This window comes from Apium graveolens, chromosome 6 (assembly GCF_009905375.1).
Source record: "Apium graveolens cultivar Ventura chromosome 6, ASM990537v1, whole genome shotgun sequence".
Taxonomy (NCBI): domain Eukaryota; kingdom Viridiplantae; phylum Streptophyta; class Magnoliopsida; order Apiales; family Apiaceae; genus Apium; species Apium graveolens.
Genome location: NC_133652.1, coordinates 59,831,839 through 59,903,719, shown reverse-complemented (window position 1 = coordinate 59,903,719; position 71,881 = coordinate 59,831,839). Strand labels below are relative to the sequence as shown.

The 71,881-nt window shown below is 34.2% G+C and overlaps 8 protein-coding genes across 10 annotated transcripts; 2 read left to right on the top strand and 6 right to left on the bottom strand.

Moving 5' to 3' along the window:
• Positions 1 to 33,628: 33,628 nt before the first annotated feature.
• Positions 33,629 to 35,311, top strand: LOC141666985 (uncharacterized). The gene is made up of 5 exons (XM_074473254.1): positions 33,629 to 33,818; positions 33,944 to 34,045; positions 34,332 to 34,402; positions 34,483 to 34,545; positions 34,663 to 35,311. The coding sequence occupies exons 1-5, from the start codon at positions 33,746 to 33,748 to the stop codon at positions 35,002 to 35,004; spliced, it is 651 nt and encodes a 216-aa protein (XP_074329355.1). The 5' UTR covers positions 33,629 to 33,745; the 3' UTR covers positions 35,005 to 35,311.
• Positions 35,312 to 37,072: 1,761 nt separating this feature from the next.
• On the bottom strand, positions 37,073 to 43,197 carry LOC141668169 (U-box domain-containing protein 52-like). Of its 3 annotated transcripts, none has more exons than XM_074474894.1 (8): positions 42,780 to 43,197; positions 41,677 to 41,783; positions 40,871 to 40,992; positions 40,585 to 40,794; positions 40,233 to 40,464; positions 40,060 to 40,149; positions 39,362 to 39,790; positions 37,073 to 37,833 (listed from the first exon to the last, which is right to left on the bottom strand). In XM_074474894.1, exons 1-8 carry the CDS (start codon positions 42,952 to 42,954, stop codon positions 37,108 to 37,110), a joined length of 2,091 nt encoding a protein of 696 aa, XP_074330995.1. In that variant the 5' UTR covers positions 42,955 to 43,197; the 3' UTR covers positions 37,073 to 37,107. The 3 variants fall into 3 exon arrangements, with proteins under 3 accessions (XP_074330995.1, XP_074330997.1, XP_074330996.1); XM_074474896.1 differs by having other exon boundaries at positions 40,585 to 40,744; positions 42,776 to 42,913; XM_074474895.1 differs by having other exon boundaries at positions 42,776 to 42,907.
• Positions 43,198 to 44,859: 1,662 nt separating this feature from the next.
• On the top strand, positions 44,860 to 54,313 carry LOC141668260 (peptidyl-prolyl cis-trans isomerase CYP57). The gene is made up of 10 exons (XM_074475054.1): positions 44,860 to 45,217; positions 45,891 to 46,069; positions 46,142 to 46,243; positions 47,259 to 47,365; positions 47,466 to 47,607; positions 48,592 to 48,814; positions 50,601 to 50,646; positions 52,387 to 52,576; positions 53,411 to 53,551; positions 53,806 to 54,313. The coding sequence occupies exons 1-10, from the start codon at positions 44,998 to 45,000 to the stop codon at positions 53,944 to 53,946; spliced, it is 1,491 nt and encodes a 496-aa protein (XP_074331155.1). The 5' UTR covers positions 44,860 to 44,997; the 3' UTR covers positions 53,947 to 54,313.
• Positions 54,314 to 54,912: 599 nt separating this feature from the next.
• LOC141665146 (mitogen-activated protein kinase kinase kinase 20-like) lies at positions 54,913 to 55,770 on the bottom strand. Its single transcript, XM_074471129.1, has one exon. It carries the CDS (start codon positions 55,768 to 55,770, stop codon positions 54,913 to 54,915), a length of 858 nt encoding a protein of 285 aa, XP_074327230.1.
• A 1,361-nt stretch (positions 55,771 to 57,131) lies between these two features.
• Positions 57,132 to 60,245, bottom strand: LOC141665145 (uncharacterized). The gene is made up of 4 exons (XM_074471128.1): positions 59,510 to 60,245; positions 58,928 to 59,118; positions 58,401 to 58,458; positions 57,132 to 58,150 (listed from the first exon to the last, which is right to left on the bottom strand). Exons 1-4 carry the CDS (start codon positions 60,243 to 60,245, stop codon positions 57,132 to 57,134), a joined length of 2,004 nt encoding a protein of 667 aa, XP_074327229.1.
• A 570-nt stretch (positions 60,246 to 60,815) lies between these two features.
• Positions 60,816 to 61,730, bottom strand: LOC141665144 (uncharacterized). The gene has a single exon (XM_074471127.1). It carries the CDS (start codon positions 61,728 to 61,730, stop codon positions 60,816 to 60,818), a length of 915 nt encoding a protein of 304 aa, XP_074327228.1.
• A 993-nt stretch (positions 61,731 to 62,723) lies between these two features.
• LOC141665143 (mitogen-activated protein kinase kinase kinase 20-like) lies at positions 62,724 to 63,651 on the bottom strand. The gene has a single exon (XM_074471126.1). It carries the CDS (start codon positions 63,489 to 63,491, stop codon positions 62,724 to 62,726), a length of 768 nt encoding a protein of 255 aa, XP_074327227.1. The 5' UTR covers positions 63,492 to 63,651.
• Positions 63,652 to 66,487: 2,836 nt separating this feature from the next.
• On the bottom strand, positions 66,488 to 67,862 carry LOC141667240 (STOREKEEPER protein-like). The gene has a single exon (XM_074473648.1). It carries the CDS (start codon positions 67,773 to 67,775, stop codon positions 66,690 to 66,692), a length of 1,086 nt encoding a protein of 361 aa, XP_074329749.1. The 5' UTR covers positions 67,776 to 67,862; the 3' UTR covers positions 66,488 to 66,689.
• Between the last annotated feature and the right edge of the window lie 4,019 nt (positions 67,863 to 71,881).

Here is a 71,881-nt window from a genome sequence, read left to right as displayed (position 1 = left end):
AGTAGAACTGTCTTGCATTCCAAACTTCTTGAGTAAATTTCTGGTGTACTTGGATTGATTTATGAAAGTACCTTTTTCAGTTTGCTTGACTTAAACTCCTAGAAAATAGCTAAGTTCTCCCATCATACTCATTTGATATCTTGACTGCATAAATTTGGAAAATCTTTCACAAAGTTTTATATTTGTAGAGCCAAAGATGATATCATCAACATATATCTGTACCAAAAGTAAGTCATTTCCATGGTTGAGGTAGAATAAAGTCTTGTCAATTGTGCCTCTGTGAAATCCACTTTCCAGACAGAATTGTGTCTGAGTCTCATACCATGCTCTAGGAGCTTGTTTTAGGCCATAAAGTGCTTTGTCAAGCCTGTAGATATGATTTGGAAATTTTGGATCTATAAAGCCTGGAGGTTGTTCAACATATACCTCTTCTTCCAATTCTCCATTGAGAAAAGCACTTTTCACATCCATTTAAAAGAGTTTGAACTTCTTGTGAGCAGCATAAGCCAAAAAGATTCTTATGGCTTCCAATCTAGCAACTGGAGCAAATGTTTCATCATAGTCAATACCCTTCTATTGAGAGTAACCTTTAGCAACCAACCTTGCTTTGTTTCTTTTAATTATACCATCACTGTCAGTTCTATTTCTGAACACCCATTTTGTACCAACAATGGATCTGTAGTTTGGTCTTAGCACTAGGGTCCAGACTTTATTTCTTTCAAATTTATTTAACTCTTCTTGCATTGCTTGCACCCAATCGGCATCTTGAAGACCTTCTACCACTTTCTTTGGTTCAGTCTGAGATAGAAATAAATGATAGAGATATTCATTTGATGTTGTTATTCTAGTTCTGACACCTGCTTCAGTATCTCCAATTATTAAGTCAGGTCTATGTGATTTAGTCCACTTCCTTGCAGATGGAAGTTGATCTCTAGAACTGGATCCTCCTACATGATCCATGCTGTCTCCATCACCTCTTTCTGATACTCGCCCTGAAGTTATGCTCTCTGAGATTCCAGAATTTGAGTTGGATCCTTCAGGAATTGAAGAATTAGAGTTTCCAGAATTATCATAATTTGGCTCATCAGAACTTGTTGAATCAGAACTTGAAGAGCCAATGACCAGTTCTGATGCTTCTTGAGAGTCTTGAGATGTGGTATGATCAATAGCTTGCTCCCCCTGAACAGGTGCATTTTCCTTTGGAGCAATTACCACAGTTTCAGTGACATCAGAATTTAACCCGTCAGAACTTACAAGATCAGGATTTAGGTCATCATAATTTACAGAATCAGAATTTACATCTTTATTTTCAAATCTCAGCTGATCATGATCATTAAAATTTTCAAGTCCAGTAATCTTTTTATCATCAAAAGATACATTGATAGATTTCATGACAACCCTTGTTCTTAAATTGTAGACTCTGAAGGCTTTTGTGGAAAATGGATATCCAACAAAAATTCATTCATCAGCTTTTAGATCAAATTTTGACAGCTGTTCAGGATGAGTCTTAAGAACAAAACACTTGCATCCAAATACATGAAAGTATTTCAGATTTGGCTTCTTTTTCTTCACCATCTCATATGGTGTTTTTCTATGCTTGTTTATGAGTGTAGCATTCTGTGTAAAATAAGTAGTCTGCACAGCTTCAGCCTAAAAGTAGGTTGGTAGCTTTGCGTCATCAATCATAGTTCGTGCAGCTTCAATAAGAGTCATGTTCTTTCTTTCTACAACTTCATTCTGCTGTGGAGTTCCAGGTGCAGAAAATTCCTGCTTTATTCCATGCTTTTTGTAGAACTCTTCCATGATTGAATTCTTGAACTCAGTGCCATTATCACTTCTTATTATTTTAACAGAATCTTTGACTAACTTATCCAGCTATTTGACATGATCAATTAGAGTAGATGCAGTTGCATTCTTCTTGTGCAAGAAATACACCCATGTGTATCTTGTGAACTCATCCACTATAACCATAGCATATTTCTTCTTTGCAATGGACATGACATTGACTGGACCAAATAGATCAACATGCAGTAAGTGATAAGGCTCAAGAATTGAGGATTTAGTTTTGCTCTTGAATGAAGATTTTCTTTATTTTGCCTTTTGACATGAGTCACAAAGACCATCAGGAGCAAATACTGATTTTGGCAGTCCTCTCACAGATCTTTCTTTACTAGCTCAGTTATGTTGTTGAAATTTAAATGAGAGAGTCCCTTGTGCCAATTCTAGCTTTCTTCAATTGATGATCTGCTTAACAGACAGATTGCAGAACCATCAGAATTTGTTGAAAGTCTGGCTTCATATATGTTACCGAGACATACTTGGATCCTTTGGCCTTTTTAAGTTTGTTAGCATTTGTAGCGGATTTAGTTTCAGAGTTTATGCTAACATACTTTTTATCAGACTTTATATTAGACTTTGCATTAGAATTTACACTAGAAGGAATTACACTAACTTTTTTTAAAGAAGGTTTTATTTGATAATAATTATAGTATAAACTATGATATTCCTTACAAGTATAAATAGAATGCCATAAACTACCATAATGTAAACAAGGATTTTGTGGTTTAAACCTAACAGAATGACTCTTAACTCCTGATCTAGGAGGTAAAGATTTTATATCTTTATTTTTCCTGCAAAAAGAAGCAAGATGGCTAGAGTTTCCATAATTATAGCATTTCTTTCTAGGAGCATTAGGAACAAACATATAATTATTGCTTTTATTCACACCTTCCTTTCTATTCCTATTTCCTAGCTTCCTTTACCTTGTTCACATTTTTAATCTTTTTCAGTTTATACTTAAGTTGCTTCTTCGTCATTAAGCCAACATTTACCACAGTAGGTTTATCCTGTTTTAATTTGTCAGAAGTTGACTTTTCTTTGACTTATGTTTTAGAGTCTTTCATCTTTTCAGAATTTGACTTATCAGAATTTGACACAAACTTGACAGGATTAATTTTAGGCTTTTCAGCTTTCTTGGTAAAGTTTGGTTTAGATGACACGGTTTCCTTTTCTTCTTTATCATCTAGGTAACCTAGTCCTTCTTTCCAATTTCCATTTTTTAAGATTTTCTGAGTTGTTCTTCCAGAGTTAGTCCAAGTTTTGATTATCTCCTTTTCCTTTTCTAGTTCAGATTTAAGAGATTTATTCAATTTTAGCAGTTCATCTTTAACATACAAAGCCTCATCTCTTTCTTTCTGAGTTTGATGAAATATAACTTACTCTTTTTCTAAGTAGTCATTTCTGTTTCTAAGAGCAAGACTTTCAGATTTTAATCTTTTATTTTCTAAAGTCTGATCTCTAAAACTAATGAACATGATTTTAAGATATAATCTTAGCTCAGAAATATCATCAGTATGAAAAGCAAAAGTTGAATGAGGTACCTTCAATTCAGCAGTTCCAGAACTACTATCAGCATTTGCCATCAAAGCATAGTTCACCTCTTCTTCAGAATCTGAAGTGTCTGCCCAGTTTTTCTTTTTTGTGATAAGTGCCTGGCCTTTATCATCTTCTCCTTTCTTTCAGTCAGGAGAGATGTGAAAGGAATATGTCCTAAGTCCAATCATGAATTAGGATTTAGGAATAACTCTTTATGTAATCTGTTTTGATTTCATTGATATTAATAAAAAAACTTGTTTTGTTTTTATTACGGGCTTTATCTATTTAAGTGTTTAAATAAGATATACCATAGTTTAGAGTAAAGCTTTTTATGGATTATGATGAGATCATAATAGTGAGACCTAAAAAGATGATAACTCTAAACTTAAATAGTTCCTGGTCATAGGATTACTAACTGGTAATTAATAATCCGCAAACATCGGTACATACTATGTTTGCTTTATTATGAAGGATGTCTGTTCTCATAGACATTTGTGTGGTGACACTATAGCTAGTATGTAGGTGTTTATTATAGAATAAGTTCACTGAACATGACTCGCACAGCTGAACAACTGATGAAGTTCACTCACGTGTCAGCAGTTGTTTACATAGTGATAGTTGTACAAGTATCCTTAGACTTGAGGTCATTATAGTCATCTTGTGTACACTGAACTATGCTTTGGTTTAGTTCTTAGTCTCCAGGGACAATTGTTAGGGCTCTTCTGGGTATAGGAATTTGTACACGAAGATAGTGTATGATCAATAAAGGATCTACCCCTTCCAGTGAAGGAAGCGAATGTTCAAGGCTGATCCACTTATGCTAGTTCAGGAATCTCTGGCCAGAGTGAATGAAATTAGAAAGGATTTTCTAATTTGCATAGAACTACGCATAGTAAATGGTAAGCAAGTGATTAAATTAGATAGGCTTGACACGAGATCCATGCCTTGTATTTAATCGGGACATTGTAGGGTAGAAGGAGTTTATTGTACGGTAACTATTCACTGAATAGGTTCTTGGTATTCTAAGCAGTGAATTCATATTATCCGGATAGTCGCGATATGCTGAGAAGTATCCCTCACGATGTAGAATAAATGTGATTAATTAATTAATCATATTTAATAAATTAGAAAATTTATATAAATAATGATAAAATAGTTTTATTATTATTTATTTCTACTACCAGCTTAATATTGAACTTACAGGGTCACACCATAAAAAGAGAATGATTTAATGGTGGAGGAATTAATTAATAATGGCTAATAATTATTTATTTATGAAATAAATAATTAATTAGCAAATTTAATAATTGATTAAATGAGATTTAATTGATTATAAATTAATTAAGAAAAGTTCTTAATATTATTAATTAAGGATTTAATTTTTGGAAATTAAATCAAGAGAGAGAATTATTTCTAAAGTGTTTAGAAAAAGGATTAATAATTAAAAGGTGTTTTAATTATTAATGAGAATAATAAATGGGATAATAATAATATTATTTATGGGAAAATTTCAGCTGAAAATTTTGCCTATAAATACACTATTATAGACCCTATTTTATTCTAACCCACATCGAACCCGAAAACCCAAAAAGTTTGGAAAACCCAATTCTCTCCACCTCCTTCCTCCTCCTTAACATCGTTTTCTTGGTGGATACCGGTGGAGTGCTTCACACTTGAGGAGCAACTGCTAAGGATCTCTGATCGTTGTCTCCGAATTATTTTAAAGGTTAGATTCGATCCCTCGAATTTTTATTCACGATTTATATGCTTTTATTTGGATTTTGTATGTGTAAAAGTATTTTGTCATGACCCCGCTGCGTTAAAAATCCAACAATGGTATTAGAGCATAGGTTGTATGCATATAGATCTGTGGTAAAAATTTCAGAATTTTATGTGCTCGTATGAATTAATTATGATTTTTACAAGTTATTTTATGGATTAATTTTGTCTGATGAGAAATCATTTCTCAGAATAATTTTGAATTTTGATCTGGGTTCTACAAGTGTTGTAGATCGTCTGGGTATTTTTTTCATAATTTTATGATGTATAGATTTTTTATTATGAATTTTTGAAGTTCTTCCAATTAAATTCGTAATTAAATAAATCATATATATATATATATATATATTATTTGTAAGTATATATATATATGTACATCTGTAAGTCATCTGTGTGTTGTCTGCTGTTGATGCTGCACGGAGAAGGACAGAGAATGTCAGGCGGCTCGTTTTCCGAGAAGAAAAAGCGGCGGCTGCTGAAAGAAAAAAAAATAGGGGTGTAACGCATTCCGGGAATGCGTTACACACCTGTGGCGCATTCACGGAATGCGTTACACCCTTTAATGGCTTAAAAGGGGTGTAACGCATCACCGGAATGCGTTACAGGGCTTGTAACGCGTTCCTGTAATGCGTTACAGCCCGTCTGTTGATTTTAAAATTGATTTTCTGGGAGTTTCGTAACTCCGTTTTGGGCGTGCAATATACCGTTGGATTCGTTTTTCCGAGACGGATCTAATGGATAATAGGTTTTGACCTGAAAATGGGTGTTTTGTGTCTGTTCTATGATTTTAAGACGGCCTACAAATGAGGGAGTCGTTGGGTTGTTGAAGGCAGTATTATGGTCTAAATTGAACTACCAACGATGTCGAAATAATGATCTTTTCGTTAGTCGGTCGCCCATTTTAGGTCAAAACGTATTGCCTATTTCTCTTCTTTCAATGATCAATTTTAGTTTATATAAAAGTTTTGAACTGTTTATATTCCATGAAGTGTTTTAAAGCTGTTTTTGATCGTTTGAATTGATTTTAAATGCTTCTTGTGATACATAGAGATGTATATTTCTTGTTCTAATGTGATAGATGATGTAACATGCCTACCTTGATGTTTATTCATGTTGATATATGTGATATATGCTTAGTTTATCATGCGATGATAGATTTAGGTGAACTTAAATGAACATAAGGCGTTTGTTAGACAACCTAGTATAGTGAAATTGTTTCATAATCTTAATAATAATATTATGAATACAATCATGAGATTCTTGTGTTTATGAAACACGTAATTGAATATGAATTTTCGATATGAGAGAAAGGATGATTCTGTCAACAACAGATTTTTATCTGTAAGAAAGGGTTATTAAGTGACGCCTCTTGACAATGCTCCACCCGATCTGGGAATCATCTGATTATTGATTATTGATTATTGATTTGAAATATTTAATTTAAAAGGAAGAATTTCTTTATAATATGATTATGATTGTAACGTAATATAATCCCTCTAAAATTAAATAATATCAAGTAGTAATTGGCCAATGACACAACGGGCTTGTGTCGGTCATAGCCTTCCAACATGATAGAAAAGTAGTTCTTATTTTTGAATCATTGTCGGTTCGTGCTACAGCCGAGGGCTTTGATTTCAAAATAAGAAATACTTGTCTATTACATAGAGATGTGTACATTGAATAAGAATCTAAAGGTCGGTACGTGCTACAGCCGTGGGCCTTTGGGGACTGATTCAACTGTACGGAATGTTGGGTTAGACTTGACTTAGAATATTGAGTTTGTCGTGCTACAGCCGAGACTCAATTATTCAAGAGGCTAAAGTTTGATTAGGGAATAACATGAGATGTAATTGACAAGAGTTGTTTGCCTATTGAACATTACATGGCGGTTCCTGCTACAGCCGGGGTCGTGTAATGGAATGTAGGATCCCTATTCCCACTAGCATTATGAATGCTTAATTTTTCACGTAAGGGGTTGAATAAATTAGGAAAACTAGTGGGAGCCACTTATGAATAAAGACCCGATTCATATAGTGTTTTGAAATGAAATCGAATATTTGCTAAGTGTTGTTATGTGTTTATCATTTACAGATTTACTTTGTACGTTATGTCTTCTGCACTATCACTCAGGAGCATACTAGATGCTCACAAATTGACTGGTCCTAATTATGCTGACTGGCTTCGAAACTTGAGAATTGTTCTCAGGATTGAGAAGCTGGAATACGTGATTGACTGACCTAAGCCTACTGAACCTGCTAGTGATGCACATAATGATGAACATGTTGTGTATCTTAAGTGGATAGATGATGCAAATGTTGCTCAATGCATCATGCTAGCTTCCATGAACATTGAGCTACAGAAGCAACATGAGCATATAGATGCTCACACTATCCTCATGCATCTACAAGAGTTGTATGATGTGGCGGGGAGGACAGCTCGATATGAGATATCGAAGGAGCTGTTCAGTTGTAGGATGTCTGAGGGATCATCTGTGAATGACCATGTACTTAAGATGATCAATTTGATTGAACGTCTTGGACAACTTGGTTTTGCCATGGATGGGGAGCTGGGCCAAGACTTGGTCTTGCAATCGCTTCCGAGTTCGTTCTCGCAGTTTGTTGTGAACTTTCACATGAATAAGTTGGATGTCAGCCTGCCTGAACTCCACAACATGTTGAAGACTGCGGAATCGAATTTTCCCTTAAGAAGAGTTCTGTTCTTCTAATTGGTGAAAGTTCCAATCCTAAGAAAAGGAAGAGGAACTCTTTCAAGAAGAAGAAAGTAGGTGAAAAAACGCCGGTTCCACCAAAAGCTGAAGACCCCAAGAGCAAAGTTGTTTGCTTTCACTGTAACAAGGTGGGGCACTGGAAGAGGAACTGCAAGGTTTACCTTGCAGAATTGAAGAAGAAGGGTAGTGAGACTACCGCTTCTGATTCAGGTATGTTCATGATAGAAGTGAATATGTCATTAAATCAAATTTCTACTTGGGTATTAGATACCGCCTGTGGTTCTCAAATCTGCAATTTGTTGCAGGGACCAAGGAGAAGTAGGACTCTTGAGGAAGAGGAGGTGATTCTACTGATGGGAAATGGAGCAAGAGTTGCTGCTGTAGATGTGGAATCATTTCATTTAGATAGGCCTACGGGCAAGACTATTGTTTGAAATAATTGTTATTTTGTTCCCTCGATTGTGAGGAATATTATTCCCATGTTAGACTTGGCTGGATTTTTATTTATTATTGAGAATAATGAATGTTCTATTCTTAGAGATAATATTCTTTATGGACGTGGTGCTTTAAATAATGGTCTGTATATATGTGACATAATTTACTTCAGATTGAACAAACTAATAAAAGAAAAGGGATGATGAAAATCTCACTTCATTGTGGCACTGCAGTCTCCATTTAGTAGACATGGAGAGAGGGCTGCAAATTTGCTAGGAATGGTACACACAGATGTATGTGGACCAATGTCTACGCAAGCCATGGGTGGATTTTCATACTTCATTACTTTCATAGATGATAGATCTGGATTCGGATATGTGTTTGATGAAACACAAGTCTGAGGCCTTTGAAAAGTTCAAAGAATATAAGTATGAAGTGGAGAAACAATCAAACATAGTATTATAACTCTTCGATCAGATCGAGGTGGTGAATACTTTAATGGAGTGTTTCTAGATTATCTCAAAGTAAATGGTATAGTCTCCCAGTGGACTCCTCCAGATTGGTATCTAAAAGGAGAAATCGAACTTTGTTAGACATAGTTCGGTCCATGATGAGCTATGCAAATCTTCCAGTATTCCTATGGGGTTATGCATTGGAAACCTCAGCATATTTACTGAATAAGGTGCTTTCCAAATCTGTTCTTCAAACTCCGTATGAGATATGGAAAGAAAGGAAACCGAGTCTTAAACATGTTAAGATTTGGGGATGTCCAGCTTATGTCAAGTAAGTTGACCCAGATAAGCTGGAATATCGATTCGTAAAATGTAGTTTTGTGGGATATCCTAAAGAGACTTTAGGGTATTACTTTTGCACCGATCATCGGGTGTTTGTCTCCAGACATGCTACCTTCTTGGAAAAGGAGTTTATCCTTGAAGGAAACAGTGGGAGCAAAATTGAACTTGATGAAGTTCAAGAAGCACAAACTACTACAGATCGAATGGAAACACCTGTTCTGACTGAACAACCTTTTATGGAACAGCCCATTCATAGATCAGGGAGAGTGTCTCGCCAACCTGAGAGGAAATATGGACTTGTCATTGAGAATGACAATGAGTTATCGATCATTGATGATGATGACCCTGTAACCTATCATGAGGCTATGAGTAGTGTTGACTCAGAGAAATGGCATAGTGCCATGAAATCCAGAATGGAATCTATGTATACGGTATACAAAAGATAGATTATAGCAGATGGTCAGGTGGAGACCTATAAGGCCAGGCTTGTGGCAAAAGGATTCAAACAAAGGCAATGGATTGACTTTGATGAAACCTTTTACCTGTAGCCCTGTTAAAATCAGTTCGGATTTTGCTTGCGATTGCTGCTTACTACGACTATGAGATCTGGCATATAGCCAGATGGTTTTCTTTCCAAGGGAAATGAAAGCCTAGTGTGTAAGCTACTGCGAACCATATGTGGTTTAAAGCAAGCTTCTCGATAGATGGAATATCCGTTTTGATGAGACAATCAAAGAGTTTGATTTTATCAAAAACGAAGATGAACCATGCGTCTACAAAAGGGTTAGTGGGAGCGCGGTAACATTTCTTGTATTGTATTGAATTAGAGTTGACACACATAACAACATAGCAGACCCACTCACAAAGTTACTTTCTGAAAGTCACTTTGATCGTCATAAAGACTAGATGGGTATTAGATACCAGAGTGATTGGCTTTAGTACAAGTGGGAGATTGAAAGGAATATGTCCTAAGTCCAATCATGAATTAGGATTTAGGAATAACTCTTTATGTAATCTGTTTTGATTTCATTGATATTAATAAAAGACTTGTTTTGTTTTTATTACGGGCTTTATCTATTTAAGTGTTTAAATAAGATATATCATAGTTTAGAGTAAAGCTTTTTATGGATTATGATGAGATCATAATAGTGAGACCTAAAAAGATGATAACTCTAAACTTAAATAGTTCATGGTCATAGGATTACTAACTGGTAATTAATAATCCGTAAAGATCGGTACATACTATGCTTGCTTCATTATGAAGGATGTCTGTTCTCATAGACATTTGTATGGTGACACTATAGCTAGTATGTAGGTGCTTATTATAGAATAAGTTCACTGAACATGACTCGCACAGCTGAACAACTGATGGAGTTCACTCACGTGTCAGCAGTTGTTCACATGGTGATAGTTGTACAAGTATCCTTAGACTTGAGGTCATCATAGTCATCTTGTGTACACTGAACTATGCTTTGGTTTAGTTCTTAGTCTCCAGGGACAATTATTAGGGCTCTTCTGGGTATAGGAATTTATACACGAAGATAGTGTATGATCAATAAAGGATCTACCCCTTCCAGTGAAGGAAGCGAATGTTCAAGGCTGATCCACTTATGCTAGTTCAGGAATCTCTGGCCAGAGTGAATGAAATTAGAAAGGATTTTCTAATTTGCATATAACTACGCATAGTAAATGGTAAGCAAGTGATTAAATTAGATAGGCTTGACACGAGATCCATGCCTTATATTTAATCGGGACATTGTAGGGTAGAAGGAGTTTATTGTACGGTAACTATTCACTGAATAGGTTCTTGGTATTCTAAGCAGTGAATTCATATTATCCGGATAGTCGCGATATGCTGAGAAGTATCCCTCACGATGTAGAATAAATGTGATTAATTAATTAATCATATTTAATAAATTAGAAAATTTATATAAATAATGATAAAATAGTTTTATTATTATTTATTTCTACTACCGGCTTAATATTGAACCTACAGGGTCATACCATAAAAAGAGAATGATTTAATGGTGGAGGAATTAATTAATAATGGCTAATAATTATTTATTTATGAAATAAATAATTAATTGGCAAATTTAATAATTGATTAAATGAGATTTAATTGATTATAAATTAATTAAGAAAAGTTCTTAATATTATTAATTAAGGATTTAATTTTTGGAAATTAAATCAAGAGAGAGAATTATTTCTAAAGTGTTTAGAAAAAGGATTAATAATTAAAAGGTGTTTTAATTATTAATGAGAATAATAAATGGGATAATAATAATATTATTTATGGGAAAATTTCAGCTGAAAATTTTGCCTATAAATACACTATTATAGACCCTATTTTATTCTAACCCACATCGAACCCGAAAACCCAAAAAGTTTGGAAAATCCAATTCTCTCAACCTCCTTCCTCCTCCTTAACATCATTTTCTTGGTGGATACCGGTGGAGTGCTTCACACTTGAGGAGCAACTGCTAAGGATCTCTGATCGTTGTCTCCGAATTATTTTAAAGGTTAGATTCGATCCCTCGAATTTTTATTCACGATTTATATGCTTTTATTTGGATTTTGTATGTGTAAAAGTGTTTTGCCATGACCCCGCTGCGTTAAAAATCCAACAAGATGTGGCCTCTTTCACCACAATTGTAGCATTTGACATTTGAGTTATCTCCTCTATCAGACTTTCCTCCTTTGCCTTCAGTCTTTCTGAACCCTTTCTTTTCAGAACTTCCACCTTTCCTGGAAAACTTCTTAACCTTTCTGAATTTCTTGTAGGCTATCTTTGTGATACCCTTCACCATAAGAGCACACAGTTGCATCATCTCTGCATCAACATCCACTTCAGATAAAATTTCAGATTCTGAATCATCATCATCAGAATATGATGACTCTGAATCAGACTGTATGATGAGAGCCTTTCCTTTGCCCCTCTTTGAGATAACCACTTTAGGTGATTCCTCCTCAGCTTTAAGTGCAACTGTCTTTGACTTTCTGCCATGCCTTTTGCTCCTTTGATCCATCTCAAGTTCATGAGTCTTGAGCATACCATAAATTTCATCAAGAGTAGTTTCAGCAAGGTCATAGTTGTCTCTTATCGTAGTAGACTTCAAATCCCAATTTTCGGGAAGAGCTAAAAGGAATTTTATATTTGAATCTTCAAGATCATATTCCTTGTCCACCAGTGACAGATCATTCAAGAGTTTGGCAAATCTGTCATATAAATCAGTTAGTGACTCATCAGATTTTGAGTCAAAGTGCTCATACTATTTTGTGAGTATTGTCTTCATGTTCTTTTTGATGGCTTCAGTTCCCTCGCATCTTGTCTCCAAAGCATCCCATATTTCCTTTGCAGTCTTGCATCCAATTACCCTGTTTGACATGACATTGTCAATTGCATTATGAAGTAAATGCATTACCCTTGCATTATTGGCAATAGATGAGATGTCTTCAGGTGTGTAATCACCTTTCTCCTTTGGTATGGTCTTTACTGATTGATCAGCAACTGCAACAGAAAGCTTGGTAGGCTTATATGGTCCATCATTAATTTTATCAAGGTATTATGGATATGTGGCTTCCAGAAATATAGCCATCTTTACCTTCCATATAGGATACTCAGATGCTCTCAGTATGAGAACCCTAATACTTTCATATCGACTGTGGGTTTGATTGTTTTGAGTATCTTGAGTTTTGGTGGGCTTAGGTGGAGTTTGTGTTTCGTCAAACATGATTGTAAACCGGATCTCACTGTTTTTATATCAATAGAGAAGCTCTGATACCACTTGTTAGGTCACACAACACTATAGAAGGGGGTTGAATATAGTATTTATACAATCAAATCAATTTAGAACACAAGTATGCAACAGTAATCAAGTTTATTCAATATAATAAGCTCTGTTACAAAGTAGGTTAAACTACTCTCTCAGTGATGAACAATATCACTAAGAGCTGCTAGGGTTACAATCAATAATCTTTCTCGTGAATGATAACACTTATAGTGTAAACCCTAAGCTGTGTTTATATAGTACACAGTTACAAGATATCTTCTAATTGATATGAAATATATCTCTTCCTAAAATATATCAACCAGATATTATCTTCTACAAGTCTTCTAGTCGTCCAACTTCTAAAGCATATCTTCCTTTGTTTTAGTCCAGATCTTCTCCTAAAAATCAGCCGCACTTTACTCCTGAAGCATATCTTCCTTAAGTTCTGATATCACAAGGTCTGATAACTTAAGTTCTGATATCTTCGTGGCTTCAGTAAATCCTGATTTCCGGTAAGTCCTGATATTAAGTTCTGAAACTAAACAAATCAGATTAGACATGACATCACAAATATGTCTAACAATATCCACCGGGAGTAGAGAAGTCAGGATAGCTACTCGAGAACTCAAAAAGATATCGACAAGTCATTCCTTCACTAGAGAACTTAGAGTTATCGACAAGTCTATATCCATTCGAGAACTTAGAGATATCTACAAGTCAAGTGAAGTTATGAAGACTAGAGATCTCGATGAGCTGAAGACCTCTACAAGCCAAACTCATTAAGGAGTACTAGAGATCTCGATAAGCCTTTATACTTATCGAGATATCAAGTGTTCAAATGAATCAAACTGGAGATCTCGAAGTACAGTCTCAAAGTACAGAATTGCAGATCAGTTTAATATCCAAGATAAACAATTAACAAACAATCCAACAACTGGATTGACAAGTGTACAAAAAGCAGCTTGAAGAGTGTGCAAGATTAATGGCAAAGATTAACTGACAGAGGAAGATTAAAGTAAACACAGGATGCTAAAGATATGCTAAGACAGAAATGGAAGATTTGCTTTTCTATAAATAGAAATGATAAGTGACAGTTTAGAAAAGCTAATAGCATGTTTATTATCTACTGTGTAAACCAGTAGTTAACTGAGCTATAAAGTTAACACTGGTCCTCTAGTTGGAAGTAACAATTTAGATCAAAATTCTTGTAACACTCTCAAGAAGAAGCTGAGCTCTTTAACTTCGAAGAGCTTAGAAATTTTGTAGCAAAGCATCTTAATTTTTAGTACAAAAATTAAGTGAGTTTTGAAGATCTGTGTTCTTTATTTTGTGCAAGTTTAATTTCTGCATGAACACTTTTCTATACAAGATTTAATTTATGTTTTTCAACCGTTATCTTTCAAGAAAAGACCAAAAATCAGAAAAACACATTCACCCCCCCCCTTTGTGTGTGATTCATTACCTTACAATCCATTTGATACACTTTAAAATTTGAATGTGCAGCAAATGTTAGAAAAATTCGTATTGCTTCAAGTCTTGCAACTGGAGCAAAAGTCTCATCATAATCAATTCATTCTTCCCGTGATTAGCCTTTAGCAACCAACCTTGCCTTGTTTTTGGTAACTATACCATTTTCATCCATCTTATTCCTGAACACCCATTTTGTTCCAATTATACTTCTGTTCTTTGGTACAGGAACTAACTTCCAAACTTTGGTTTTTTTTTCAAACTGATTCAGCTCTTCCTGCATAGCAGATATCCAATCAGGATCCATTAGAGTTTCTTCAGTTTTCTTAGGCTCTACTTGAGACAGAAAGCATGCATGTAAGCACCCATTAGCAGTTGCACTTCTAGTTCTCACACCAGTAGTGGGATCACCAATAATTGCTTCTATAGTATGACTTCTATCCCACTTCCTTGTGTGAGTTTGTTGACTTGTGCCTTCATCATTTTCTTCATTATTGGCATGACTTTTAGATCCTTCTTCTCTTTCTTCCCCTGAGTTTGTGCTATCAAATTCAGGTGTTTGAGATGAGCTTCCATTTCCATGATTTTCCTGTTCAGTAGTCTCTTTATTCAACATCTGTTGTGCATTGATTTCATCTTCATCATCAGAATCACTATCAATATTGAGGTTTTCAAATGCAAGGGCTTCAGCTTCATTTTCATCAAGGCATTTCAAGCCTGGACACTTGTCATCATCAAAAGTCATATTTGTGTTTTCCATAATCTTATTTTGATCAATCACATAGACCTTGTAGGCAGTCCTCTCCAATGAATTTCCCAGAAAAATTGCTTCAAAAACCTTTGAGTCAAATTTTCCCACATATTCAAAGTTGTCTTTTAAAATGTAACACTTGCTTCCAAACACATGAAGATGCTTTATAGTAGGCTTTCTCTTAAATATGATTGAGTAAGGTGATTTTCCATGAGCCTTGTTAATGAGATATCTATTTTAAATATAGCATGAAGTCTGTGAATTCTTGAAAAATGCCTTTGCTTTTGCAGAATTCACTCAATGTTGCATTCCTAAATTTTGAGAATTCACTCAATGTTGCATTCCTGAATTCTTGAAAAATGCCTTTGCTTTTGCAGAATTCACTCAATATTGCATTTCTGAATTTTATTCCATTATCACTTCTCAATGTTTTTACACAATTATGATCTTTAGCCTGTTCGTCCATCTTCTTGATGTGCTCAATTATGATGTGTGGAGTCTCATCTTTAGAGTGCATGAACTCTACCCAAGTGTATCTTGAGAAATCATCCACCATCACAAGTATATATTTGTTCCATAAAATTGATAAGACATTTACTGGCCCAAACAAGTCCATGTGAATAAGCTGTAATGGTGCACTTATAGAATTCACATTTTTTGAATTGTGACTTGATCTTTTCATTTTTCCTTTCTGACAAGCTTCAAAGACTTCAACTTGAGCAAACTCCAGATCATGCATGTCTCTTACTAACTCCTTTTTGATTAAGGTGTTGATTGCCTTGAAATTCAAGTGAGACAACTTTTTATGCCATAACTTGCTTTGTTCTTATGATGCCTTGGTGTAGAAGCAATAAATACCATCCTTATTTGTTGATTCCAAGTCTGCAACAAACAAGCTTTCTTTTATTGCTCATTTCAGAGCAACTTCACCAGTTTTCTTACTGATAAAAGTTCATTCTTCTCTGTTGAATAAAACATCAAAGACTTTGTCGCAAATTGACTAACACTGAGAAGATTCACTTCAAGTCCAGCTACCAGTGCTACATCATCAATGACAACATTTCCAGAAACAATCTTGCCATATCCCATTGTGAATCCTTTGTTGTTGTCTCCAAAGGTCACTAAAGGGTCAGCCTTCTCCTCAAACTGTGATAGAAGGTCCTTATCACCTGTCATATGTCTGGAACACCCACTGTCTATGATCCATATGACCTTCTTCATTTTGCCTGCACACAATGAGTTTTAAGTGTGTTTAGCAACCCAAGCTGTGTTGGGTACTTTCTTCTTGTTAACTGATTTAGCAGAAGTAAAATGAGTTGTTTCAGAAAAAATAGAATTCAATGACTATTGTGCATTTTCCCTATCTATTGTAGACCCAATTTTTATTTCTTCAAGGTCTACTCTCAGCTTGTGGCAACTTTTCATCACTTTCAAGTTGCAAGGAATGCAATCAAACTTGTCATAGAATGAGTAGGGATCATTTACATCTGCTTCATTATATTTGCATGCTCCTTTAACTGGCTTGCTAACAGCCTTTTTACAAAGGTGAGTTAGGTGATTCACAGAGCCACATTTCTCACATTTCTTTCTTGGAGCATCAGCAACATAAGCAAAATTGTTGCTTTTGTTTATCCTAATTTTCCCATTTCTATTTTTCTTCTTCTTTCTTGCATCTTCAGTTTTAATTTTTTTGACAGGTGTCTTGGAACCTTGGTTATGCATGAGCTTCTCTTCAGCTTTGATTGAGTTGATTCTGCATTTTTCTTCTCATAATCTTCATCAATAATTTCTTGTTTGATAATCAATTCTTCACTAAAGTTAACTTCACATTCCTTGAACATGGGTTGTAAGTCATATGTCATAGCCTATTTGTATATTCGAGGATTCAACTCAACTCAAATAAGAATGTAATAAGTAAATAGTGGATCTACCGTCAAAAGAGATCTCACAGAGTAATATCTGTCAAAGGATTCAGAAACAAGGTTCATCTACAGACTTGAGGAATTAATTCACTGGAAGAAGTTCAAGAAATTGATCATGCCTCAGTGATATAAATCAAGAGTGTGGATTTAATCAAGTGACAGAGATCTCGTCAGAGTATCATTAATTACAAGGATTTAATCTGAAGAAAATCAAAGTATCAAAGTCAAGACATGAAGAAACGTCATGGAAGTTAGTCACTCATGAACCAGACAGTACATCGAGTGTCAACGTTGAAGTGGTGGAATTGATTCATAATTCTCATTGATTTTCAGAAGATATTCAGAAGATTGGTTGCTGCTCAGGGTTAGTATTAATTCTCTATTAATTAATTAAGTCATATAATTTAATTATGAAAATATATTATATCTGCAAAGATTAATTTATTTGATTAATTAAATTAATTGATTAATTAATTCAGAATTAATATTAAGGATTTTCAGAATTTAAATTGGATTAAAAATAGTATTAAATCAGCAAGACGATTGAAAATGAACTAGCATGACAATCAGGATTGTCATACCGATTGTCATGTCAAGTCATTTCAATTGTCCTACCGAAAGTTCTACTGGGAAGGAGATAGTCTTGCTAGTTCAACTGATTGTCATACCGAAAGTCATTGTAGTTCAATCAGACTGTCTTGCTAGTTCAATCCATTGTCCAACCGAAAGTCTTGCCAGCTATAGGATTGTCATCCCAGTTCAATTCAATTCTGTTGAATGAATTAAAAAGACACAGAAGCAGCAGAAAGAAAAATAATCATCCAATCAAGAACACAGAACTCGAGAACAAAGAAAAAGAAGCAGACACAAATATTTCATCTCATCTGCAACTTCAAGATCAATTTCTAGATTGTAAAGTTAAATCCAATCAACTAGAAATCTTTATCTTGTTCTTGTGTAACAATCTAGCGGATCAAAATCCCTAGAACTTAATCTCAAATTGCGTTTAGCATTTGAATCTTTTTATTACAAAAATAGAAAAAGTTCATGTCGAATTTATTCTAGATTTGTGATAATTAATTTGAGATTAATTCCTTGTAATCGATACAGTTGTTGTAACACCTTTTAAGTTTAATAATATTTTTATTTAACTTGAATTTTGTTTCACATTTTTTATTCCGCATTTAATTCGATTATTCGGTACTGTTTGTATTCAATCCCCCCTTCTACAAACACATTGGGACCTAACAATTGGTATCAGAGCCTTCTGATTAACGAACAAATCAAGATCCTAGACTTTTGTGATTTTTCAACTCTTTGAATTTTTATTCATTCAAAAATTCATAATGACTTCACAAAAAGTTGGAACCGTTAAAATTCCATAATTTGATAAAGAGAATTATATTATGTGGAAGAAGAAGATGCTCTTGTTTTTACAAGTGGCAAATCCCAAATTTACAAACTTGTTAAAGAAGGGGATAAAAACTCCGATGGTTATTGAACCGGAGGTGATAGTAGATGATTTTGTGATCACCAAAGCCAGAACCTATCCTAAAGATCCTGAAGATTTTACTCCTGATGAGAAGGAAGAAGCCTCATTGGATGCCATCCTTCAATTAATTTTTATTGATTCCCTTGATCCCTTGATGAACAGACATGTGATGAACTGTAAAAATTCCAAACACATGTGGGAAACTATTGAGGTGATCAATGAAGGCACAGAGGAAGTTAGGGAGAACAAGTTGGAGATCCTAACCTCTGAGTATGAACATTTCAAATCAAATCCAGGAGAAGGAATTACTGAAGTGTTTGATAGGTACAATGCGTTGATCAACAACCTGAACATCAATGGAAAATTTTATTCAATCAGGGAGGTCAACAAAAAGTTCCTTTTAACACTGCCAACTCATCTTGAACATAGAATCACTGCCATTAGAGAAGCTAGAGATCTGAGTGAGATTTCTTTGGACAGACTCTATGGAGTGTTAAAAACCTATGAGTTGGAGCAGATTCAACAGAAGGAAGTCTACGGGAAGGATAGAATGGTCAGTACATCTACTGCACTTATAGCTGAAGGTCAACAACAACAACAATCTCAACAATTGGAGAGAATGGTACAGTGTTCCAAGGCTGAGGAAAATATGTTAGTAGCAGAATATGATCCTCCTACTACAAATCAATCAAGTGATGATTTTTATTCCTTGGAAGAGCTGGAGCAATTGGAAGACGAGTCAATGGCCCAAATTGTCAAGAGATTCTCCCATGTCAGATTCAAGAAGAATCCCAAGCTTAAGTACAAGTCCAACTACAACAAATTCCAGAAAGGTGGATCTTCATCCTCTAACACCAGCAGTGGTGGATACAAAATATGGATGGTTGATCGGAGCACCATTAGATGCTATAACTGCAATGAGTTGGGACACTTTGCCACAGAATGTAGGAAGCCAAAGCAAGTAAGAAAGAACTCTGAAAGGGCTTATCTGGCAAAGGGAAGAAGTTGGGATGATACTGACAGTGAAGATGAAGATGAAGGAAATCTTGCTCTTATGGCTATTGATGGAAAAGCTTCATCGTCAAGAATAGAGGTAAAACTTTCTGATGCTGAAATGGTTTATCATCTAAGAGGCAACTTAGATAATGCACGTCGTGATAGTGAACTGTTAAGTTTACAGATCAAAGACCTTGAGAAAGAGGTCAATGAATTAAGACTTGTGCATATTAATCAAGACAAATTAAAAGAACAAGTATCTTTTCTAGAGAATAGAGTTGACTGTTACAGAAAACTCGAAACTATTCTCAAAGACAAGATCACCGGTCTTGAGACTAAGGTTAGAGCCTACTTCAATTCTTGTTCGAAGGCTAAAGAGTTCTACAGTAAGCAAGCTGTTAATCAAACATCTGGAATAGGTTATGATTACAATGCTGCTATTGGAGAATTAGGCATAAACTCCCCTCCTCGTGTCTGTGCTAAAGGGAGGGAAGTACCACATGTGCTTAAGGGTGTTGATGAACCCCTCTATAAACCATCAATTGCTGAACCATTTGATGCGACCTCTTCTGTTATTCAAGAAGAAATACGTGTTGAAGATCTTGCTAATGAGAAGGTTGTTTCCAAGATGAGTGTGTCGAAAGTTCCAGTCAAAGTTGTAAAAGCAACTGAGACTAACTCAGACACACATGTGTTGGATAACAAAAATGCCATGTCTACCATGCATAAATTGTCTGATGTTAATATCTCTCATAAAGTATGTGGTGTTTCTAATTGTATGTCTTTTGCTTTTAATATGATGTATGCTTATTTTAATGGTAAGCATGTTTCTAATGATAAGACTACTCCTCGTCAGCATGTGAATAACAAGAAGCATGATAGGTCTAAGACTGCTAGTCCTTCTAAGGCTAGAAAGGAGACATTTGTGCCTAGGCTTAAACAGAAATTTGTTAAGGCTGTTTACAAGGTCAAATGTTCAGTCATTGAGAAAGTTGAGACAATTAAGATTAAAAATGTTGTTTTTCCTGACAAAGGACAGTTCTACAAGTATGCCGGGCCCAACCAAGTTTGGGTTCCGAAGAAGGGTTAATCCATTTGTGTTGCAGGGCATTAAAACAGGTGAAACCGGAAGTGTGGATTCTTGACAGTGGATCATCAAGACATATGACCGGAGATAGAGCCCTGCTATCAAATGTGGATTGAGAAAGCTGGCCCCCTGGTTACCTTTGGAGATAACAGCAAAGGTTTATCCGAGGGATATGGCTGTTTGCAAGCTGGGAATGTTATCATTGAAAATTTTATATAGTGTGCTAGGTTATTATCAGGAAGCATCATCTAACATATAGCACCAGTGATGAGACTTGAGAATATTACGACATATCAGGCACCTGCTGCACATTATACTTGGAATTGGACTTTAGTAAGATGTGTACAAGTGTACTCCTGGTTGGTGAGTCAAAAGAGGAAGTCAATGCACCACAGTTCATGGACTTTGCAGCTGCAGATCTATTGGACTATGCAATCTCTTCTTCACAGTCTCACTTCAGGTTGGTATGAACTAGTGTACTACTCAAGCAATCGTCAAGAACATGGTATGTCACTCTAACTGAAGTTATTGTTTAATATGAACTAGTAGAGTCGTCATATTTTTAACTCTCCTATCATTAGGCACAATCATATTGTTTTATATGTGCAGTGATATATTGATAATGCAACATAACAATTACTATCTAAAGTACTTGACAAGTATCGGTCAATGATATGTTGTTAACATTATGTTGCAGATATTTGTAAGCTTTTGACATGAATGAGAATTACTTAGACTTTACCCTAAGTGATCAATGTTTTATAAAAAACTCATTCATATTGAAAAACAAAATCAAACTTCTTTCTACATTAGTGATTTCTTATTTCATGTAAAATCTTTTGAAATCACTATTGTAAATCATTTTCTCTCTATTACCATATGTTCTGTGTTACAGGTTCAGTCTCCAATGACTTTCTTTAATTGACAGTCATGAGGTTGAAAACCCACAACGTCTATCCCAGACTGTAAAGACAGTCACAAAAACAGAACCAACCAACACTCTCTTACCACTAAATGTAGTATGAATGAGCGTGAGGGAGATAGTGCCTTAGTGCACCACATAAGGAAGGTTCTGTAGTCAACCCAGTAGCTCTGTCTCCTACATAGATGAGTAGTATTTAAACCGAGACAACTGTTAGCCCCCTTACATCTTCTCAAAAAGATGTAATGGCTGAAAAGGCTCAAAAACAGTTACTAGATTCATTCTCTCAACAGGGTGCGTCTATTGAAATTTGTCTATCGGCCAAGGCATCCGATGTAGTGTCACCACTTCAAACATAAACAATTCTTGATGCACAAGGAGAGGTTACACACACAAAAGATGAGTTGACGGAAACAAGAGTTTCGACCATTTTAAGGTCAGATTCGATTGTTCAAGGTTCGTTAATGGACCAATTGCCTTTACAGGTGTTAGGAGAGAATACTGATCCAAAAGCCATATGTCAGTGGTCAGTGTCTACCTCCCCAGGCTTAAATCCCCTGGATGCATCTGCGGATAGTGGATCTGACATAGGCGCAGATCGGCAACTTGTTGACAATGATTCAGATATTACCTGATGAGTCACAAGGAAATGTCTTCACAGACATTAGAAGGGAACTTTGATCTTTATGCTAAATTCTTTGGATCATTGTTTACCTTCCCAGAATTCAAATCTGGAACCCTAAAAGGGAAACTAGCAACTTGTAGATTATGAATCAGATTTATCTGACGAGTTTAACAAGGATGGGGATTTGCCTACTCCCATTGCACCACCTGTGACCTCCTTAAGGATGGCTAAGGTGATTTTCCTTGCAGGTACAGCTGGATTATGGAGCTATGAGAGAAGAGTGATACACTTGTGAGAATGAGTGTAAACACGAGTGGAGAGAAGAGTGAAACACATGTGAGGTACACTAAACAGAATCACACACTCACAGTGAGGAAGAAAGAGAAACTTCTTGTTATTTCTTTTCCAACCAAGTGAAATATGAGAACTCCTTCAGACGACGGCATACATTCCTTCTTTAAGGGGGAGATAAAAGCTTAAGTAATAGTTTGGAGGATTCCTCAACTAAGGGGGAGAAATAGCAGGGAGGAAGAAAAAGATCATATGTACACTACACCACACCATTGTTGTTTGTAACTACGGATCCTATTGTACGGGAGAGGTGGTAAACACAAGGTGATTTTCTAGTAAGGGAAGAAGCTGTTTTCAAAAGGGGAGTACCATTGGTTTTTATCTGCGAATCCTATTGTACGGGAGAGGTGGTAAACGAAGGTGATCTTCTTTAATCAGTTGATTCTCATAGGGGGAGAAGCAAGAGAGATATGGGCTTCTCAACAAGAAATGTGGTTGTACAAATGAAGATGGAACTACTTGAAGATATGTTCAGTCTAGAGGAACATCTACTTGGAATCTGGAAAATGTTAAATCTAGTCCAGAACTTTTCTACTATTTACTTTGCATTTCTTTTTATATCTTTTTCTTATTTGTTAGTTGAGTTATCCTCTAGATATTTGTGTGTTATTGTCTAACAAACAAATAGGGGGAGATTGTAAGTCATATGTCATAGTCTATTTGTATATTCGAGGATTCAACTCAACTCAAATAAGAATGTAATAAGTAAATAGTGGATCTACCGTCAAAAGAGATCTCACAGAGTAATATCTGTCAAAGGATTCAGAAACAAGGTTCATCTACAGACTTGAGGAATTAATTCACTGGAAGAAGTTCAAGAAATTGATCATGCCTCAGTGATATAAATCAAGAGTGTGGATTTAATCAAGTGACAGAGATCTCGTCAGAGTATCATTAATTACAAGGATTTAATCTGAAGAAAATCAAAGTATCAAAGTGAAGACATGAAGAAATGTCACGGAATTTAGTCACTCATGAACCAGACAGTACATCGAGTGTCAACGTTGAAGTTGTGGAATTGATTCATAATTATCAGTGATTTTCAGAAGATTGGTTGCTGCTCAGGGTTAGTATTAATTCTCTATTAATTAATTAAGTCATATAATTTAATTATGGAAATAAATTGTATCTGCAAAGATTAATTTATTTGATTAATTAAATTAATTGATTAATTAATTTAGAATTAATATTAAGGATTTTCAGAATTTAAATTGGATTAAAAACAGTATTAAATCAGCAAGACAATTGAAAATGAACTAGCATGACAATCAGGATTGTCATACCGATTGTCATGCCAAGTCATTTCAATTGTCCTACCGAAAGTTCTACTGGGAAGGAGATAGTCTTGCTAGTTCAACTGATTGTCATACCGAAAGTCATTGTAGTTCAATCAGACTGTCTTGCTAGTTCAATCCATTGTCCTACCGAAAGTCTTGCTAGCTATAGGATTGTCATCCCAGTTCAATTCAATTCTGTTGAATGAATTAAAAAGACACAGAAGCAGCAGAAAGAAAAATAATCATCCAATCAAGAACACAGAACTCGAGAACAAAGAAAAAGAAGCAGACACAAATATTTCATCTCATCTGCAACTTCAAGATCAATTTCTAGATTGTAAAGTTAAATCCAATCAACTAGAAATCTTTATCTTGTTCTTGTGTAACAATCTAGCGGATCAAAATCCCTAGAACTTAATCTCAAATTGCGTTTAGCATTTGAATCTTTTTATTACAAAAATAGAAAAAGTTCATGTCGAATTTATTCTAGATTTGTGATAATTAATTTGAGATTAATTCCTTGTAATCGATACAGTTATTGTAACACCTTTCAAGTTTAATAATATTTTTATTTAACTTGAATTTTGTTTCACATTTTTTATTCCGCATTTAATTCGATTATTCGGTACTGTTTGTATTCAACCCCCCCTTCTACAAACACATTGGGACCTAACATGGGTGAGTCAACCTTTTTCAGGATTGTTGGAACATTTTCATTTTCTGTTGTTTTTCCTTTGTCACCTGTATTTTTCTTCTTGTTGTTCAAGGCATCATAATCAAGACCAATAGCAATATTTGCACATGGCTTATTTTTCTCATGGTATTGTCCAACTAACTCAAATACATTCTTGAAGTACTTCAACTTAACCTCATTCTCTTCCAACTTTTCCCTTAACACTGCTTCAATCTCACTTGCATACTTGAGCTTGTTCTTCAGATATGCATTCTCTTGTCTTACAGCTTCAAGCTCTACCAACAACGATTCAGCTTCTTGTTTCTCATTCTTAAGCTTCTAATTTATCCTTGTTAGTCTGTTAACTTCTTCATTAACAACAACCATACTTGTATGAATATGAAATATTTTTGTGCTCATCTTCTCTACAGTTTCCTTATATTGACTCACATTTAAATCAATGGTGGTAAGAGTTGGTACCTGTGATTTTGATGAGTATGACTCTCCTTGCTCCAAGGCCATTATCAGTGCATAATTTCCAACTTCCTCATCTTCATCAGTATCAGAATCATCCCAACTTTTTCCCTCTACAATATAAGCTTTGCTTTGTTGTTTCTTCAGAAGAGCTTTATACTTTGCTTCCAATTCAAGATAAGCTTTGTCTTTCTTTGCTTTCTTGGGTTTCCTGCATTCTGTAGCAAAGTGGCCTAGTTCATCACAATTGAAGCACCTTATCTTTGATCTGTCAACATATACAGTTTTGTAACCATTTTTACTATCAGATGTGTACTTCGCTTTTCCTTTCCAGCTGCTGTCTTTGTTAAATGATTGTCCTTTACCCTTGAAGAATCTTGGATTCTTTACTCTAATGTTAGAGAACTTTCTTGCCAGATAGGCCATTGACTGATCAAGCTCATCAAGTTCATCCAGGGTGTAGAACTCATCTTCTTCCAATTCCAGAATGACTTGTTCCTGTGAATCATTGGTTCTTTGCTCACTTGTTGAGGCAACTGGAGTCTGGGATCTTGGCTCATCATTAGAGGTCTGGCTTTCATTGACAATTAGAGCACTTGAACCATCTACAACATGCCCATGACCAGTTCTCAATGATTTTCTTTAAATCATTTCTAATTCATATGTTTTTAGAATTCCATATAGAACTTCCAGTGTTATTCTGCTCAAGTCTCTCCCTTCTCTGATTGTTGAAATTTTCTGTTCCAAATGGTCAGGGAGTGTAAGCAAAAATTTCAAGTTCACTTCTTTAGATTCATAGTATTTTTTATGGAACTGCAAGTCATTTATCAGCTTATTAAACCTTTCAAACACACCAGTGATACTTTTTTTTGGCTTGGCCATGAAACCCTCATACTGTGAAATCAGTATCCTTCTTTGATTAGATCTAACTTCCTCAGTTCCTTCACATAGTGTTTCAATCTTTTCCCGGATCTGTTTAGCAGTGTCATGTTGACAATTTTGTTGTACATTACATTGTCAAGTGACTCTATCAATATCAGCTGTAAACCACTATCCAGGGAAACTTTCTCTTTTTCAGGCTCAGTGTACTCAGAAGGATTTTTGGAGCATAATGAGCTGGAATGACCATATCACCATCTGTAGATTCCTCAACTCTAACCATAGGAGTGAAGGACCCATTTTTGAGAATCTGAATGTAGAGTGGATTGGCCATCCTGATAAACAACAACATTTTCTTTTTCCAAAGAGTGTAGTTAGCCTTGTCAAAAGTAGGAATTTTGATGCTACTGATTTTCTGTGTATTCATTCTTCCAAGATCTTGAATCTGTTTACTTTCAGATTTTGCTCTGATACCACTTGTTAGGTAATGAATTACACACGGAGGGGGGGGTGAATATATTTTTGTATTTTTATGCTTTTCTTAAAATATTTATGGTTTGAACAAAGTAAATGTAAATCTTGCAGTGATGTGTGTTAATACTGGAATTAAACAAGCAATAACAGTGAACACAGATCTTTCAAAACTCACTTAATTTTATATTAAAATTAAGAATGTTTTGCTACAAATTTTCTAGGCTCTTTGTTAATAAAGAGCTTAGCTTCTTCCTTGAGAGAATACAAGATTTTCTTATCTAAATTGTTACTTCTAACAAAGGACCGGTGTTAACTTTATATGATAGTTAACTTCTCGTTTACACAGTGTCCAATAAGAGATGCTATTCACTTTAGTAAACTATCACTTATCATTTCCATTTTAGGAAAAGTATATCTTCCATTTCTGGCTTAGCATATCTTTGCATACTGTGTTAATCTTGATCTTCCTTTGTCAGTTAATCTTCACTCTTGATCTTGCACACTCTTCAAGCTGCTTTTTGTAGACTTGTCAATCCAACTGGTTGGATTGTTTGTTGATTGTTAATCTTGGATATTGAACTGGTCTGCAATTTGTACTTTGAGATTTTACCTCGATATCTTCTAGTTAGGCAAATAGAGATCTTGACATCTCGATAAGTATATTGACTTATCGAGATCTCTAATACTCCATAGTTGATTTGACTTGTAGAGATCTCTGAGTTCTCTATAAGAGAACTTGGCTTATCGAGATCTCTAATCTTCATATCTTCACTTTGACTTATCGATATCTCTGAGTTCTCTAGTGACTTATTGACTTGTCGATAACTCAGAGTTTTCTAGTCAAATTTGACTTGTCGATAACTCAGAGTTCTCTACTGAATTTTGGTTTGTCGATATCTCTGAGTTTTCTAGTGAAATTTGACTTATCAATAACTCAAAGTTCTCTAATGAATTTTGACTTGTCGATAACTCTGAGTTTTCTAGTGAAGAAATGACTTGTCGATATCTCTGAGTTCTCTAGTAGCTTTCCTGAGTTCTCTATAAGTTATTCTGGAGTTCTCAAATGACTTCTCTATAACTTTAAATCTGTGACTTGTAGAGATCTTGACTTAGAACATTTTTCCCAAAACAGATTTGTATAACTCCAAACTTCTTCATAATTCTTCTGAGGCATGATCTTCCTGATCTTCTTCCAGATAGAATTCTGAGGCTTGATATTGTTTAAAGAAAAAGACTTCAGTATGCTCTTTTGACATTTTTACAAACTTTAAATGTTACAATACAAAATACAAACTAAGATTATAATACAACTTACTTAGGGTTGTCAATTTACTTAGTCTTGTTAAAGTACAAACATGTCTTGCACAACAATTGGGTCTAAATTTCGTGCGTTTGAGAAAAACTTGTATACAAGTAGAAAATAGTATATATTTTTAATGTAAGCATACATATCTACGTACAACGTAATTATTTCAATCAGCTTCGACCTCATATTAGTTCTATTGAGCAATTCAATCATCTCCTGGTAAGTCTGTCTTCTTTCAAGGCCTCTAAAAATAGCTTTAAAGAAAATATAGTCAAACAAAGATGGGAAATAGTTACCTTATAGATGAGCTAAAACCGTGAGATGGTGATCAACATTTTCGCTTAAAAAAGATTCTGAACTGAGATGTAGAACATGACTTGATCAACTTCCACTTTTCATAAAATTGTTTAACTTTATTAAAATTTTACATATTACTTTATTTTACATCATTTATTTTAATGTATAATGGAACAAAATAAACATATTTTAAAAATCATCCAATTATATTTTTATAAATTTAAAAATAGTAAAATACCTCTTCCCAAACTTGCCACCTTATCGTGTAAGGGATTATATATATCTTAGGCGACGGACCTCTTGATAAAGTTACGATATCTAAAACCATTTGTGTTAGTATGTTGGACAATGAAAACTACTACATATTAATCTATGTACAGAAATATATACATAACACACATCTATAAAGGTGAAACAAATAAAAAATCTTATGGCGTGAATGTTTCTCATGGACACTTTCAAAAATAATAACAACATGTGCTGGTACATTTTCTTTGATAAGAGGTTCTATATCAGAAAATCAATGAAACCTAAATCGTAACTTTTTACAGAACTCTTACATGTTTATATTAGTCAATCAAGATACATAAATTTTAATAACCACGAACGTATTATGCAAAACTCCTCACATAAATATAAAAATTGATCATTAATTATCATTACCTTTCATCACGAACATTAAAATGAAGACCCCACTTTGTGTATACATCTCATTGCTCGATGTAAGAAACAATAACAACAACATCTATAAAATTATAACAAAAACAGATACATTAAATCATATATGAATTGAAAATATCTGGTGCCAATGTGGGAACTTGTTCAGGAGCATATGAGAACGCATACTTGCCTAATTCATTAATGTTCTTCAGTTTAAATTTCTGTCACGGAATATTTACGCTTGGATCAACGATGATTTGTAATATAGTTTCGCCTATAAACAAAATTTTTACATCCGTTGAAACAGACATTAGAGATCCTCTTGCTTCTACTGTCGTGTAATCTACCATATCTAATAGACTTCCTTATTCCACAACATTCTCAAAGAATCTCCAAACTGGAGTTTGTGCAAAAGCATGAAGATTATAATTCTGACATGTGTATGAAATCAACAAAATAAGTTTAATGTTAGAAATATAGTGGAACTGATGACAATGTCGAGAGTCCAAAATTTGTTGAATTATTACATGTTCATCAAGCAAAATCATATTCATTCATGCTAACTCTAAACCTCCATTGATTGTTGAAGGCCACATGCGAGTTACACGAACCCTGATTCTCTCGCTCACATCTGATGCTGCAAGTGATCATAAAGGATGAAAGACACATGCTTATCAAAATGAAACAATTGTACATGTATTTGTTAAGATTAATGCGGACCTGTATATGAATTTGTTAAATCAATAAGAGATTAAAATAACAAAACATGTTCATATGTATCTACAAATAAATGGTGTAGATTAAATTCAATAACTAACCTATAGTGTTGTTGTGGTTGGATTGCAAAGCAGACGATGCGGTGGTGTCTTACTGATAATGAATAGATTTTCTTTTGCATATAATGGAGTGATATATAGTATTGATATTGTAATATAGGACAAAGTTAGATTTGCATAAGTTACGGAGTTGATTTTGATACAACTTCTCTTAAAACTGATTTAATATTAATCATGTATATTTTCAATTACGTTTTAATTTGTTGATTTACAAAACTTAACGTTTGAAAAAGAACAGACAACTCACACAGACTTGTGAAAACCCTAACTGCTCTTTCTCTCTCTCTCAATTTTCTCCACATATAGACAGTTTTTGTGCATAGGTTTTCTGGGAAACTGAGATACAGGTCAGGATTTGACAAAATCTGATGCTTACTGTTATATTCTACTAAATGTCATTTAAATCAGAATATTTATTTAAATTAATGGATTATTTTCAATTACGTTTTAGTTTGTTGATATACAGAACTTGACGTTTGGAAAAGAACGGACAGACTTGTGAAAACCTTAACTGCTCTCTCTCTCTCTCTTTATTCTCTCCACATATATATAGTTTTTGTGTATAGGTTTTCTGGGGGAACTGAGATACAGGTCGTTGTTGAGTGCTACGTATATGTGGACGAATTACACTGTATTGTTTTATCCTGTAAGCGATATTGATGCATCACAACGTAACCGGGGCAATATCTCTTCAAGAACAGTTTAAGTTTCTTGAAGGCTATGCAACTCGGATGCTCATTGTTCTTTCAGAATTTGTTATAGTTTCTGTTAGAGCTAAGTGATTCTATACTCTATTTGTCAATTCAGTTACTATTTTTTTTTGCTAACTAATTCATTGTTTGTCGAAAAATAATAAATTTTGCAATATTTTAAGCTATATTTTACTTGCAGAACATATATGGACTCCAAGGACTCCAATGAAATAGTGTACTCCATAGAACTTAACCCTATATATATATATATATAGCATTTAGTTTGGAGCGGGATCTCTAGGGGGAAAATTGAGTCTGGGGCATCAAAATGTTTGCAATATGAGAAATAGAAGGTATGAGAAATAGAAGGGACTTACGACAACTACTTTTGGTCGATTATTTTTTACGGAATAGCCAAGTCCCATGTGAAAAAACCCATGGGCGGAGGTATTGTCTAACTTACTTTTACTTACTTTTTATATATCATTATTTATCATTTTTTTTAGGACACACATATTTGTGCACACTCAAGCTGGAGGTTTTTGAGAAAACAGTATCTTTATTATTTGGAATGAGGGTAGGGCTGCTTACGCTATACCCTCCCTATCATAAGTGGTATTATTGGGTATGATATATATATATATATTGTTTTGCCTTCGTGATTTGGTTCGTTACATGGTTACTTTGCTTGCGAGTTCTTGTTAATCATGATTATATAATTGTCTTATTATTGCGCATAGTGTTAATTATTACTTGGAGTTATGATTTTTCACTAAGAGTGGAGTTTTGTCCCTCATTTTATTTGCAACTTTCTTTGTGCAGATGGTTTACGAGTTATATATGTTATTTTCTGGGTTTAAAAAAATATTAAAATTAAAACATAACAGATACTTTGGGATTAAGGGAGTAATATTTCAATAAAATAACATGTATAAAAGCTTGTGTCCTGATATTCTAATGTGTTTGTTAAAATGTGTACAATTAGTTCAGGAGGACATGAAAGTAATAAATTTCACCTGTAAAACACCATTTTAAGTATCAATCAGAAATAGTATTATGTCGAATTACGGTAATGCTCGGAAAATTATTTGTACAAGCTCTTTATTCTTATTCAGTATATCAGCATATGTGCATATGTATAATCTGCAAAAAAACATATATGTACATTACAAATAAACTTAATCTTTGTAAAGGTAAACGGTCATAAATACAGGTAAAACTACAAACTCTTTCACAGGCCCAAGCTACTACATTTGATTCATATTAAAAGAAGCTCAGCAACACCAAACTATTGCATGAGAAAACAACAATACCATCAGGAAAAATGACAAGTCAGGGGTAAAAAAAGAACCCTTTGAAGCATAGAAGTAATAGTATGGATTCGAGGAATTTTTTTGCCCTGTGTTGTAAGTAGGGAACGTGCCTTGTGCACCTGGGACAGGCACATAGTTAAAATCAGGAGAAGGTGGAGGTGGAGGTGGTGAAGGCGAAGTTGGGCTCTGGCCCCATGTAATGTATGAAGGTGGTGGATATGCTTTTGTAGGAGCTGGTGATGATTTTTTTGGCGGTGGTGGCGAATCGAAATAGTAAGATTGATCATCAGGTGGTGGAGTGTGATGAACCGGTGGCGGTTTAACTGGTGCTGGTGGTGGACTGGCAGTTTTAGTTGGTGGAGGCGGGGGTGCACATATGACAGGACATGTTTCGCATTCGCTTATGCAAAATAAGCCATCTGCTGGCGTTATGCTAGCTGATGTTCCTAATGTTGGTTTAGAAAGAAAGATCATTTCTATGATCATAAGTGTTGTTGAGAAAAATGACCATTTTGAGTAAATGAATATTAGGCTCTTGGGAGGTTTCATTTTTTGATACAAGCAAGACAAATGATTGTATCTGGCTTTATATAGAGCCAAACTAACTAACCAAGCCAAATAGATCCTAATATTAGTGTGAGTTAGAATCTTGAATTCTGACAGAAAGATGGGAGCATACTGTTGCCATAAGCTGTAAGATGAAAGTGTTAAAGTTTGTGAAATGTACAAGTACATTGTGAAAATGCAACAGAGGCAGACACATAATCATATTCTTTTCATTTTGAAGGTGGCAAAGAATAAAATGTAAAATTTTAAAAATACAAAATTAGCTTTCATTTTCATCATGCATGTTCCTTTCTCCATCTACAATCTAACTTTGTATAGGCACAAGTTCTCTATTCTTCTGAAAAACACTATAACACTTTAAGCCTTTCAATCCTCTCAAGTCTAAGCAATGTATGCTTTTCTTAAACTCAAGGACTTGCCTTATCTGACTTTCATATTCTCAAGTGTATGAATGTCTTTCTTATACTCCCTCATTCCCATTTTATATGCACCACTTTCCTTATTTGGATGTCTCAAAATATTTGAACCATTCATTTAAGGAAAGATGTTTTATTGGAGTAATAGGTATAAGGTGTACTCATTTATCAATTCATCCAGTCTAGTGTACATCTTTTTCAGGCTCAACTGTTTATTAAGTTTAGCCCGGAAGAATGTTAGCTTGGAGCAACCAAATTGCACCACCAAGCTTGTGGTATGTGACAACTGATTTGACGTACTAAATTAAAAATTTGAGTATATCACAATTTCACTCTATATGTCTAAATAAATCTATTTTGGGGGATTTTCAAATATTTTATAATTTTTTTAGAATTTAAAAAGTAAGTTTTTTTATATAAACATTAAATATAAAGTATATTTTAAATATTAAATTTTACTATAATTTAGTCATAACTTCGATTCCTAAACAAAGTGGCATTTCTACTTTTGAGTTTTGACGAATGTATTGAACAATATTGTAAAAATCGGGAATCGGGGAAAATAGATCGATTTACTGATTTGGGATTAATTTAAAATTGGGGATTAATCCGAAGAATTAATCGAAGTAAAAATCGGATGTATTATAATATTAAATTATATTTAATATATTATTATAATTGTAGTAGTTATTTATTAACAAATATATATTTATTATATCATATTTTCTATAATTAATTATATTTGAATTAATATAATATTTAATTTTTAATAAATAATTATAAATATTCTACTAAAGGAAAATTTTAAGTATTAATCGTATTTCAAAAATCGAATCGACGTGGTACTTTGAAGGATATTAATCGGGTTAAATTGGGAATTTTTATAACACTGATATTGAATAGTATAACCCCAATATAAACCTCAATGAAATTAAAAATATATTAAAAATACAAATAAAACAGAAAAAATGATAAAAATAGCCGATTTTTGAAAAAAATTAACAAAAATAGTCATTCTGAAAAAAGTGGCCAATTTTGACCGATTGAATACTCCACTGTCAGTTGGGTATCTCCACTGGTAGTTGGGTATTTCATATATGGGATAGGGTATCTTGTAAGTTGGCCAACTTTTCAGAAATTGGTTATTTTTGTCAATTTTGTGTAAAAATAGGCTAAATTTGTACACGCCAATAAAACATCAGAATTTAAATATATAATATTTTTTATTATAAAATAAGTTTGCAAGTAAAATCCCAAACCTGCGTACAGGATTTAGGGTCGGGGGAGGTCAAAAGACGGCCGTAGCCTAAGAGAAAAACCCTAACAAACGTGTTTTTGTTTGAGGTGAGATAGCAGCAATCATATACACATTACACACAAACACACAATGGCTGCTCGTACCAGCAATATACTTCTGGATTTGGAAGCTCAGAATCCTCCTGCTTCTTCATCTTCTATTGGTACCTACTTCTTTTTCCTCTTTTCTATCTCTATTGTATGTATCTGTTTGTGCAATGTCATTTTTAATATTCGTATACAGTTTGTTTTTTATTTTCAATTGAATTTGATTTTACATTTTTTCCAGAATCCAAACTTCTTTTTTGTGTCAATAATGGTTTACCTCCGAAATCAATTCAGCCTCACAATAATCAAAAGCCTTCAATTAAGCCTGTTCCGAAAAGCCAAGGTATGTTTTTAATTTACTTTAGTTTGCATTATTACAATATAATTAATTTCTAAGATTCCTGCCTCTTGTTTTCTCTTGTGTCAAATTATTGTACCGATGAGTTTCGATTATATCGTGATTACTCTTTCTTTGTTTGTATGTATGAGAGGTTCCGAGGTTGGGAACTAAATAAGATAAGAATATGACTATATTTTTTTATGCGCATTACATTATTGCTCACCTGGTAGTATGATTTAGGAGTATAGTCCTTGTTGTTGCTCACTGTCATTTTATAATATTTCTACAGTGCTGGATAAACTAAAGGATTTCTTACCAGTCATGTCAGAAGCAAATCAAAAACTGCAGCTTGCTGCCATGGTATAACATCGATTTTGGATTAAATTGTGGTTGCTCTCTTTGCCTGCTACAAATTTTCACCATCTGTATCATGTATGTAGGACAATACCAAGCTATTTGATATTGAATCACTTGAAGACAATGATTCTCCGCATATTGAAATGGTAAATATAATGTTTCATACACTATCTCCTGTGAAGTTCACTGACCATGTAACTTAAATGAATCTTCTATGAAGTTTATCGACCATGGAATGTAAATTTTTATGTGCAACTAAATAGGATCTTATGCTGGGGGTTGCTGACCTGAATACCCCTGAAGCTATTGCTGCGGCCGAATCTGCTGTTAATGGTAACCAACCAGTTCTTTCCTTTGCGGCTACCAGTGAGTCGAGTGACAGTAGTGATGAAGATGAAAAAAATGACAGTCACAGTGAGAGCGGTTCTGATGATGAGGAGCACAAGGAGCAGAGTGTCTGTGATAAACATGATCAGGGTAAAGATGACAAGAGACTTCAATGCCACTCTGGAAACATAAAAAGAACCAAGTCTATTGGCAAGGAATCATATGACGAATTGGGAAACAAAAAATCAAGCAAGCGGCCAAAGATTGTGGAGCTTTAATGATTTCTTATTTACATCAAAACCAAATTGCGAGCTCTGAAGTTATATATTCCAGGAAAATCATTTAATATAGTGTGATGGTTGCGCGCTCTGAAGTTTAATTGTCGCGATTGCAGCCAGGTTTCATCGACATGAGGTGAATCTGTTACATGTTCCCTTGAATGACCCTGTTAGATTTTCAGTGGTTTAGTCTGAGAAAGCAACATTTTTAAATATAGTGTATAGTTGTTATTTACGTATGTTTAAGATTTTGATCCTATACTTTTGGTGGTTATTCAATTTGGACATTCAGAAGTGATTATTGACATATTTGTTATTTTGGACTATAAGCAAACTTGTTTGTTTTGCCAATCAAAGTTTTAAGGGTATGTTTGGATTGGGGGTTGGGGAGGGAAGGGTTAGGTTGGGTTAGTACGGAAAATGTTGGGTTGGTAAGGGATGGGTCGGGTTGAACCCCTACCATGTTTGGATGTAATGGTTGAAAAAAAATGGTTCAAGCCTATCAAGTTTGGGCGAAGGTAGAGAAGGTAAGATTTGTAAAAATATATTTTTTCAAGTAAAAGTAAATTATAAATTAAATTTTATTAATTTTAAAATATATTTTATTATAAATGTAACTGTGATTAAATTATTTATGTAAGTGTGATGAATAAATAATTATGTAATATAACCTGAATTTGAGACTTCAATTTTGTATAAAAAAATTAAAAAAATGAAAAAAAAGGGCTATAGCAGCTGAGAAATAACAGAAAGCAAGGGTATCAGGGCACTCTCTCACCCCAACACCACGATTTGGGGTGTTGAAACAGTGAACAATTTGAATAATGTGAGAACCCTCATGAACCCCTATGTTAAACCCTAAAAACCCAACCCTTCATCTAAATTTTTTTCCCAAACAAGGGTTGTAAAATTTGAACCCCCGCCAATCCGACCCATCCCTGCCCAGCCCCCGATCCAAATGAACTCTTAGGGGTCATATTATTGTTCTTTCTGGTGCAGAGTCAGTAGACATTCGTTGTTTTGATATGACTGTTTATTTAGTAATGGATTGTTGATCTTGAATCAAATGATATGGTGTATATGCGATAAAGGTTCCCAATGGAAAAATCCAATAATTTAAATATACGAGTGTTTAAATTACCTCTAAATTTTTAGTTTTAATAATAATTTTTGGACTGAAATGAATCAGAAGATGGAAAATAATGCAGAATTCAAAGTTTAGTGACCAAGATGCTGTTTTAAATGGCTGGTTCATGCCCAAATATATTTGCAATATAGACTGCAAAGTTATGCATTCACCATACACAATTACACATTCCTAATCACTTGGTTTGAAGAAAAAACACAATATCTAGTAAAATATAGTTTCAACTCGCTTAAATAACAAACACTATTTACCTAATTACTTGATTATACTTGATTAGAAGAAAAACACAATATGCATCTTGATCGTAGTTTGTAGGCTCAGCGTTCATTTAACATGATCAAAATAATTGAAATCTCGAAAAATATATGTTAGGAATGCCAGCTAAGACTATACGCTGGGATATATTCCGAATAAATGCAAAGGATGGGACAAATATTAGTTTTAGCCTCCCTTTTTTCAAGGCAATAACATTGGGGGATAATTAAGCTGATTGCAGTACTGCCTCAGTCCAACATTTATACAGTTTAGCAATGGTGGTGGGATGTAAGTGCAAACTTGGCTTTGAATTAAATAAAAATTATATACTTTTGGTTGCAGGAGACAAAGATGCAATCCTCTATAACTATCCCTAATATGAAAGGATTAGTGATTGACTAATGAGAAAAATGCCCATTAGTACGTACTTTAGTTATAAGAGTACACAGTGTATTGTAATGGTAGGGCTGTAATTTTTAATCAAGTTATGCTCGTGAGTACTTACTCACCGAAGTTTGGTGAGCAAGTACTTAGGAACATTAACCTCTTGACAAATTATGTAAATATCAGCTTAAAAAAGGCTACTTGCTTTTGATGTAGTGACCTGGATACGAGTCAAGCCACAATTGAGCAATGAACGCAGGAAAATAGTAGACACTAGGCACATAGAATCTTAAAATTTCAAAATGCCATCTCATAGCTCAAGAACTTGAAACTGTACAATCCGGGCTCCATATATAATTAATTCCAAATTCTTTTAACCTATTAAGCTCTGGCAAAACAACTGAAGAAAGATCTGGCCTATCTTTCTGTTTAATCTCAACGCATCGAAGTGCAATTTTTGCAAAAGAAAGGGCCTCTTCAACTGGCCAATCTGGTACAGTAGGGTCAAGCAAATCTGCAAATGTTCCCTCAGCAATAGATCTCTCAACCCGATGAATAAGACCCATGGGAGGCCTCGCAGTAAGAATTTGGAGTAGCATTACCCCAAATGAATACAGGTCTGATTTAACAACCAGCTTGCCTGTTTGTTGAAATTCAGGATCAATGTAACAAAAAGTTCCGGCTGCTGAAGTCATACGATATTGTGTGACATTATCAGCTACTGAAGCTGGGAGTAGACGTGACAAACCAACATCACTGATTTTGCACGTGTAATTGCTGTCTAAAAGGATGTTGGCTGGCTTAACGTCACAGTGGACAAGAGGTTCTGGTTTCGCATTGTGCAGGAAAAGAAGTACAGTTGCAACATCAGCTGCTATTCTAAACCGTATTCTCCATGATATTGGAGGAGTGTTACCTTTTCTAAACAGACGATCTTCCAGGCTGCCATAGCTCATGTATTCATACACTAAACAGCCATACTGGGGGCACGCACCCAAGAGAAGCACCATGTTTGGGTGCCTCATGCGTGACAGGACCTCAACCTGCATATAACACAAACAAAGTTTTTATAAATGAAAAACAAAAGTAGAGACCCATAGAAAGATTCTATATGCCATAATCTTACACCCAAAAAATACTGGCCATTTTCATGATTAACAAACTATATGAAGTCCGTCACTGCAAGGGTGTCGGAGCCATCATACAGCACTTACATTGTCATGAGGTGACCCAGAACAGCAAACTATATGGGGAGAGGGTGGAGGGGTGTTTGTAGTTTCTCCCCTGGAATTGCGAGCTTATACTTTGACCGGGTGATGGTAAAAGTAAATGTTTTTCTAAAATGATACCAAACGATGAAGGGATGCTAAAAGAACATCTTTAGTTCATTTAGATGACCTAACTAGAAAGGGAGCATGTAAATATATACATTTATGTGTATGTCTGTGAATCTGTGTATTCGGGGGAAGAGAGATAGCTAGTACTAGATACGTGCAGTATTTCATCTAAACATCTGCAGAGTATATCCGTTGCAATTACATTGACATAGCAGAGAGATCACATCTACAACAAATTGGGATAATAGTCTTTTCACTCCCACACCAACCCATTTATTTATGAACACTATAGGCCAAACATTAAAACAGAGTCGGAAAAATAATTTAACCTAGCAGTACTGATAATTGCATTCTCACTGCCACACCAACCCATTTATATATGAACAATTGAACACTATAAGCCAAACTTAAAACGGAGTCGGAACAATAATTTACCTAGCCGTACTAGTGGATTGATGGAGCCACTCCCATTCCCATCATACATATACATGGTTTTTATATATATAATCATATTTTAGATACATAGATTTGCTCTTTCTATTCTAAGAGTAGGCCCTTCTAGTTTCTACCCTCAGTCTCATTAGTGACAGATTCGGAGGAGCTGACTAAGTAATCTCCTATTCCTTGCTTCAGATATTTAACAAAGTTATATGTGAAGATCAAGGGAAAACATTTCTCGTAGCTAGGCCAACGATAATGCTGTGACTTTATGATTTCTTCCGACATTAACTGAGTAGAGCTTGCTCAAATAAAATCAAGTTGCATTTACTCTTTCAAAACCATCAGCACGTGTGGTTAAACAGAAGCAATGTGATTAGCAAGCATTTGCTCATCTCCTTAACTCTTTTTGCTTGCTCCAAAGATTTTGTCTTTTATAAATAACTGTCTCCTGCTCCATTGCTGAATTAGGGAGGGAGGCGAGTTTTGGAAACTTGTGCTGTGGAATCTGTCATTTACTATATACTTCTAGAGGGATTGTTACTCGAGCTTAAGTGATAGAACAAATCATATTATATTCCAGAAGTTTGAGTGTTAAGTCCCAATACCAGATCCAGAAGGGTACTGCTAAACTAATGAAATCAAAAAACAATGTCACCTTCACATCTCTAATCCCATTGTCTTTGAGTCAGTCAGGAGAGTTATCTGATTGCTTACAAGAAAGGTATCTTCTGATTATAATGCATCAGTTTGTAATTTGATAACCTAAAGCTAAAACAGTATGAGAGATTTATACCTCTCGTTGAAATTGTTTATTTCCTTGTGCAGCACCTAATCCAAGAACTTTAATAGCAACTTTTGTGTGATCAAGCGTGCCGCTGTAAACTGGTCCATATCCACCTTCACCAATCTTTAAGGCATCTGAAAAGTGATTAGTAGTGGCCTCAATATCTTCGATGGTGTATTTTCTGTACCTGACATTGTGAGACAAAACTTCTAATGCTCTGTGTTTTGCTTCTGCATCCCTCTTAGCCTTCAATTCTGCATGCCTTCTTCTCTCTACTTCCATTTTAGCTAGCTTTTCTGCCTTTTCAGCTGCTTCAAAAGCAGCTTTGTATATATACATCTCCTTCACCTCGGAAAAATTAAGAGCTGTGTCTTCAAGAAGATACGCTATCTCAAATTTGGGAGTTTCTTCTAATTTGCATTGATGAATTTCTTTAACCTGAAATTCAAACACAAACTGTTAGAAACTAGAAAGTACATGTACATCTTTTTGTGTCCTACAAGTGACATCACAAGTCAGTTACCTTGTGTGATCTTCTTTGACTAACTCTGGATCAAGTTCTCTATCTATGTATTTATATTTATAGACATCTTACATCTATAGCACATTATAGCATTGTTTATTTTCCTCAAAAAAAATCAAAACCAAATGGTATTTACTTTTACATAATATCAAACACAGTTCTCCTACAATTGTAAAATCCAAACCTTCTTTATGGCTGTATATGCACCCTTCCAACTTCTATTGTACATGCCTATTGTTTGCTTCATTCTTCTCAATTTGGCTTCAACATTTTTCTGCCATATTGCATGATTTAGATATTAGTTCACTAATTTAGGTCATATTTTTATAATTAATTCGTACGCTGCCCTGCACTTACTGACTGCAATGTGTGCGCTCTCTCGGTAGATTCTTGTAAAGTGGTGACATCTTCATCCTGGGACGCGACAACATGTGATACAAGGTTTAGATGCTCATGAGAATCTTCGTGAACACCAAGGGGATTATGGCTAGATATATTCTTCTGCCCCCTAAACAAAGTGTCAATACTGTCTAGTGATAACCTTCTGTTCCGCAGCCTCCTCTCAGATCTTACACTTTTCTGCTTTTCACTGAAAGACATAAAGCATAATTAACTTGACCAATTCTATATGAAGATGCACTCAAGCTTCATAACAGTTACTATTATTGCATGATTAAATTCTATACAATCTTTTTCCTTACTGGGGTACCTGACTTCTTCCTCTGGTTCAGACTGCTTGGTTAGAAAATGAGACAACTTTTTCTGACAATTTGGTGTATAAGAAATGGTAGACAGTATAGCTGCAGGCACTGCAGCTGGTCGGACATATTGTATCTCAGTTTTTGAAATTACATACACTGAACAAAAGCCTGGTGCAGATTCATGGATCATAGTAGGAATGTCAGGAAACCTCCATTGCCTGTTAGGAGAAATGTAGAGTTTAAGTCACATAGATGTGTATGTGTGTGTGTGTGTCTGTGGAGAGGGGAACCGACTTTTGAAGAGTACTCCTTGTTGATGCTCCGAGAACAAAATGGGTGATGATGTTGTCATCTATGTAGTTCAAAAGTGCCTTGGAAATATCATCATGATCAAGTACTATCTCGTTTGCCTGAACCTTCAAATCAAACATCAAAATCAGTCAAAACCATTCATTAACATGATAAAAAGTACTCTTCTTCAGCTTCATTATTATCTTGCTTATACTTGTGCACTGCACATATTATTTGTTTAAAAAAGCTTAAAGATGTATATTTACATAGTATTTGTAGAATCTTGTAGTATATTTAAAATCTTTGGATAAACATGTAAATTAATTCTGCTCTATTTTCTAATAACAACCTTGTCATTAGGTTTATACAATTTTATTGATCTTTCTATTGGTTAAGATTATTTTTAATTTGATATATGATATCATATTTTTAATTAGTGGTTGTCACTCAGGAATTCTAGTTCGTTTATTTAAGCACTGACAATATCCTCGTCAGATCTAAAAATCTTCTCTTTTTCAGGTTTTTCTTAATGGCCAATAAAAACATTAGAACAAATACTACAAATAGTGAAGTTTGACTATCCAGAATAATTTATACCAACAACGACAACCAAAAAAACCCTTGCTCGTGTTTTATAGGATATAACTATGATTTATTACCCTCAAACCTCTTTAAGCGAGTTAGTCCTAATGCAGGAGGCACTGTCAGTTGTCAGGTATAAGATTCACGTCTGATAATTTCAGAATTATCAAAACTCTTAAAAATGCTACTTCGTATCTCTACATTTATCTGTTGCCAAATTAACCTACCTCTTTTCGGGCACAGTATGCACGGAAGGGTTTAAATAGCTGTGACATGTCAGCATCAATCAAGTCACTCTGTTCATCTGGAGCAGTACTATCCATGTCAGTTATTCCTGCAACATATCTCAATGTAATTACAAATATTTACCACATGATGAAAGAACTTTCTTATAGAACATTAATTGTGCAAATATCGACTACAGACAAAACTAGTTCTGCTCGTAAATGTTCATGCAAGGAAGCGGTTCTATACCAGTGAAAGGGTTCAACAGATTTTGATAATATTACTAGGTTTTGAACCTCTCACGAACTGCAGAGGTTGATAATAAATGTAATCTTTGCTGCAGATAAAGCATATAACACCTGGTTGCTTTAATATTCTCAAGATGCATTTATCATATCTTAAAATGATACAATTAATTACTTGGGATGTGATAAACCATAAGAGATCATCTATATGCATTTTAGTTTTTTGATACTCCCTCTATCTAACAAAAGCTACTTGTATTTTTTGCAAGCAAATTATATTGTTCGAAAGAAGACAGTTCCCATTCAAGGAGAAAGGAGTATCCAAGAATTGTCAATTACTAAGAGTGTAATTACTGCTAAATGCTAGCCACCTGCTAAGTTCTATACTGTGCTAAAACGGCTTGCCTCCTTAAGCTGAAATCTCTTAGCAAAAATGGGCAGGGTTGATAAACGTTGGCCAGGAGCTTGGATCAGCAGTGTAGGTTTCCATAAAATCTACCATTTTAAATTTTAGGGCACCTTGTCCTGTTTGGTTTAAGGATGATAGCACTTGGCATATTCCGTGAAAAGCTGAAATTTATTTTACAAATTATACGCCCTTATTATTGTTCTCCAATTCTCTCCTTTTTCAGTTCAAACTTGCAGCATAAATAAAACACAATTGCATTATTTGGTCCTTGGGATTTCGAAAATTGACATCAACTGTCTTTAAAATCTCAATAACCTTTTGCCACTTGCATTATAGGATTAAGAACAAAAACTAACAAGTACTCATTGCATTATAGTTTTACTCATTGCACTGTCATTTAAAATATATCCACAAAATGCATATCGTAAAAAAAAAACAAGAGGGTACCTACGGTGTTGTTTACTCCTAACATGGATGAGAAAAAGTGATGGGTTAGTTTTGTGGGTGAAGAGATTATTAATAGCCCATCTAGCAGCATATTTGCTGTTATTATCCCTGGATACAGCCACCGCCACCATTTTGTTGGGCAATGCAACATCATCTATAGGCACAAGACGATCACCCATTTTAAATTTTGATCAAATTGTTTCTTTGAGGACTTTTAACAAACACCTGGTGGGCGTTGAGGAAAACAGATGTAAGACGAGAGGAGGTGACGGGACTTGGAGGAGGCGGAGGCTTGATTGCAAGTCTCTGCCTCCTCCCTCCGCCTAATTCAGACAAAAATTATTACGGTTACGGAGAATTGAGATTGTAATTGAAAGGGTAGAGCGGGAGTTATCCACGTGGAGGAACAAGTTAAACATTAACAAAAAATATACATCTATTTTTTTTTTTTTTTTATGAATTAGTTCTGTTTTTGACTCAAAAAAAATAATAAAATACATCTATTTACATAATTGCTAAGTGCAGTAAAAACCATATTTAACTTATTTTTATATATCATTGTTTATTATTTTTTATTTAGAACACACATGTTTGTGCACAAACAAATCGGGATCTTTTGAGAAAACAGCCTTTTCATTTTTTTGAAATGCGGGTAAGGTTGTGCAAGCTATATTCTCCCCACACACGGTAATAGGCGGTATTATTAAATATGATGATGATGCATTTATTTACATAATTGCTAAACGTAGTAAAAATACCACCCAAAGTAAAACATGATATATAAATGGAAAATAGAGTCAAATTCTAAGTAAATCATATTTTTGTTGGAGACCACCTAGACCACTTATGTTCTGCAACCAGTGTTACAGATTTCGGAAATCGGAATTATTCAGTTGAGGTACCGATTTGCGATTTATCGGACGATTTTTTAAAAATCGAATAATTTATCGGCGATTTATCGGAAATCGGTCAAATCGGACAAATATTTTTGACCGATTTTTGAGCAATTTATCGGCGATTTTTGAAAAATCGGCCGATTTTTATAACAGAGTCTGCAACTAAAATTTTGCATACAAATATTGCAAAATTTATTATTTTGTGAATTATGTTCTACAAAGATCATTAGTTTATTCAAAATCTTAAATATCATGCATGTACCGCATGTAGAAAATTACAAATATTTTATTTTACGATACATGTTACTTTGCAGAATATTTGTTCAAATTGTAGAATATCCACATTATATTTATTAAAATTAAATAATCTTCAACAATTTTAATGAATTAGTAATATTCGTAAAACATACTTTACAAAATAATACTCTCTGCGTCCCTTTGAATTGTTAACATTTGAAATGAATTGTTCGACACGCATTTTAACGCTCTTGTCTAGTATAGTTGTATAGTTTATTTTAAATTTTTTTTTCTCAATAATAGTTTAAACATTTAATATTTATTCAGAAGAAAAAAAATTGAAAAATAATTTATATAACTATACTAGATAGAAGTCTTAAAATGCGTGTCGAACACTTCATTTCAAATGTTAACAATTCAAAGGGACGAAGGGAGTATATTTCATAGTGTTTTGATTGCAAAACATAGGTGACTTCGTGGTCTCCAACAAAAACGTGATCTTCATAGAACTCGACACATGAAAAATATTCATGTTTAAAGCAGTATTGTAAAAATCGGAAGTCGAGTAAGATTGGTCGAGTTACCAGTTTAGGATTAACTAAAAATTGGGGATTAATCGGAGTAAAAATCGGATGCATTATAATATTAAATTATATTTAATATATTATTATGATTATAGTAGTATTTATTAACAAATATATATTTATTATATCATAATTTCTATAATTATTCATATTTAAATTAATATAGTATTTTAATTTTAATAAATAATTATATATACTCCAATAATGAAAACTTGGTAAGGATTAATCAGATTTTAAAAATCGAATCAATTAAATATTTTATAGAAAATTAATCGAAAATTAATTAATTCAGACGGAGATTTTTAGAACAATAGTTTAAAAATAAAAACGAACGTGCATTCCAACAATAAAAAATGACAGTGAAAATTAAATAGCTTAACACATTCGTGACGCTCCGAGGCTTGTAACATCTTCTCAGAGACCGACAATAACGCAAACACTTGATCGACAAAAACGCAAACACTTGATCCACAATCTCAAAACCTCAAAATTCAGTTCCAAATAAATGTCATCTATCTACGTATCGGAGCCTCCGACCAAAGGCAAGGTTTCACTGAAGACAACCTACGGTCCATTGGACATAGAGCTATGGCCTAAAGAGGCTCCTAAAGCTGTGCGTAACTTCGTTCAGCTGTGTCTCGAAGGTTACTATGATGACACAATTTTTCATCGTATTATTAAGTCTTTTATGGTTCAGGGCGGTGATCCTACTGGCACCGGAAAAGGTAATTTTGTATGTATATTATGTATGCTTGAATTGATGTTTAGTTTTATAATTTCGGGCTGGACTTATCGAATACGGTTTAATTTGAGTTAGGGTTTGAGTTTCGTTAGGCTATAGTTTGTTTAAATTGGTGTGTTTTAGGGAAGAACGGGAAATTACGATGCTTAGCTATTAAATGAGTTATAATTAAAAGATTCTTTCATTTTAATCAAGTAGGGCGTTAGGGATCAGCGAAAATAGGGAAATGTTTAAGTACAGGATGCCCTAGGATGCAGGGTAAAACTACGAGGGATGTACATTTATATAATCTAAGTAGGATATGCTGGCTGACAATGATTCTATGAATGGTTATATTTCTCGAGTTCGGTGATTCTTTGTAGGTCAATGTACACCTTGCATCTTTGTAGAGAACTGCCAATTATGTTATCCGATTACGGATATCTGTTTATCAACTTTTACACATTTAAACCTGATGGTATATCTCTTGTTCTCTATGCCTTTTATCCAAATATTCTTTATATATGCATTTGTTTGCAATGTTTGCTAAGTTTTTGTGTGTGATAATTAATATGTTTTCACTTCTATGACATAGACTGGTATGCAGTAGAATAGATTAGTATTTCAAACAAATGCTTGTACATGTCTCATGATGCCATTGATTTTGATATTCACAGGGGGTGAAAGTATATACGGAGGTACATTTTCTGACGAGTACCATTCCCGCCTTAGGTTCAATCACAGGGGCTTGGTTGCATGTGCAAATGCTGGATCACCAAATTCAAATGGGAGTCAGTTCTTTATAACTTTGGATCGTTGTGATTGGCTTGATCGTAAACATACCATTTTTGGAAAGGTATGGCCAAGAAGATTTTTTTTTTCAATATAGTTTTAACTTCAGATTTTTTTAGACTTGGTTTTTTTACAGGTAACTGGAGATTCATTATACAATCTCTTAAACTTTTCTGAGGTTGAAACTGATAAGGATGATCGACCAGTAGAATCTCCACCTAAATTGATTTCTGTTGAGGTATGTTAATTTGCAACTTAGTATCGTTGTTACTTATATTGTTGCCTGTCTTATTTAGAGATTTATGTTCCCTAACGCACACACACAGCCAGATACACAGACATGTCAATAAAAAAAATCTTAATAATGTGTACTTCCCGTTTATTCTTGAAGCATATGTTGATCCAAAATTACTTCCTCCATTCCATTTTAAATATTCTTATATTCTTTGTAAGAGCTTTGCAAATTATTTATTTTCATTCTACTATGGTATAATATATGCCAAAACCTTCCCAGCTACACCCTCAAAATAGTCATTTTTTCTCTTTATTTTCCTTACTTGGATCTTGGGTGACGGAATAAGGCGGCCAGAAGCGATGAATCTCTTCTAGGATTCCTTATCACGCCACACGTGGAGATCTTTCCATTGGTAGATAAGGGGGCTCCCCCCTTGAACAGACTCTTAAAGGTTTCAATTATTTTCCCTAGAATCATCATATCCTCTGAGACTTCTCCATGTACTGGATTCTCTTATATTGTGTACAAAAGGAGAGAGAAACATACATGAATTTGAATCTTTTGAAGGAATGATAAAAGCTTAGGAGTGAAGAACAATATAAACCAGAACCAAACTTTATAAATGTGGATTGGTTATATTGAATATAGCAACCTTGAAGAGAATTTAGATTCTACAAAAGGGCAACTTGGAGAAAATGTTATGCCTTTATGAAGTACAATTAGGAATTTATATAGGGAGGTGGATGATTACAAAAGAAAATGTTCTGGCATAGATGTACTGTTGAAAGAAAATTGCGCAGCTTCTATATGCTCCAATGTGTAGAACTTAATGCGTCAAATATATATATAGTCAATAAATATTAAATATGATGATAATTTAAAATCACATGAAGTAATCCTAAAGTCTGTTAGACTGGATATAGCCTTCAGCCTTCCTGATCAAACACAATGATCAGATCAAGAAAGCATATACTGTAGTAATACTTTTGAAAGAGACTATAAATGCATTGCGCTGCAGGTCATATGGAATCCTTTTGATGATATTGTTCCAAGGACAGCCCCTGCTAAAGTTTTTATCTCCTCAAATGATAGTGGCAATAAAGATACAAAAAGGAAAGCGTCAAAGTAAGTTGCATCTGTGCATCTTTTGGTTTACAAACATACAACAATTGTTATATCATTCTTGTTTCTCTATTGTATATAAATTACAGTTATTTTTATACAGAAAGTTGAACTTGCTTTCATTTGGAGAAGAAGCAGAAGAAGAGGAAAAAGAATTGGCAGCTGTGAAGATAAAAATTAGAAGTAGTCATGATGTATTAGATGATCCTCGTTTGCTGAAAGAAGACGGTTCAACTAGCAAACCGGTACTGGTCGATCTTCAATAATGACACTGTATTATTAAACCAAACTGCGGGATATGCCGAGTAATTATGCTATTTCAAGAGGTGGCTATTGTTTTTATAAAATGATATTAAATCTAAGCTGGTTGCAGTTACATTCTTACCTTGATTTTATACTTTTTGGTTTGGGAACGGCTGTCGAACCTTAAACCTTTAAGTAGAAATGTAGGTAAAAAGGTTTGAATATAGTTTGGTGCGTATAAATAGTTATTAGAGTGTAAAATAGGACTGGGTAGAAGTTGAGCTATGTTACTCGGACTCGGTTAGAAGTGTCCGACATGGATACATGTCCATGTATTGGACTCGGATTTTTTTTGAAAAATATACATGTTTTTGGCCTAAAATAAGTGTCCAAGTCTGAGTGTCCATGTTCAAGTGTCAAGTGTCCGACACGGGTACTCGAAGCTAAAATGAAGAGTCCGGGTAACATAGAAGTTGAGTATAGCTGGCTTTCTTATGAGAAGAAAGAGTTAGTCATATGTAAGTAATATTTTTTTTGTAATGGTCTTTAATAATACAAACAGTAGATGTGCTTTGCTGCACTTTCTTTCCCCCTTGTGGCCTTCTTTTTTTCCTTTCTTGTTTTGTTGGACAAACTCCTATAAATCTAATTTAGAAAGACGGGAGGAAAAGTATCTTGATATCACATGTTTTTTATATATTTGTAGTGCTAACGTTAAACTTAGTTGTACATGCCAAGGATATAGAAATGCTCATTTCATTGCATATGTATGTAGGTGCTGTTCCTTCATAATGCTGATACATTTCTAGTTTTAAAAGCTTCATACTTCTCATACAGTGTAACATGAGACTTATGTAGAAACCTTTTGATGAGTACATATTATATCCCATACCTAACCTACTACTTATAAAATATAACTTTTTTCATTCTTGCATCATTTAAGAGTAATGTATAGCAAACAATCTGACTTAATTTGTTTAATGTAGAGTGAATCAGAAGCCAAAGCTATAAAAGATATGCAGTTAAGTGTGAGAGAAGCTCTAAGTTCGAAAAATGATGAATCGTGGAAAGAGGCACACAGTAAATTTTCCGAGACCCTTGCTGACAGTGATGACGATGAGGCCAACTTTGATAACAGGATGCGATTACAAATACTTAAGAAAAGAAAGGAGCTTGGAGATCATTCGGCTAAGCAAAAGTCACACAATGGTAACATAATGCACTATTTTTTTTATAGATTACCACTACCAAGTATCAGAGCATTTTTAATAGATTATGTAATTAATTCACTTGTACTTCAAGAATTAAAATTAATTAATTATCTCTTGGTCCACATGTCTATATTTCAGAACTTGAAACAACTTTGTTGACGTGTATAGTTTCTCGCATTTAGAACAGAAGAAGCCCCTTTGCCTTCTATAAAGAGTTGTTTGAAGTTATTTATTGTTGTGCGCACAGGCCATGGTTGATGAAATGCTTCCCTTCCTATCTTAATTCTTAATTCTTAAGTAAGAGCTATAATTAGTTAAAACTTTAAACTAACCATCAAACTCGGATGATGAATACTTACCTTCTCACGTCATTAAAACAAATGAATATGTATGTCATATTTGTAAATTAACATTAATATTGTTTGACATTGTTGAATTTAATATACTATGATTTAATTAAAGCCCTTCTAACACATTTTGAGGTTTTGGAAGAGTTTTCTTAGAGAGCTGATAGAAGAGAGTTCAATTATGTGAGATCTAAAAGTTGGAACCCTCTTACCACGGATATTACTGCATTTAAATAAATTGGTCTTTAAATTGATTGTTGCCCCAAAGACAAATTTCTAAGTGTTCCACACTTAGCCCAAAATGGACTTTCAAGTGAGCACTCGAAAAGTGTTTACTATAATATTAATGATCCAATCAAGTCCTCGTCACACCTTGTTGGAGATTTTTATGATAGCGGGTACCTTAATAAAAATTTACTACTTGGCCTAACAAGATTATAACTATGCTTATAAATTTGATACATTTTTCCCCGTTTTTCTTTCACTTCGATACTTTGGCCATCATTGAGCTCATATATTAAATATTTAGGTTTCTAAGATATTCAATGAAGGTAGAAGGTATATGTTTGTATAACATATGCATATTATATATACTTTTGCACAAAAATGTTTGTTTGCAAATAGTATATAGAAGAAACATGTATTGTTGTCATTTTTTCTTGAAGTCTTGTTTCCCAAAGCAATTTGTTCAACTTAAAAAAAATGAACACGGACAATCAAAAACTTGATGAAACATATGGTTGAAAAATGTAATGCTTAAGAGAGAATTATTTCAATACAGTAAAACCTCAGTAAAATATTATAGAATATCGTTAGGATGGAGAATTTTATTAATTTAGAGAGGTATTAGTTAATCGGTAAATTAATAATAATTAACTTATAGACAGTTTTCGACATTAAACAAAACTACAAAAGTAAATTTTAATTGTATAAATTTAAATAAAATGAAGTGTGCTAATTTATGTATTATACTCTATTCAATGTATATTAGTTACAAATTCATACACCGGCAAATTCTTGAAAATTATACTTAAGACATGTGGAAGACAATATAACATGTTTTGAATATTGTTACACATAAGGAAGCACTTAATGCATAAAAACACTATCAAAATTATGATGCAGCTTATTACTATCATAAATTTTTTATCGAATTGATCAGTTTTTGAACTGGCCCAAGTCGGGAACTAAGAAAAATATCATTTTAGAGAAGTTATTAATTTAAAGAGTATTAATTTATAAATGTTTTACTATAGAGATCAGTCGCTTTGTGAGTTCTACCCTTTTGCAATAGTTGAAGAAATTGGTTATATTGCAGCCTTAGCCTATCTTTAATTTGATTTTCTGCAGTTTGCATATCCCTCTACAGTAAAAAAAGAATTGTGGTTAGATTGCAGCCTATCTTTAATTTAATTTCCTGTCATTTTCTTTCTTCAGAGAGTTCAAGTCCAAGAAACCATGAACGCTCCTATTCTCCACCAAGGTAATAATCTGAATTTATTCTTATGTTTCATATTGCAAGGGCTGAGTTCTATGGAGTCCACCATTTTGTCGGAGTCCTCGGAGTCCATTTACATTCTGCAAATAAAATATCTTGTAAAACGTGTTATTTTGCAAAACATGTCACACAAATAGCATAACTTTAACAAAATCATGCAAATCTCATATATTTACAGTACAATATATATTTTCTGCAATATGTTCTGCAACATGAACATTTATGTTCTGCAAACTAAATATGTTTTGTAGAATAATATATTTTTGTAATGTTCTGCTTGTAAAATGTATGCAATCTACAAGATTTTTAATAGAATAGTGATGTTTGTCGAAAAATAATATATTTTGCAATATTTTAAGCTATATTTTACTTGCAGAACATATATGGACTCCGAGGGACTCCAATTAAAACTGGACTCCATAGAACTTAAGCATATTTTGGGTTATTTTCTATATGTTTATATTTTTACATTAAATACACGTTTACTATTTAAGTGTGGAATCCACCAAGGTAATAATCTGAATTTATTCTTATGTTTCATATTGCAAAGCATATTTTGGGTTATTTTCTATATGTTTATATTTTTACATTAAATACACGTTTACTATTTAAGTGTGGAACAACGATTCTTTATCAAACACGCACACGAACTTGTCTGCAAACATACACATTTTCAAATGAGAATCATGTACCCGAGGATAACCTCAGGGTACTAAGGGTACTACCTGAGGTTATAACATTTTCTCATATAAATACAGGAGGGTAAATTTGTAATTTTTAGGATAAGTTACTAGCATTTACAAAAATGCCATTAAATTTGTATGGGAGAAGTTTATAACCTCAGGGGAGTTACCTGAGGTCATCCTCAGGCCCATTTTTCTCTTTCCAAATAATGTATATTTTTGGTCCCATCAGCTCTTACTTGACCACTTTTTTGCTAAGATTCTGTATATATGACAAGATAGAGAACAAGATTGTGAAGTGAGAAAGCTGACTAGAAATTGTTGGTCAGCGCCATCGATTGTAAATAGAAGTTTGATAAACTGTCAAAAACATTTGAATTGAAGTAGTTACCCATCTGACACTTTTTCCAAATTTAAGAACAGATTTTATAAATTATATATAAAAATCCACTCCAAATTATAAATTAGAAAATGTTTTGGGCTGAAGGTATAGACTAGTACGATGAAGCTGTTATTAGTTCAGGAGGGATTAATTTCTGTAAAGTACCTGTGTGTACACCTACACTTCAAATTGCCAGCTGTGTTCCATTTTCTCGTAATCTGTGATATAAATGGTTGTATTCTATATTAGCTTCTTAACTTAAGCATCATGTATAGCACAAAATTTTATTTGTATCTACCAAGAATCGGAACAAATAGGAAGATATCATTGCTTCCTAAATGTAAACAAGATGCGATGAATTATAAAATACGCTGACTAGTTTATGGGAATACTATGCATTACTTTTTTGTATAGGATTACAGGTTCATAATTATTCCCGCTCTTTTTCTTTGCTAAATTATAACTATTCCTGCTTGTTTATAGGAAATATGCCTTCTTTAGTAGATCTGCATGACTCTCCTTTTGTTAGCTTGTTGCACCCAATATGTTCTCTCATTCTAATCTCTAGTCCTAAATATTTGCAAATTGTGCAAGAATAAAGCTGCAAGAGAATTCACATGCTGCAAGTTACAACTAATAGTTTGCTATCCTGCGTATCAGGTCAAATGCCAAAAAATCTAATGATCAACCAAAAGTGGAGAAGTTGGCTTTGAAGAAGGGAATAGGATCAGAAGCCAGGGCTGAGCGTTTGGCCAATGCGGATGTGGACTTGCAACTGCTGGGAGAAGCTGAACGAGAAAGGCAGTTACAAAAGCAGAAGAAGCGCCGACGTCATGGGCACGAAGAGGATGTATGTTGCAAATTTGTGATCTTATTTTCCATTGTCAATTATCACTAGTCAACTTTTATATGTTATTCTATTGTTACAAACCCTTGTTTTTACTTGAGCGTTCTTTACGATGATTGCCCATCCACGAATTACGAACTTAATACGTAGTGGCAGTGTGCCTAAGATTGTTAAATTCATTATCAACGCTTTTCTTTGCCACTAGGCAATGAAGTTGCATATAACATGGTTCAAAAATTAATGTGAGTTCAAAGAATATATTGTTTACATATGATATTTTTAAATGATTGGTATTTAATTTGCATATCACTCTTTAGATTATTAAATTATGTCGGGAAATACATGACAATAGAAAGGCCGAATTAAGTGCATAATGTTTCTGCATGAGCAAGGTTCGGAAATGTTATGATGTACTCAACCTTACCCTTATTTCTTATTACGAGGCTGTTTCTAAGGTTTAAACCCGTGACCTAGCTGACAGAGTGACAGCATGTCGACTCTTGACAGTCAGGCCAAAAGCGAACTCCAGGATACATGATGTTGTGCACATTACATTCAAAGTGTGGTTTGGTTCCCCCACATGATATTAGCTACAAAGAAATTTGTATATTGGCCTGCATGTCATTTTTTCATAGGATCGTCGAATGACAAATGAAGAATGCAGTGATATAGAAAATATGACCTATATATAGAGTGGAAAGAGGAAGTCTCCAGTTATGTAAAGTTATAGCTTTTCTCTGCTATCGACTTTGCCACTTTAATTTCTTGTTTCTCAGTATTATTTAGTTGTACATTTGCATCTTTGGTTTTCTTCCAAACTAAGAATATTTTTGACAGGTGCTGGCAAAGCTTGAGAAGTTCAAAGCCACCATGTCCTCCAAATCTGTTGGAGCTGATGCTGAATCTGGAGGGCATAAGGATGAGGACTTGTCTGACTGGACAAAAGTTAAGCTGAAGTTTGAACCTCCATCGGGGAAGGTATTTTTTTATTCTCTTTTTCTCTTCCCCCAGTCCCCCACTATCACTTTTAGATGTCTAAGACTAAAAGGCTTAATTTGTCAATTGTCACATCTCAAGTGACATTGTGATAGCATATGAAAAGAAGGGTTAATAACTCATAAAGTAATTAATACCGTAGTATGCAACAGTAGCATCAAGTTATGTACAAGACTTTATTGGACTTAACTGGACTTGACATAATACATAGATTCTAATTGCCGCTACTACAACAGGATAATATGACTCGCAGCGAGAATGTGAATGACTACGTAGTTCATGATCCTCTTCTCGAGAAGGGAAAAGAGAAGTTCAACAAAATGCAAGCAAAGCAAAAGCGACGAGAACGAGAATGGGCTGGCAAGTCCCTTACATAATAAAGTTCATTCCTGTAGAACCTTATCTCAACTAATGGTTCAGAGTGTCCTATCTACTGATCTGTTATTCAGTGTTGTCTTGAACTACATTGTTGGACAATTATCTGTTGGCCAGTTTGGAAAATTTTATTGAAAGGATCAGAAGCCATACAAGCATCACCATGACCATATTTCTGGCACCCTCCTGTCCTCCTGTATGTTCTAACTGCATCGATACCCAATTAGTGATCTTGGTACCGGTGTGTGATTTTGTTCAATAGAATCTTAATACATTACAACCCAATTAGTGTACTTGTAAAATATTAGCACAAAGCTGTGATTACAGCAGATATCAATGGTTGCAATCAAAATTTTAGCTTCTTATAGCAGCCCATATCGTTATTAGCAACTAATGAAGTGACAATAACATGTTAACGTTATTAAAAAGAAAAATTTGATTTAGCAAAAAAAAAATAAAAAAAATTGAACATCTTAATTCAGTATGCGAGTATTATTATGTTGATTTGTAATGTGAAGTAAATATTAGTGCTTGATATTTCGATAAATAAAACTTTAATAAAATATTGTAAAAAATAGAAGAACAGATTACATATATTGTAAATCTGTACTGTTACAAATATTCGGAGCAAGGGGTCCGTTTTTTGCTCATTGATCGAAATAACAGCATATTCCGGGATGCCAATGCAGTTGTAATACGAGAATTAGAGTTCTGAACTGGTTTTGGCGATTAGTGCTATTGATAATTAGTATAGTATTTTGGTATTGATAATTAGTATAGTATTTTTGCATGCTCTTGAGCGAAATTCAAATATAAAATCTCTTTTCTCCCTCCCGTTTGGAACATGTCACAAAAATTTAATAGCTGCCATGACCGGAAGGCTGGGAGCCAATGATCCCAAATACGTTATTCTTGTAATCAAGATGCAAGTAAACTTATGATCTCATATATGTTAATTTTGTAGGTTTCTAATCAAGATTTAAATCAACAAATTGAGTTATAAAGGGGTGTTGCAAAAGCCTATCACCACTCCATCTCTCTTTCTTATTCATAGTCATACACCTCCTTAAGAAATCCTTTGCATCTTTGGACATAAACCCCGGCAACGTCTCCAACCATTTTTCCTCGTTATCCTTGCTCACCATCATCATCATAAGATCTTGTTGAAGATTATTACACCACAAGGACTTGCCTACAAGCATCTCTGCCACTATACACCCGAGAGACCATATATCAATAGCTACATTATAGTTGGCTACTCCTAGTAAAGGTTGTAGCTTATGTTGATGATCATCTGCATTATCACATCTCCTACTTTTAGCCAATCCAAAATCCGCGATTTTTAATGAGTACTTGACTTCCCCATTCTTTTGTTTTGATAGGAAAACCAGAACATTATTGGCTTTCAGATCACAATGAACATAGCCCTTGTGATGCACATGACAGAGACCTTTAAGTAACATACAAGTATACTTGCTTGCTTCCCATTCTTGCATCCGATCACCGGAACTCTCTATAAGTTCTTCTAAAGTGCCTCCATTGGCATACTCAAGTAAAAGATTGTAGACTAGTTTACCGTTTTCAACACTTAAATCGTACCCGAAACACTGAACAATCTCGGGACAGTCTTTAAGATCATGTAGTATAGTATTCTCAAGTTGAAGAGTAGATGAAAGATTTGCAGTTGCTGATTTCAAGGCCATGAATGGAGGAAAAGAGGAGGATAAAAGTGGGACTGCAGGTTTTGCCAAGTAAACTGACCCCCATAACCCTTTTCCAAGAAACTTGATTTTTTCCCACTTAACAGCCTTATTGTTGATGATCATAATCTTTCTCTTTAGTTACTTTAGATTTTGTTTATACGTAGGACACAAAGAGTTGACAAGTATAATATATATACGCACGGCACGGGAGATTTGGGTTCAGAGGACTTACATTGCTAGTTACACAATCCATACGTGAATAGGTTTCTTGCTCTTCCCAATCCCAATCTACTTGGACTTTGAATTTATATACAATCTTGCTACTATAGGACCATTGACAATTATTATTTTGATTCTTTTTGCCAAAAATTAGCATAATTTTTTTCAAATCAAATATTTTTATTTTTTAAAAAAATTGTAAGTATTATTAAAAGAATCTCTAACTTTAAAAAGTAACTTAAAGTCGCAATTTTAAAAAAATCTCGAACTTTAAAACATATCTGGAATGATTCTTATTGTCAATCATGAATCTATAAAATAATTTTCATTGCAAGTAATTTTAGAAAAATCTCTGACTTTAAAAATTAGTCGTAGCCAGCTCGAAAATCAAACCATTTTAAATTATTACTGTTCTTGCTTTGCATGTATGATATGAAACTATCACTTTGTAGTATGACAAACCTTCCGGGACATCTATGTAAGAGTTAAATGTAGTATGAGAAAAATTGCTGGTGAAAAAATTTTTGCCATGAAAATTAGATGACTGTTTGGTTTTTTTTTTAATTTATTCATATTTTAAGATATAATATATAAAAATAATATTTTTAAAAAGTTTTGATGGTGAAACTGATAGTTAAAAGCTGAAAACAATTTTTTTCAAAAACACGGGACATATTTTTGCTAACAGCAGTTTTCAGAACAAAATCGTTTTTCCAGCATTTTTTAGAATTTAGCAAATACCAATATTGAATTTTTAAAAATTAGTTAACATTAGCATATCAAGTTTGGTGAAAGACGTTACTAGATGAACTGAAAGAAATTGTCGTAGGGTACATGAATTCTGATTGACACCATGGCAACAAGATTATAAATAGCATGCTCTTGAGAAAAAATATCATATTGTTGTAAAATATTAACTATATTATAATAACAGCTGGATTAAATAAAAGGGGCAGAGAGGTGATAAAAGAAATGCAAAAAAAGGAGAGATTGTTGCTGGTGTGTTATTTTCATTCAAAATTGCATGGCTTTTATAGGCAATGCAAGGAACAAGGCATTAATTGCATATATGCAATTTAAAGTGCTAGTTCATAGCCCTATTATTACAAACTCGCAATATTGACCATGTGATAATCATATTATAACACTCCCCTTTGATTGTCACTATGGATCATAGATTGCCTCATTAAAACCTTGTCAAAGAAAAACCCAGTGGGATAAAAATTTTGTCGAAAGAAAAAGAGTACAATCTCCCCTTGGAAAAACTAATCATTCTCTGAAGTTTGTTGTAACAAATCTTTAAATCGTCGCATTCCAATACTATGTCGCAACTTACCAAATGTTGAATTCGGTAATGATTTCGTGAATAAATCAGCAAGATTGTCGCATGATCGAATTTGTTGTATATCAATTTCACCATTCTTTTGAAGTTCATGAGTGTAGAAGAATTTTGGTGAGATGTGCTTCGTTCTGTCTCCTTTGATATATCCTTCCCTGAGTTGATCAATGCATGCAGTGTTGTCCTCAAACATGACAGTAGGACTTCTTGTAATATCCGGTAATCCACATGATTCTTGAATATTTTTTATGATAGTTCGCAACCAAACACATTCTCTACTGGTTTCATGAATTGCAATAAGTTCTGAGTGATTTGTTGAGGTTGCCACTGTAGTTTGCTTCGTGGATTTCCAGGAAATGGCTGCATCACAATATGTAAATACATATCTAGTTTGTGATTTTCCAAAATGAGGATCTGACAAATATCCAGCATCTGCATATCCGATCAGCTGAGATATTGAGTTTTTCGGGAAGAATAACCCAAAATCAATTTTTCCACGAAGATAACGAAATATATGTTTGATCCCATTCCAATGCCTGTCCATCGGAGCAGAGCTAAATCTAGCCAATAAATTCACAGCAAATGCAATATCTGGTCTTGTATTATTTGCAAGATACATAAGTGCACCAATTGCTCCAAGATATGGGATTTCAGGACCAAGAACCTCTTCACCATCTTCTCGTGGTCGAAATGGATCTTTATCAGGTTCTAAAGATCTAACCACCATTCGAGTAGTCAACGGATGCGATTTATCCATGTAAAATCTGTTCAAAACCTTTTCTGTATATGTAGATTGGTGGAGGAAAATTCCCGATGACAAGTGCTCAACTTGTATACCAAGGCAATATTTTGTCCTTCCAAGATCTTTCATTTCAAACTCTGTCTTTAGATATATGGCAGCTTCATCAACCTCTGTAGTTGTTCCTACAAGGTTTAAATCATCCACTATACAGCAATAATCACAAAACCAGATTGTGATTTTTTTATAAAAACACATGGCGAAATTTGATTACTAATATACCCACTCTTTTGTAAATAACGACTAAGTCTGTTATACCACATACGACCAGATTGTTTCAGTCCATACAATGATCGTTGAAGTTTAATGGAGTATATATGACGAGATTTCTTGAACTCATCCATTTTTAACCCTTCTGGGATTTTCATAAAAATTTCACTATCAAGTGAACCATACAGGTATGCAGTAACGACGTCCATAAGACGTGTTTCCAATTTATCTTTAGATGCCATACCTAATATGAAACAAAAAGTAATTTCTTCCATCACTGGCGAGTATGTCTCTTGATAATCAATGCCAGGCCTTTGAGAAAACCCTTGTGCTACAAGTCGGGCTTTATATCTAATAATTTCATTATTTTCATTTTGTTTTCTTATGAATACCCATTTATTCCCGACAGGGTTCACACCAATTGGTGTTTGGACAACTGGTCCAAATACTTCTCTTTTACGCAATGAATTTAACTCTGTTTGGATTGCGTCTTTCCATTTTGGCCAGTCTTTTCTTCGACAGCATTCATCCACACTTTGTGGTTCAGGATCAGAATTTATGTCGACATCCAATGCTACGGAATACACAAATACATCATCGATTATGGCTTTACTTCGATCCCATAATTTCATATCATGCACATAATTTATTGAAATTTCATGATTGTTTAATCCCGTATCTTTAGGGACTGAAATCTCTTCAGGAGATAATACCACGTCAGGGTTATTTGCTTCTTCTGGAGCATGTGCCACTTCAGGGGCAATTCTCTTTATTTTTCTTTTTCGTGGTGCAACATCTTTTGCACCGACCGGTCTACCACGCTTCAGGCGTGGCTTTGATTCTGTAACCAATTCTTTTGTATCTGATTTTTGAATTGGTATATTTGTTCTAGCTGGAGTATTTACTGCAGGTATATGAGATTTAATTATATTTCTAGAATCATTGAATGCGTCAGGCATTTGGTTTGCGATATTTTGCATATGGATAATTCTTTTAACTTCAAGTTCGCATTTATCGGTACGTGGATCTAGAAAATATAATCCTGATGCATTCCATGTTAGGTCTGGATTAACTTTATTTGAATGTTTATCTCCCCCTAAGGGAGGAAACATAGACTCGTCAAAATGAAAATCTGCATATCTTGCGGTAAAGATATCTAATTATAGATGTGGAATCAAAACCAACGTAGATACCTACTCTTCTTTGAGCTCCCATCTTCGATCTTTGTGGTGGAGCAATCGGTACATATACAGCACTTCCGAAAATTTTGAAGTGAGAAATATTAGGAACTTGACCAAGTACCAGTTGTAGCGGAGAATTTTGGTTGTAGGAAGTTGGTCTAATCCTAATAATATTAGCAGCATGAAGTATTGTGTGACCCCAAATAGATGTAGGTAATTTTGCTTTCAATAACAGCGGTCTTGCAATAAGTTGGAGTCTTTTGATAAAGGACTCGGCTAACCCATTTTGTGTATGTACATGAAGAACTGGGTGTTCAACTGATATTCCTACAGACATGCAATAGTCGACAAAGGTTGCAGATGTGAATTCACCAGCATTATCTAGACGAATTGACTTAATGCAATGATCTGGGAATTGAGCTCGTAATTTAATTATTTGGGCAAATAATTTTGCAAAAGCATCATTACGAGTTGAGAGAAGACAAACATGAGACCATCTTGTTGAGGCATCAATTAATACCATGAAGTACCTAAATGGGCCAGATGATGGGTGTATAGGTCCACATATGTCACCTTGAATTCTTTCTAGAAAAGTTGGACTTTCAAGCCGAACTTTAACAAGAGATGGTCGAGTAATCAATTTTCCTAATGAACATGCTGAACATGGAAGGTCATTGTTGGAAAGAACTTTAAAATCTTTAAGAGAATGACCATTAGAATTCTCTATAATATGACACATCATAGAGACGCCAGGATGACCTAATCTTTCATGCCAAAGTGTAAAAGATTTTGGATCTATGAGTTTGGAAGCAATGACATTTTGTGACTCAATAGTTCTAACTTTCATCATATATAATCCTGAGGAAAGTGAGTGAAACTTTTCTAAGATTTTCTTGTTGCTAGGATTAGCGGGAGTAAAAAGAAGATATTCTCTATTAGCCTCAGAGGTAGTTTCGATGTGAAAATTATTGAGTTGAATATCTTTAAAACTAAGAAGATTTCTAGTAGACTTACTAGAATATAATGCATTTGGAATGTGTATGTGGGTATCATTAGGTAGGACGAAACTAACTTTTCCAAAACCTTCGATTATATTAGATATGCCGAAAATCGTTCCGACTTGAGCTTCAATTTTGGTTATTTGGGTAAAATATTTCCGGTTCTGTAGAATCGTATGAGTTGTACCACAATCAGCAATGCATATATCTTCAGAATCCATTCTGTATATAATTAAGAAACATAATTTATTTGATAAGAATATAACACACTACATAGTTCAAACAAAATAAAGCACACAATACATACTACTATAGTAATTATATGAAACTAGTCTTCAGCCTCTCATATGGGAGTTTCGCTAGGTTCATTCGGACCATTAATGCTTATTCCTCCAGTTGTGATTCTCGGAAAATCATCTATATTATTGTTGGCGAAATTTGTTTCTACCATTTTCTCTTTTGATTTTTGAGAAAATTTGGTATAGCTTAACAAGATGATCTGGGGTATGACAATTACGTGTCCAATGCCCATCCATGCCGCACCTATAGCAAATATTTTCAGTTTTTCCTCCTCGCGGTGCCTTTCTTTTACTCTGTGATTCAGATTGCCACTTCGGGTGACCAGAGTTGTTATATGGACGAAAATGCCCGTGGCTCCGACCTCGTCCACGGTACCGCCCTTGGCCCCGTCCACCTCTATACCCTTTTCCACGTACATTCTGCTGGAATGACATGTTATTTACTTCAGGTAATGGGGCAGATCCTGTTGGACAGGATTGATGATTCTTAATCACCAATTCATGATTCTGTTCAGCAACGAGGAGAGTTGATAGAAGATCCCCAAACTTAGTGAATTTGCGCTCCCTGTACATCTCTGCTAAGTTGATATTGTTGGGGTGAAAAGTTGATAGTGTTTTATCGATTTTTCTTTTTTCCGTAACTTTCTCACCACACATAATAAGCCTAGAACTTATTTTGAACAAAGCAGAGCTATATGCTCGGACACTCTTAAAATCCTGAAGTCTTAATTTAGCCCAATCATTTTCAGCTGCAGGTAGATAAACTAGTTTCTGGTGATCGAACTTATCCTTTAGATTTTCCCATAAAATAAAAGGATCCTCGACTTCTAAGTACTCAGATTTTAAATCTTCATGCATGTGGTGTCGGAGAAAAAATATGGAGGTAAAGTTTTCTTCAGCCGTGGATTTATTTTCTGCCTTTATTGTATCGTTTAATTTCTTTGAACCCAAGTGCAACTTTACATCTTGTACCCATGCTAAATAATTATCGCCAGAAATGTCCAAGGAAACGAACGACAAGCTTGTAATATTTGTCATACTAAATCTGAATTAACACGAAAATTATTAAATTTTAATTTATCAATGTAAATATTACATAAAATCCTACTTAATCGGGTGCGTTAACAAGTATGCAATAATCAATGTATATATCATTATTATCATTGATAATATAAACAAATCTATATATAAAATGACAAATGGATTTTCACCCGCCATACGGACGTCTGCGCATGCAGGTTATCTCTGACCAATAATAAATTAAAGTGGACAATCCTGCATAAGTTAGTTATGGGCAAAGTTATTATCCGATAATTATGCAATTTATAAATTAAGGTTCCCACTATATTTCGGTATTATCCAAAATTAAATGGTACCGTAAAATAATTTTAATAGGCGGTGCTCCGGCCATATATATTTAAATTATTAGTAGAGGGTGTAACCACGTCTACTTCGGTCATATATATATATATAAATTATATGTAGAGGGTATAAGCACGTCTACTCATATATATGCATATTTAAATTAAAATTATACCTTCTCAGTTTCGGCAGGGTTTCGTGCCGATAACGTGTTGTAAAATATTAACTATATTATAACAATAGCTGGATTAAATAAAAGGAGCTGAGATGTGATAAAAGGAATGCAAACAAATGAGAGATTGTTGCTGGTGTGTTATTTTCATTCACAATTGCATCACTTTTATAGGTAATGCAAGGAACAAGATATTAATTGCATATATGCAATTTCAAGTACTAGTTCATAGCCCTACTATTACAAGCTCACATATTGACCATGTGATATTATAACACATGTAGATATATTCTTTACTTCTTCTTAAAAAAAATTGAATACTCAACACACATAGACATAGACATGACTACTGTATAATAAAATACTCTAGCAACTATGCTTCTACTGACTAAAGTAATGTTATCCACCTACTTAAAATATTGCTGCAGAAATACTCTAACAACTATGCTTCTGCTAAACGAATGTTTGCCGCCTACTTAAGATATTGCTGCAGGCAATTAATCAAGTTTCACCTCATCATACTGAGTTATAAAGGGGTGCTGCAAAAGCCTTTTGCTGGTCCATCTCTCATTCTTGTTCATCGTCAAACACCTCTTCAAGAAATCCTTCGCATCTTCGGACAAATACTTAGGCAATGTCATCAAATTCATATCTTTTCGAAGATTTTTACGCCACAAGGACCTCCCAACAAGCATCTCAGCCACTACACACCCAAGTGACCATATATCAGTTGCTGCATCATCACGAGCAATCCTTAGCAAACTTTTTAGTTCACGCAGACGATAATCTGAGTTATCACTACTCGCTATTTTAGCGGATCCGAACCCCCCAATTTTAACAAATTCCTCGTATGTTCCATCCTTATTCCTCGAAACAAAAACAAGAACATGACCAGGTTTTAAAGAACAATGAACATATCCCTTTTCATGCATACGACAAAGTCCTCTTAGCAACACGCAAGTATACTTACTTGCGTTCGGCTCTTGGAACCGATCAACCGAATACCTGAGAACTTCTGCTAAAGTGCCTCCATTGGCATGCTCAAGTAGCAAGTAGTAAACCAGTCCGGTGTCTGCACTAAAACCGTCTCCTACACACTGAACAATTTCCGGACAGTCCTTAAGATCATATAGTATAGTTTTCTCACGTCGAAGAGTCGATGAAGCAAAACCATATGCTGATTTTACGTACATTAATCCCCTGTACCCGGAATACCTGAATTTTGCATACACGGAATCCATCTGGATAAGGCCATGAATCAACATATTTTTGTTTTCTTTGATAATTTTTTTCTGTTTGTTTTGTGTTGGAGTTGAGAAGGATGATATTAATATAGGACAAGATTCCAAGTGGGAAGTTATGTTTAGTACTCAAGTCGGACTTGTAACTATATCTTTATTTACAAACAAGTCCATCTACTTTATATTCTTTTGTCTTCCAGACTATAATTCTTATGAGCCACTACGTTTTCAAATTTTTGTAGTATGAATGAAAAATGGTTCAGAAAAGGTTATAGATTACCTGTAGGCTGTGGGAGATACGCTGATAAAGGTTTTTGAAAAAAAAACTATAATGGCAATGGGCCTATATATCGGTGCTGCATGACCGGACCAATCAAGCCACATAGATCTTAACAGATATAACATCACCTTATTATTCAGATACATCTGAACCAAGGTCAGTACGGTAAGTGTCCGACCATCCTGTATGGCAATGTGGTTTTTCATTTAATATCAATTCAAAAATTTACGACAACCACATCATGTTTCGACTTCAATTGAATGTTTCTTTTTGTTACATAAGAAATTTAAATACTCACACACCCTACCTCGGCTGACCTCTTTGTTGAAAGAGGTTATCCACTTGACGACAATGCTAGGAATTGGGTTGAGTGATGGAGGTTATATACTGTACTCTGTCTCGGCAGTATTATGTCATAGTATAAATACCACGAAGGAGGTTTATTTAAGAGCAAATGACTTGGACAAACCTTTTTGTTGTCGATCACCTCAGAACAATCAAATGCATATTGGTTAGTGCAGATCCATATCATGCTTCCCACTTCATGCTATGGAGTACTGTTCCAAGTTACTAATTTACAGTGGCTCTAATAAGATAACATTACTAAGATTTGCCACTGGTAGGGTAATCTATAATAATAGCTCTTGTGCTGTCCTTGATCATTCCTATTGTCCCATATGACTCGCTACTTTTAGGCAAGGTTTATGTCGAGTATTTTATGGGACATCAGATGCAGCTGGGAAGCTTGGAGCATTAATGGTGGTAGCAATTGGTTTCTTCTTGTATTTGGCTCCAGACAAAGACAATGTCAAAATGAAGGCAGGATATCCGCCCAGTATTGAGCTGAAGATCGGATTTACTCACTGTGTTGGGTGTGGTGAAGCTTTTGGGCATTTTGTGCAGTTTTATGGTACTAGAGTTGAAACTAAAGTCTGTCGTGGGTAAATGAAACCTGCTTTTTATTGATTGCAACTTGCTTAGGCTTCATTATGCTTAAGAGTGTTTTTTATAAAATGTAATTTAAAGCCATTAAAGGTTTACCGTCTTCTTTGCTAATCTGAATTACATGTATACTTACAGATTTGTAATAAATTTACCCTGAACTAGCCAGTAAAAACTTTATACATATATCCCGGGTAAATTATGAACTACAAATGACTAGCTGACTTCTCTTGTTTCTGCATCTCTGCCCGAAATCTGACAATGAATTCTTCAGCTCTCTCATTAATTCCATACATTTGTGGCGATGCTAACATCAATGACTCCCACATTTCATCCGCATTTGGAAGTTTCTTCCTTTCGTTTATGTCGTCTTGCCAGCTGCTAGTTATTGACTCTGCACTAACTTTTTGTTCAATAAGTTTAGTCTTCCCTTTACCTAGCTGGATCTTGTGGATCTGGTTGTATGATGTTGCTGTACTCGATTCTTCTTCATTCACAAAGAGCTGGTCTACATAAACCGGTGGTGGAATTCGTTTCTGAAGCCTGAAACGGTTATCTGAGAAAACCTTGCGGAGTCTGCTAGTTCCTCTTCCACGTTGGCGATAATATGGAAAGGATGACAAGGCTGGCCAGAAAGCTGGTTTTGTTTTAGCTTTAAACCGATTCTTCGTCTTAGGTTTCTTTATGGCCTTGGACATTTGGAGCTTGTGAAGGTTTGTTTTTATTTTTTTGGTAAAGACACTCCAAGACTTTCTAGCTGATAGAAGCCTCCTAACGCTGAAAAAAGACATGGGAGGAAATGCTTGTGTACTGGTTAGCGAAGGGTTCATAGGAAGTTCATATATAGATGGCCATTGCGTGTCACCCAGGCTATACTGTACTACTACTTAGTTCCTACGCTACTTAACAGAAAGCATAATTAGTACAAGTACGAAAAGTGGTCAGGCTTCACTTTCATTTATTAGAAATGGATATATACTAGTACTGTATTAGTATTCTAGTACACAACCTACGCATTGTGCTTTTGATATCTATGTAATCCCCGACTTGTTAAAGATTCTTTAGTAGCTTAAAGCTTAAGCACAAAGCAGAAATAAAAACTCTAAACATGCTTATTCTCGCTTTTTACAAACAATTGCTTATTCTCTTTACACACCTTAGGAAAAGTAACAAATAAGTGCACTCACATTGCTACGCCCAACTGAATATAAATCAAAGATGAGAATTCTGAAGGTGCATGCAAAAGCTTCTATACTGCTCTTACACTTAAACATGAGGTAGAAAAGGTTGTATCGCTAAATACATAAATGGCCATGTTCATAGCAAAACACATCAGAACTACATTTACTGATTACTAGTAGTAACTTGCAACCTATATTGTCAGATTAATGGCTAATTTCAGAGAATGCTGAAAATTCTAGTGCAAACCTGTCGACAAGAGCTGCAACATTCTCCCTACCAGATTAGTTCACATACCAAGAAAGTGTAGTTGGGGTATGAACAATGTGAACAACAGGTAGAAATGGCAAGAGAAGTGATTGGAGCTCACCTTTTATAAGTGCATATTGATGACTACCATGACAAAAACATTTTTTCTTAGCAGCAACTAGGGAGCAGTTAGGAGCTTCAGCACAATGATCACGGTGACAATTAAACATAGTACGGTCAATATCCAACAGTTAGACGGATCAAGCAAATGAACACTGACAACTACATACTACAAGCAATAGGAATTATACAATGCCAATCAAATTCCATAAAATAAACTACCACTTACCTAAAATTACTTTAAGAGATAAGCAAGTTCAACTACATAATCATGATAACAATAATCAAGAACAGAAATGTTCTAACCGGGAAAAAATTCGCCAATTTGGCTCAAAGCCACGAAAACTTACTCGACCATATTAGACATTTAACCTATCACTTGCGACTTAATTCTACTTAATACACTTTGGGAGCTTCTAATGAGAACTTAAACGAGCAGAGAAATTGGGAATCTAAGAATCTGAAGTTTCCAGGTGAGCCAACAGTGCTTGAGCACTCGCCTTCTCCAAATCCAGCCTCTTAACATACAACTTCAACTGGTCCACATATAAATTCTTCCAATTCTTCTCCAATTCACTCAACTCAGCATTTCCAATCATACGAATATTATCCACCAGGAAACTTTTCATTAACATCGAACAAGAAGCATCCGACTCCCACGCTCTACTCAAATACGGATACATTCCCTTAAAATCCTTTCCTCCATCCTCCTTTCCATCATACTCAACATTCCCATTCACTCCATTTTTCACCACATTCCCGCCTTCCACATCATCACCCTCAACTCCATTCTCCGCAACATCAACCTTCCCATTTTCCACCACATTCCCGCCTTCCACATGATCACCCTCAATTCCATTCTCCGCAACATCATCGTTCCCATTTTCCACCACATTCCCTCCCTCCATATCATCACCCTTCCCATCCTCCACCACATTCTCATCCTCCTTATCTTTCGTACCATCCCCTCCCCAAATGACCTCCGAAAGCTCAAACAACTGAACATCATGTGGCTTGACAACCACACCATTCTCAACTCCACCTCTCTCAACATTAACAAAATACTTATTCTTCAACCTCCTCATCTTATCCGTCATCTGTTTTCTCGAAACGTGAAAGCTAATCGAGTCCTGAACAAACTCGAGAAACGCATTCGTATCCGAATAAGGATCCTCGCCTTTCCGTAACTTAAAATCAATCATCCCTTGCAAAATAGCAACCTCATCTTGTTCACACCAAAGGCGATTAACAGAACCAGAACCACTTGATTTATCAACCCTAGCTTTCTTATTAGAATCATTAAACTCATTTAATAGAAGGTGCTTGGGTACTGATCTTATACGAGATGATTTTGATCGAGGGGAATCGTTTTCACTTGGTTTGGGGATCACCATAGAATCAGGATCCGACCCGGATAGCTTGTTAACTTCGGATTCGGATCCAGATCGGTGTTCAGAAGTGTGATTCTCAACGTGATCGTCAGCGGCAGCAGCAGCAGCAAGAATGTCGATCGGGCGAGAATATCGCTTTCGGGCCATTATCGTAAAAGGCTAGGGTTTCGATTTCTTTCACTGTTTGATGATGACAATTGACCCGACTCCAACGTCTTTTTTATTTTTTATAACTAGTTTACTTAGCCGTGTTTTGCAACTGCATTCTAAAATAATGTTTTAATTTGTTTCTTTTATATATTTTGTATCTAATTTTTATTATTATAAAAATTATGAATAATCAATAAATATAATAAATCATAAAGTTTAAAAGGTTGTTTTCTTGTTAAACATGTTTACTCCAGTGAGTCGTTTTTCATCATTCATAAATATAATATCATAAAATTATATTATTCATTAGTCAATAATCAATGTAATATTTTTTTCAATTTAATAATATAAAAATTTGAGAAAATTACGACAATATATATAAGAGGCGTCCGTGCTCGTGTTCTACTCTACTATAACATATATAATATATAACATACTTATATAAAGATTTCAAAAAATATTGAGAAAACATATTTATAGATACTTGCCTTTATAATATTTCATAGGCTAAAAATTAAAAAAAAAATCAGAAAAATATAATATGATAAGTTAATTTTAAGAAAAATAGGAGAAATGATATTAAAAAGGATATTTAGAAAAATATGAAGATTGTAAGTTGATTTAAATATAAAGTAGAAGTTTTTGGATAATATTATGATGGCAAAGTTGATTTAAAAAATCTAAATGGAAGATGTTTTATAAACTTTAGAAGAATATTATGATGATGATAAATATTTTTAGATATTCGTATTTATAATAGTTCATAGATTAAATAATAATATATAGTAAGTTGATTTTTGGGGGAAAGCGAAGAAATTGTAGTAAAAACGAAATTTATAAGAATATCAAGATGGTAAGTTGATTTCAATAGAAAGTAGAAGTTGTAGGAGGAATATAATGATAAGTTGATTTCAAAAATCTTAATGAAATTTTTTATAGAAATTTTAGGAGAATATTACGAGTGATGATAATATATTTAGAAGAATACAATGTAATTGTAGTTTTTGATATTTATTAACTCAAAAAATTGAGAAAATTAGAAAAACAGAATGAGACAATTTGAGATGCGCCACCTAAACGCTCTCGTCTTCTCCTTTATATAAATATATATATATATATATTGATTGGTGATTGATAATTTATAATCGAAAAGGTATTCATATTTTTTCCAAAAAAACAAAAAATATTGGAATAAGTGTCTTATTTAATGAAGGGTTTTATATCAAAGTGCCCACCGAACTCGTTAAAATGTACTCCCTCAGTCTCACTGGATTATTTACGCTACTTTTCGACACACTTTACAATGCTTATTTAAAGTATACTTCCATAATATTTTTTTTTAAATCTGAAAAAAAGTTTCATGTTTAAACTTTTATTCTGATTTTTTTAAAAAAAAAACATAATGAAACTATACTTTATTGAAACCTCGAAATACTTGCAAACAGTGAACGTAAACAACTCACTGGGACGGAGGGAGTATCAAGTAGCTACTCAATCTTTACGACAACTCATTTAAATCACTAAAATACTAGTATATATTACTCCGTTACATTTTTAAAAAAAATTTAACGGAAAACGTTAACTTCAAAATTTTGTAATTAGTAACGTATATTTTTGTTGAGCTGCCAGACATGTAGAATTGAGATAAAAAATAAAAATATAATTACAACTAAACATTTAACATGTCATCAGGGATATTAAAAAAAATATAAAAAATAGAATTTCTAACAGGAAAAAACCCAAAGTGCGTGAAATATATACACACCTAAACCCGATCAAAATCCATTCCCTTTTTTAAAAAAAAGGTAAAATCATATATGGTTGTAGTATGCGATTGAAGCTACATCACTAATCTTTCAAAAGAATCATTCATTTTTTTAAGTTTTCTTTGATCCATGACTTCAATTACTCAAGATACAAATTTTTTTCACAAGAGTACCAACTGAAAGGACATATTTTTTCATCTCTCTATTAAATTTTACTCAAATTAATACTGCAATTGCAGATCACCCAACTACACTCCCACTTTACTAATGCAGAGTTTGATATAGCGGATATGGGGCTTTTATTTTACTCGTGAAGATAACGATAATTTTAGGACCAATTAAACAGATATATACAGATGAGAGTGAGGCACTCAAATTTCCCTGATAAACCATAACAATCATAAAAGATATAGGTCTGATATATATACATACACGACATCATGTTTGTAATTCAATCAAATGTATTAGTTGCCAGGTGCCAACTAATCAAAGAAATACACGTCACTGGCCAGCACAACTCTTAAGCTAAAAAAAATTTAAAAAATCTAACAGAGTGATATATACTAGTATTTTAGTGGTTTAAATGAGTCGCCGTGGAGATTGAATAGCTACTTAATATAATTTAACGAGTTCGATGGATATTTTGATATAAACCTATTTAATGAATTAAAACTCCAGGTTTTTTCAAAAATACGTTTTTTATTTTTGATTTTTTTTTGTAAAAAAATGATTTTTAAAAATTTTAATTCTAAAAATGCGATTTTTTTTACAAAAATACGACTGTGTAACCCGCTGCAACCCGATACACCCTCAATTGCAATAGAAAAATTCAGTCCTTTTTCAGCAAAGTTGCAGATGTGATCGCTTTTGGTTGCAAGCCGTATATTTGCAATTTTTTTCAAGTAACTATTATGTAAAACAGTTGGGGTATTATGCTTTTGGTTTGATCTTACTTCTTCAGTACATTCGCATAAAATCTCTATCTTCTCACAGATTTGCTTAGATGACTCACAATTGATAATGTTATTGTACATAACATTATCAAGAGACTCATCAAAATGAGTTGCAAGTTACTGTCAAGTGAGACATTCTCTTTCTCTGACTCAGGATATGTAGATGGATCTTTTGGAGCATATTGGCCAGGACATCATCTTGAGTTGCTTTAGGTACCCTTATCATAAGAATAAAGGGTCCATACTAGAGAATCTCAAAGTGCAGTGGATGAGTCATCCTGATGAACAATATCATCTTGTTTTTCCACATAGTGTAGTTACCTTTGTCAAATATACGTTTCTTGATACTGATAAAATTTTGTGCACTCATACTTCCAAGATCTAATCTGTTTAATTTCAGATTTTGCTCTTATACCACTTGTTAGGTATGAAATGCATACAGAAGGAGTGTGAATGTGCGTTTCTTGATTTTTACTTAAAAACTTATAAATTATTTCCAAGAAAATCAATTTAAATGTTGATGTTTTTCTTGAACTTAACAGTTAAGATGTGTTTGAAGTGATAATTAACTAACTGTAATAGATAATGAAGTAATTATCAAAACTCAATTGATCTTTATTCAAAATCATATAGGTTATGCTACAAATCCAAGTTCTTGAATATCAAAGAACTTAGCTACTTCTTGAGAGAATACAACAAATTCTAGATTGCTTTTGTTACTTCTGAACAAAGGACCCGTGACATGTTTTATAGACTAACATGCACAGTTTACATAGATAACACTAAAATAGACTAACACAATTTTTAAAGCTATTTTGTCTATTTTTATTTCAAGTACTGCATATCTGCATACAATCTTTCGGGTATGCTACATTCCTTTGTCCAGTTCATCTTGGCCCTTGATCTTGCATTCTTCAAGATGCATTTGTAGTCTTTCATTTTAATGATAAAACAGTTTGTTGACTAATAACCTTGAATCTTCATGAAAGTTGTATCATGGAATTGAAGCTGTTATCGAAATCTTTCAAAATGTATACAGATGTCTGTATCACGATGTAGAATGACTTGCCGATGTCTTCACTTCTCTACATGTGTAAATGGCTTGTCGATATCTCTATTTCCCTATATTTGTAAATGACTTGTCGATATCTCCACTTCTCTACATGCGTCTTGACTTGTCGACATCTCTATTTCTCTATATGTGCTTGACTTCTTGATGAGGATTAATGAATTAATATGCTAATTGAGATTTGGCTATGTGTACTTGTTGTGATGTTGAATTGGAGAGGACGCAAATATGAGTTATGAAGTTTACTTGGACAACAAGGAATAAATGAGTTATGCATGGGGTTGGACAAGTAGCTAATTATTATATAATTATTAA

Bases quoted from the DNA above. Each gene is read 5' to 3' on its own strand.
- LOC141666985 (XM_074473254.1), top strand. From the start codon at position 33,746: ATGGCTGCTCGTACCAGCAATATACTTCTGGATTTGGAAGCTCAGAAT. The intron at 34,046-34,331 runs GTATGTTTTTAA...ATATTTCTACAG, and splicing joins GCCTGTTCCGAAAAGCCAAG to TGCTGGATAAACTAAAGGAT. The intron at 34,546-34,662 runs GTAAATATAATG...GCAACTAAATAG, and splicing joins ATTCTCCGCATATTGAAATG to GATCTTATGCTGGGGGTTGC.
- LOC141668169 (XM_074474894.1), bottom strand. From the start codon at position 42,954: ATGGGTGATCGTCTTGTGCCTATAGATGATGTTGCATTGCCCAACAAA. The intron at 40,993-41,676 runs GTAGGTTAATTT...TTTGATTTGAAG, and splicing joins CATACTGTGCCCGAAAAGAG to GTTCAGGCAAACGAGATAGT. The intron at 40,795-40,870 runs GTCGGTTCCCCT...TTCTCCTAACAG, and splicing joins ACAAGGAGTACTCTTCAAAA to GCAATGGAGGTTTCCTGACA.
- LOC141668260 (XM_074475054.1), top strand. From the start codon at position 44,998: ATGTCATCTATCTACGTATCGGAGCCTCCGACCAAAGGCAAGGTTTCA. The intron at 48,815-50,600 runs GTAACATAATGC...TTCTTTCTTCAG, and splicing joins TAAGCAAAAGTCACACAATG to AGAGTTCAAGTCCAAGAAAC. The intron at 53,552-53,805 runs GTATTTTTTTAT...CTACTACAACAG, and splicing joins TTGAACCTCCATCGGGGAAG to GATAATATGACTCGCAGCGA.
- LOC141665146 (XM_074471129.1), bottom strand. From the start codon at position 55,770: ATGATCATCAACAATAAGGCTGTTAAGTGGGAAAAAATCAAGTTTCTT.
- LOC141665145 (XM_074471128.1), bottom strand. From the start codon at position 60,245: ATGATGAAAGTTAGAACTATTGAGTCACAAAATGTCATTGCTTCCAAA. The intron at 59,119-59,509 runs GTCAAGTTCCTA...ATATACCTGCAG, and splicing joins TCCGCTACAACTGGTACTTG to TAAATACTCCAGCTAGAACA. The intron at 58,151-58,400 runs GTATGGTTCACT...ATTGCTGTATAG, and splicing joins GACGTCGTTACTGCATACCT to TGGATGATTTAAACCTTGTA.
- LOC141665144 (XM_074471127.1), bottom strand. From the start codon at position 61,730: ATGACAAATATTACAAGCTTGTCGTTCGTTTCCTTGGACATTTCTGGC.
- LOC141665143 (XM_074471126.1), bottom strand. From the start codon at position 63,491: ATGTTGATTCATGGCCTTATCCAGATGGATTCCGTGTATGCAAAATTC.
- LOC141667240 (XM_074473648.1), bottom strand. From the start codon at position 67,775: ATGGCCCGAAAGCGATATTCTCGCCCGATCGACATTCTTGCTGCTGCT.